Consider the following 70,035-nt stretch of genomic DNA (forward strand, 5'->3'; position numbering starts at 1 on the left):
GCACACCACCGTGCCTGGCTAATTTTTTGTATATATATTTTTTGAGACAGATTTTTCTACGTTGCCCAGGTATATCTCAATCTCCTGCTCTCTAGTAATCTGTTCTGCCTTGGCGTCTCAAAGTGCTGAAATTACAGATATGAGCCACCACACATGGCCTGAGTTTTCTTTGTATGCCTAATGGTGTCACTTTTATCAGAATCTCTCTGTTAAATATTAGGGACAAGAGAGGACTTTAAGGATAACAGAACATTAAGTATCAAAATACACTGGGGAAGGGGCTGATGGGATTGATGAGGATGAAGGGCCCTGGGAAATGCCTGGGGCTGAGGATTGCTGGAAATGTCCCACTGTGGGAAGATCCCTGAATCTAAAGGAAAGGTTTCCAGACCATAGCGCCATGACAGGGAGACATGGACCCTTGTTCACTTTTCTCCCACATCCTGCAGAGCCCACAGCTTCCACTGTCCAAGGCTTCCAGCTTGGGAAAGTCTCCCTTTCCAGGTCTGACCACACTGCTTCTGTCTGGCCTCTGCTCCAGCTCAGATTCTCAGATTCCATCTTCCCAGGCTGATTTTCTGAGACAAGCCCATCATTTTTGTGAGTAAACACGCTTTCCCTTCTAGTAGGGGCCGCGACTGTATCTGTCTCCTCTGCCCTCAAAGACAATGTTGTGTTTGAAGAGTCTGCACTGTCTCTTTTGTAATTATTCTCCTTTTAATTTTTAAACTCAATCTAGACAGTCTTTCAATCCTTCTGTCTAGACTCCCACAAAATACCCACCAGGTTTTCTGCGGTCTTGGTTCCTTTCCAGGGTTCTACTAGAATACCCAGTCCCATCCTGCCCAGCCTCCACCTCACTTTGTCATTCTGTCCTGATTTCCCTCAGTGAAGCCTTGACCGTAGTCTTGTGATCAATCACACCCTCAGTGGTTCCCCTCTTCAACCTGAACCCACATATGACCTGCCATGTTATAAAACATAAAACCCAGGTGACTGTTGGATAAAGGAGCTTTTTAATCCGTTTTCTTAGGGTTGACATCACCGTCTTTTTAAAGCTGTCTTAGCTCTGAAACGTTTTGATAATTTCAATGTGGCCAAATATTCTCCCATAAAGATATCATTAGGTTTTGTTTTTTCTTTCTAATGCCAGGAACAGATTAAATCTTCCATGTCACTGTGAAGGTCACATATTAGTCAAACTTCATCAGTGTTTGGGGAATAAATGAATTAATGAGTTTTGGACTTTCACCCTATCATTTATTCTTTCACTTTCATAAATGCACATCTAATTTAATCAGTGAATCAGAAGAAAGCGGGAAACTCAATCAGGATTAACTAGGAGGAACTTCGGAATCTAATCAGGTATCACTTTCTGATTGGAAGCTGGTGATTGAGAAGGGGAGGGTGTGGTTAGAAACATCAATAAAAGCTCCTGAGTTTGCCAAGGGGAGACCCAAAGCCTTGGTGCCTGGAGCTACTGCTTGGTTCTCTGAGACGTCCCAGCATCCTGCAAACGGAGTCCAGATCTGGTAAGTCACCACCTTCTTAGGAACATGCCCGTCTGATCTGCAGCCAGCCAGTCAGGGATGGTGACGCGCAGCCCAAAGTGGCACAGACAATTTCTTGTCTGTTTTTTCAATTAAACAGATGTAGGTTTTGATTTTTCCTCTGAATATACTTTTGACTTCATCCCTCAAATTTTGATTTGTGCTTCATTTTTCTCATTTCACAACTCTTATTGAAGCAGTTTTTTTAAAAAGATATTAAAAATTTATGATTGGATGGATTTTTATGTCTTGACATGTGAAATTATTAGTTTCTGTGCCCTTCAGCAATAGTTCACACACTTGGTGGTGGTGTGATTTTATTAGTCAGGCTTCCATTTTTACAGAAACCTTAGATCTCCCGTACACCATTCTCAGTAGTCTTGTTCTGAACATGGGATTTATCTCTTCCCTTAGACTCTGTCCCTAAGTGGGTGATTGTGAGTATGTGGAAGGGATGTGTATTGGATCCTTCACCTGAGACTTAGTGTTTCCATCCCTACCTTCCAAGTGCTCTAGAATACTGCCACAATGCTTTTATAATTTCTCTTATAATTTTTCAAAATAAAAACAAACGGCGTTGATTTTAGGGGGTCACTTTAGTCTTCCCCAAGCATGCTAATTGTGTAAACTGAGAATGCAGGCTGTGTGGGGCCACAGGACACTCTCATTCTCATTGTTTTAGGGTGGTAAGTAACAAAAAAATGTCCTTCAAAAAGGTGGAGCTTAGCTTTCAGGATCCTGAATGACAGATAGCGGTAATCCTGAGATTCAGTGGAGCAATGCATAGAAATTAATGGGCCACTGGTCACCTTTTCCCCTCCTCGGTGTTTGGAAGACATTCTTTCTGGCAGTCGCAGGGGCATACATACAGATTTGTGGCCACCAAGTGGAGAATGGAATCGGGGGGAATGGAGGGCTTTTCCACCTCCACCAGAGCAATGAGATTGGCAACAGGAGGAGACGAGGTGATCGTATTTGGCTGAGAGTGATGCCTTTTCTATGGATTTGTCCTCTAGGGTTTTCCCTTGCAGATTCATCAAGATGAGCATCAGCGCCCCACCCAGACTCCTGGAGCTGGCAAGGCAGAGCCTGCTGAGGGACCAGGCCTTGGCCATCTCTGCCATGGAGAGGCTGCCCAGGGAGCTCTTCCCCACACTGTTCGTGGAGGCCTTCAGCAGGAGATGCTGTGAAACCCTGAAAATGATGGTGCAGGCCTGGCCTTTCACCCGCCTCCCTCTCGGGTCCCTGATGAAGTCGCCTCATCTGGAGACCTTAAAAGCTGTGCTGGAGGGAGTTGATGTGCTGCTGGCCCAGGGGGTTCGCCCCAGGTGAGGTGACCCAGGTGGTCAGGTGGGGAGGGCCCTGTTGTCCAGGGTAGGGACAGCTGTTTCAGGAGGGGGAGGGGCACAGTGGAGGCCCAGAGGCTTCTGATGGTGCCAGTGAGGAAGCTCAGAGGGGCCTTGGCCATTCCCCAGCTCCTCTGGGAAAGGACTGCTCACCATGCAGGGTCCACTGAGGAAACAGGAACTACTCCTCTAGTGGCACTGAAAGCTACAGGCAATGGGGATGAGGCAAAATCCAGGGGGAAAAGGGGTTGGACAAAATCAGAGAGGGAAAAGTGGCAGGGAGGGGAACAGCTGATGTCTGGGATGTAAATAAAAGCTCAGGTCCTTGCCTTACTTTGGAGCCTCTCTTCTCCTTTACCCACAGGTGGTCAAAACTTCAAGTGCTGGACTTGAGGAATGTGGATGAGAACTTCTGCAGCATATTGTCTGGAGCCACTGCATCCTTCCCGGAGGCTCTGAGTCAGAAGCACACAGCAGAGAGCTGTCCAGGGACAGGCGGGCAGCAGCCCTTGATGGTGTTCGTAGACCTTTGCCTCAAGAACAGGACACCGGATGAATGCCTCACTCACCTGTTAGAGTGGGGCAAGCAGAGAAAAGGCTTGCTGCATGTGTGTTGCAAGGAGCTGCAGGTTTTTGGAATGCCCATCCACAGGATCATAGAGGTCCTGAACATGGTGGAGCTAGACTGTATCCAGGAGGTGGAAGTGTGCTGCCCCTGGGAGCTGTCCATTCTTGTGAAGTTTGCCCCTTACCTGGGCCAGATGAGGAATCTCCGCAAACTTGTTCTCTTCAACATCCGTGCATCTGCTTGCATCACCCCAGAAAACAAGGGGCAGTTCATTGCCCGATTCACCTCTCAGTTCCTCAAGCTGGACTATTTCCAGAATCTGTCTATGCACTCTGTCTCTTTCCTCGAAGGCCACCTGGACCAGCTGCTCAGGTGAGGAAGGATGGGGAGCTTTCTCTTCAGACCACAGCAGAGCCTTTCTTTGTTACAGTAAACACCAGTGGGTATGCACTGTGAGCCAGCCTGTGAGGAGGTAACAGTGAAGGGACACTAGAATGTCCACACATTGTCCTGTTAGTGGCTCTGTCCTGATATGGGTATCACACAACCATCCCAATAAAGTCAGAGGGATCTCCTGGGCTAGATGCTATAAAGAAGGTGCCAAGCTAGGAAGCTACTGCAGGGTTTAGATCTAGTGAGAGTGCATTTGTGAATTCCTTCTGAGGATGTGTGTCTAAGTTAAGATGATGGGAACTAGGGAGGCAAAGAGGGCACTAAAGAAGAGAATGCCCATCACACTCCTATATTTTAAAATATAAGATCTATCCTCACCTGCCTAGTGAACAGGCAAAATCCTGTGTCTCCCTGCCAGCTCCCTGTTTTGAGCTCCAGGTCAGGTAATTAATTTATGGGAAATACATGATGATAGAATAGAGGGTGAGGGAGCAGGAGTGAAGAATGGTGAAAGTGAAAGAGGTTTGTTGTGATACAGGCATGTCAGGGTTCCCTGTAGCCTGGCCACCCCAGCTGATGTTGCAGGATCCTGCCTGGGTTTGTCATTTATGCCTGTGGCTCCACTGGGCTCCTGTGGCCCAGAGATGTGGTTTCCTACCTGACACATGAGGAAAGGGAGGCTTAAAGTTCATGGACTTGATCCCGTCACCTCGGTGATGAAGGACTGAGCCTCGATTGGGACTGCACTGAAGGAGCAGAGTCTCCATTCCCACACCCCAGGTGCTGACTATCCTCGGATGAACAGAGCAGCCTTGGATTGTGAACAGTGTCATCTCTCACCTTGAGGTCTTCCCCACCACTCTCCTCTAACTCCTTTTTGTTCTCTCCCAGGTGTCTCCAGGCCCCCTTGGAGATGGTCGTAATGACCGACTGCCTGCTGTCAGAGTCAGACTTGAAGCATCTCTCTTGGTGTCCGAGCATCCGTCAGCTAAAAGAGCTGGACCTGAGGGGCATCACACTGACCCATTTCAGCCCTGAGCCCCTCGCAGTTCTGCTGGAGCAAGTTGAGGCCACCTGCAGACCCTGGACTTAGAGGATGTGGGATCGTGGATTCCCAACTCGGCGCCATCCTGCCTGCCCTGAGCCGCTGCTCCCAGCTCAGCACCTTCAGCTTCTGTGGGAACCTCATCTCCATGGCCACCCTGGAGAACCTGCTGCGCCACACCGTCGGGCTGAGCAAGCTAAGCCTGGAGCTGTATCCTGCCCCTCTGGAGAGTTATGACGCCCAGGGTGCTCTCCGCTGGGGCAGATTTGCTCAACTTGGGGCTGAGCTGATGAAGACACTGAGGGACTTAAGGCAGCCCAAGATCATTGTGTTCAGCACCGTCCCCTGCCCTCGCTGTGGCATCAGGGCCTCCTATGATGTGGAGCCCAGTCACTGCCTCTGTTGAATGCTGCCATCAGGGTGGATATATTTCAAGCTTTCTTCTGGTCATTTGGGAACCGAATCATAGGCCATGAGTGCATATTAAAGGGAGCACAGACCCATCATTTCAGATGCCTGTTCAGTGTGAACGGGAAAGGAACGGGGATGCAGGAGGGGCAGGACTTGGGGAAAAGTTGACTTGGAGTGGATGGGCTCTTTAGAGACCTGTGTCCCAGAGAACCAGAAATGGGAATCTGAATTGCTCGAGTGAGAATCAGGTAGGAGAGACACTTGAGAGGGTTACCCCCGCACAGATGGTTGTAATGGAACTGGAACGGTCACAAATAAAGGAAACGGAGTGGAAACTTTCTGGTGTCCTCCATAATTGCTTAATGTGGCTTAACAATTAAACAATTTAAACCTAAAAAAGTCCAGTTACTGATAGAGGAAATAACACACTGATTTGTCTGTGACTGATGAGGTTCAGCTCACAAAAATCAAGCCATCAAAATGAAATTTGATCATTTGGATCAATTCCCTCCTTTTCTTTACTTCTCTCTGGGCATCTGTTACCTTCCTGCTATTCTCTGTGCCTGTTTAGTGGGTTAATACACACGAGAGACACACACAGGGCCTGGAACATTCTAAGTGGAAAGTGAGTATCAGCCACTGAAGTTAAGCCCCTTCAGGTGCCCTCATTCTGCCACGATGCAGAGACCCTGTTCATTCTCAATGGCTGCATTCACATCCCTCAGTTCCTGACCATTACATGTGCTGAGAAACGACTTCACAGCCCAAGGCGTGGCCCCTGCCCTGGAAGGGGAGCTCCACACTGTATGAGCAGGAGCCTCATGGCATCACCAACCCATGCCTGTCCTCATGGTGGGTAGCAGCCTTTGCTGAATTAAAGTAGTTGTGGCCAATAAAGACATCCATATTCCCTTTTAGCAAAATGCTTGCATTATGTAGGCATATAATACCTATAACATCAATGACAGACCTTTGCTTAACTCCTCCTTTTTCTCCCTGTCAAGGAAGACTAGTGCACTGTGGTAGGAATCACACATCCTCAGACAGTGGATAACGATCAACTGCCTGTGGGTAGTTAATGATCACACCTGTGCTGAGGGACCCTCCAAAAAGGGCACCTAAGTGCAGAACCCCGCTGAGGACTCAGGGGCTGGTGTTTTTGGGCACGAAACAGCCAAGAGGCTCATTTTCTCTGTAAAATGAAGATGATGACGCCACCACCCTATGAGACCGTTGTAGGACCCAGTGAGATGGTGCATGGCTAGGACCTGGAATGGGGCCTGGCATACAGTAAGAGCTCAATACCTGCATCTTGTTCTTTTTGTTTCCTTCCTAATAGAAGTCCCAGCATTCTTCACCCTTCAATCTCACCTTCTATTCCTGACAACAGGGAGGCAGCAGGAACCCAGGGCAGGCAACGGGACTCAACTTCTACACACCACCACCACTTAATTGTGATTCCCCCAAACAGCAGAGCCTCAGCAGCCAGCAGAGGGTGGGGTGGGCGGGGCAGGACTGAGTTCATCTCTAGTGATCATGAGATAAAAATTTCCAACCCATGAGACTCATGTGCCCTCTGCTGGTTGGTCAGACCATCTGGTGTAATTTATTGATGCAAACAGGGTGATATTGAGTGGTGTCTCCAAAAATCTGCTGTTATGTAAATGTTTATAGAGAATAAATAATTGCGATTTATATATAACACATTTTATATATATTGAATATATGTATATTGAAATTTTAACTTATAATGGGAATTTAGTATTTTAAAGTATGTAGTGCAATATTTTAAAAAGGTTTGTGGCCTTTTTAAAAGGCCAGTGGCTTAACTTCACGCAGTGGCTCACGCCTGTAATCGCAGCACTTTGGGAGGCCGAGGTGGACTGATCACAAGGTTAGGAGATAGAGACCATTTTGGCTAACTCGATGAAACCCCATCTCTACTAAAAATACAATAAACTAGCCGGCATGGTGGTGGGCATCTGTAGTCCCAGCTACTCGGGAGGCTGCGGCAGGAGAATGGCGTGAACCCAGGATGCAGAGCTTGCAGTGAGCTGAGAGCGTGCCACAGCACCCCAGCCTAGAGGACAGAGTGAGACTCTGTCTCAAAAAAAAAAAAAAAAAAAAGAAAATGTTTGTGTTGGCCTGGGCAGCACATATACTAAAATTGGAATGATACAGAGAAGATTAGCAGGGCCCCTGCGCAAGGATGACATGCAAATTCGTGAGACGTTCCATATTTTTCAGGAAACAACAGATGCTGGAGAGAATGTGGAGAAATTAGGCACGCTTTGACACTGTTGGTGGGAGTGTAAATTAGTTCAACCATTGTGGAAGACAGTGTGGCGATTCCTCAAGGATCTAGAACTAGAAATATCATTTGACCCAGCAATCCCATTACTGGGTATATACTCAAAGGATTATAAATCATTCCACTATAAAGACGCATGCACACTATGTTTATTTTGGCACTGTTCATAATAGCAAAGACTTGGAACCAAACCAGAAGCTCTTCAGTGATAGACTAGATAAAGAAAACATGGCACATATTCATCATTCAATACTATGCAGCCATAAAAAACGATGAGTTCAGGTCCTTCTCAGGGACATGGATGAAGCTGGAAATCATCATTCTCAGCAAACTAACACAGGAACAGAAAACCAAACACCACATGTTTTCAGTCATAAATGGGAGTTGAACAGTGAGAACACATGGACACAGGGATGGGAATATCATACACCGGGGCCTGTCCGGGTGTGGGGGTGTTGGGGAGGGATAGCATTAGGATAAATACCTAGTGTAGATGACGGTTTGATAGGTGCAGCAAACCACCATGGCATATGCATCACTATGTAACAAACCTGCATGTTCCGTACATGTATCCCAGAACTTAAAGTATATTTAAAAAATGCTTAATGTGGTTTTGAGTCTCAAATAAAATGACACCTTCAAAACTGATTTTGAAGATCAATGAATAAGAAATGCTCTCTTTTAAAAGTATTTAAATTTATAGAATTTTGGAGCTGGCAGGAAGTGCAATATTTTTAGGGATACATGATTTATTTTCTCAGAGCAGTTATAAGGTTGCAGTGAAGTTGAGCAGAAAGTAGATCATTCCCACATACTTCATGACCCCACACTAGCGTGGACTCCTGAAGGATCAACATCCTGCCCCAGCAGGGTCCATTTGCTCCAATGTATGAACCACACGAACAATCCTTATCACCCAAAGTTCATAATTAACATTAAAGGTTCACAGTTGGTGCTGTGTATTCTATGAGCTCTCATGAGTTGATGGTGACATGTATTCACTCTTATAGCATCATGCAGAGTAGCTTCAGTGCCCTAAAAAATCATCTGTTCTCTTTCTATCCTTCCCAAGGTACCCCGACTCCTGGCAACCCCTGGGCTTTTTACTGTGTCCATAGATTTGCCTTTTCCAGAATGTCATGTGGCCTTTTCATGTTGGCTTCCTTCACTTGGTTATGGGCATTTAAGCTTTTTTATGTCTTTTAGGACTTAATAATTTGCACTGTCAGGATGCGCTACAGTAAACACATCCATTTATCTGCTGAAGAACATGTTGGTCCCTATTAAGTTTTGTCTATTGCGAATGTCTTGGTTAAAAACATCCAGGTTTTAGGTTTTCTCATTTGGGTAAATGCCAAGGAGCGTGGCTGCTGGACCACGTGCCTAGGTTGTGTCTGATAATGATTTTTTTCCTTGACAATCTCATGTGGTAGACAGAGATTGTTTCTTCAAGGGTAGGGACTGTGTCTCTGTCACCCTGTGGTCCCACAGCACAGCACGGAGCCTGGCAGGTGGCTGTAAATGCTTATTGATCACATAGTGCTTAGAAATCACTTTATAGCCACTACAATGCAAATGTCGGGCAGTCGACATGAGCTGCCACCAATAATACAAACACGTTGAATATGGATGAAGTCACCCTCCTGATGCCATGGTCACTACCTGTGTGTCACGGCAGTGCCGTCATCACATGGATGAGCTTCATCTGTTTTTTACAGATTTCCCCTCATGTAATACAGGACACAGTCTTTAAACAAGGAGTCACCAGGGTTCCTGATGGCCACTGGCCTGAGTCTGTCCCCTTGGAACTGAGGTCCCTCATAACTGCACTTACCTACCACAGGCGTACCTGTAAGCACCACTAGAGGGCGAGCATCTTCACCAAACCTGATGGACCCATGGAGTCTGATCTGAATGTCTCCCTGCTAGGCAGGGGTCCTCAGAGGAATCTTCTATCGAGTCCAGATGGAGGGAACTGGAAGAGTCTCCTCAAACCCAGGACCAACAAAGAGATTCCCTCCAAGATCCCAATTAGGGAGCCAGGACAGGGACTGAGAGGGAACTGGGAAGGGAAGGCACCGTAGGTCCCAAAACCTGGAACTGATGGAGAAGGTCCCCTCCAGAGACTGTTTGGAGAGAACCAGCTGGGAAGAATTAAAGTCTCTGAGATATTCCACCTAAGAGCTGGACATCTGAATTCAGGAAGACTTACCTGAGGCCTTCCCATGGTGCCACCGAGAAGAGCTCACGGGGCTCTTGCCAGTGCAGGATGCATTGGTTCTGGAGGCATCAGGAAGAGATCAGAGGTCCCCTTTAATCCCACTTCTAACACCAGTGACGTCCACTAAAAATCGTGGGGTCTACAGATTTAGAAAAAGGGAGCGTAATTTCTTCTAAAGGTTTCCAACCTACTCGCTGGGAAATGGGCCTCCAGGCAGGACCTGAGGCAAGCGCTTGGAGGGAGGGAAGGTGACCAGGAATCTACGCTGAAGCTGTTGGCAGCCAAGTGTGCATATTCAGCAGGTTATTGGAGCAGCTATGAAAATTCACAGGGTGGGGGATGCATGCATGTATGGTCAGCAAATATACATGTCACATACATCCCAGCTTCACCTGGTGGTTGAGGCTTTACATTTAAATGCATTATAATTAGGTTCTCTACATCCAAAGGTGAAGTTGGGACATGAAGGTCCCCAATTCCTGTCTAAAGGGCCTGGGGAGTCACCTCCTACAAATCACAAAGTCCCCTCAGAGGGGGTTTATTTAACTCTATGAAAAGTGGCTTGAGGCCGAGCGCAGTGGTTCACACCTGTAATCCCGGCCTTTTGGGAGGCCGAGGCGGGCAGATCACTTGAGATCAGGAGTTGGAGACCAGCCTGACCAACATGGAGAAACACCATCTCTACTAAAAATACAAAATTACCTGGGCATGGTGGTGCACGCCTGTAATCCCAGCTACTCGGGAGGCTGAAGCAGGAGAATCGCTTGAACGCAGGAGACGGAGGTTGTGGTGAGCTGAGATCACACCACTGCACTGCAACGGGGCAACAAGAGCAAAACTCGGTCTCAAAATACATAAATAAATAGATAAATAAATAAATAAATAAATAAAATAAAGCGGCTTGTTTTCCAGCCTGACTCAGGGTGGCCCAGAGTCTTCTGATGGTGCTGGTGAGGAAGCTCAGGGAGGCTTTGGCCATTGTCCAGATCCTCAGAGAAAGGACTGCTCACCGTACAGGTTCCACTGTGGGAACAGAAACCTGCTTTTTCCCAGTGGAAGGTAAAGGGACTAGAAGTGGGGAGCAGTCTGAATCAAAAGAGAAAAGGGACCGAGAAAAGTCAGAGAGAGAACAGGGAGCAATGAGAATGAAAGCAAAGGTCAGGGATGGGTCCTTCTAAATTCTGAGCCTCTCCCTTACTTTACCTACAGGAGGTGGAAACTTCAAGTGCTGGACTTGCAGGATGTTGATGAGAATTTCTGGGCCGGATGGCCTGGAGCCTGGGCCCTGCCCTCCTCCACAGAGGCCATGAGTAAGAGGCAGACAGCAGAGGACTATCCAAGGACCGGAGAGCACCATCCTTAAAGGTGTTCATAGATGTCTGCCTCAAGGAAATACCCCGGGATGAATGCCTGAGATACCTCTTTTGGTGGGTTTACCAAAGGAGAGGTTTAGTACACCTGTGCTGTAGTAAGTTGGTGAATTATCTAACACCCATTAAATATCTCAGAAAGTCATTGAAAATAATCCACCTGAATAGTATTCAGGAGCTGGAAATTCACAACATGTCCTGGCCGTGTCTGATAAGAAAGCTTCATTGTTACCTGAAGGAGATGAAGAATCTTCGCAAACTCGTTTTCTCCACGTGCCATCATTATATGTCGGACAATGACCTCAAGGAACGGTTAGTCGCCAAATTCAGCTCTGTGTTCCTCAGGCTGGAACACCTCCAATTGCCTAAAGTAAAATTGATCACCTTCTTCAGTGGCACCTGGAACAGCTGATCAGGTGAGAAAGGATCGTGCACTTTCTCTGCAGACCACAGCACAGCCTTTTTTTGTTACAGCAAATGCTAGAAGGCATAACTTTTGTGTCAGCCAGTGGCGACGTCACAGTGTAGGGGACACCAGAATGTCAACACATTGTCCCATTCAGTGCTCCATATCCTGGAGTGGCTATCACAGGATCTCTGCAATGAGGGCAGCGGGGTCACCTGAGGTAGAGGCCAGAGAGATACATCATGTACAAGCTAGTTAGTGGGGGTTTCAGCTCTACTGGGGGTGCACGTGTGAATTTCTTGTTACAAAGTGTGTTTCAAGTTGATATGATAAAAAAGAGGTAATAGAGGAGGGTATGAAAGGAGGGACAGTTCATCAAACCTGTGCATTTCACAGTAGAAACTCTGTCCTCACCAGCTTAGTGATCACAAATGATCCTGTCTCTAATTCCCTGTCTGTGAAACATTGTTTGGAACCCCAGGAAAGGAAACTGACGTGGGAAATGTGTGCTTCTTGAATGGAGGGTGAGGGAGTAGGTGTGAGAGTAGTAAAAAGTGATAGGTGGTTTGCAGACGCAGGCATGTCAGGGAGCCCCTGCCGGCAGGTAGCCCTAGCTGATGACCCTAGACCTTGTTCAGTTGAGTTCTTTGTGCACGTCTCCCACTGGGTACCTGTGGCCCAGAGATGAACTTTTCTGCTAAAAGAAGAAGAAAAGAGGCTTTAGTGATTTTGTGGCCTTGGTGAAAGGGCCACAATGGTGGCAATGGTGAAAGGGTTGAGGCTAAACTGGGACAGCCCCTGAATGATCAGAGTCCTCATCATGCAGCAACTTGCATGTGGACCATCATCACATGATGGGAATAAACTTGTGTTTGGGTGAAGCAGACATTTCCCTTTAAGTTATTCCCCACTACCTTCATCTAACTAGTATCACTGTCCAGAACTAACTTCTTGATCTCCACAGGTGCCTCCAGAACCCCTTGGAGAACTTGGAATTAACTTGTGGCTACCTATTGGAAGAGGACGTGAAGTGTCTCTCTCAGTACCCAACCCTCGGCTACCTAAATCATCTGAATCTCAGCTATGTGCTGCTGCTCCGCATCAGTCTTGAACCCCTCGGAGCTCTGCTGGAGAAAGTTTCTGCCACTCTCGAGACCCTCGTGTTGGAGGGCTGTCAGATCCACTACTCCCAACTCCGTGCCATCCTGCCTGGCCTGAGCCGCTGCTCCCAGCTCACCACCTTCTACTTTGGCAGAAATTGCATGTCTATGGACCCCCTGAAGGACCTGCTGCGCCACACCAGTGCGCTGAGCAAGTTAAGCCTGGAGACATATCCTGCCCCTGAGGAGAGTTTGAATTCCTTGGTTCATGTCGATAGGGAGATCTTCACCCCACTTCGGGCTGAGCTGATGTGTACACTGAGGGAAGTCAGGCAGCCCAAGAGGATCTTCATTGGCCCCGCCCCCTGCCCTTCCTGTGACTCATCACCACCTGAGGAACTGGAGCTCCATCTTTGCTGCTAGGGAAGGCGTGTCCAGCAGGGTAGATACATCGAAAGTTCTCTTCCAGGCACTTGGACACTAAAATCTAGTATGTAGGTGCAAGTTATTTTTGTTTTTTCTTATTTCCTTTTTTAATAATTCTAAAATTGTATTAACATTTGAAACAGGGTTTCACTGTGCTGCCCCAGCTGGTCTGAAACCGCTGGGCACATGGGATTCTCCCGCCTTGGCCTCCTAAAGTTGTAGGATTACTGGTATGAGTGATTGTGACCAGGCCACATGCAACTTAAAGGAAGCACAGAACTCTGCTTCAGGCAGGTGTTCAGTACCAGGGAAAAAAACATAACAGCAGGGGGCAAGACTGGAGGAAAATATTGAGGTGGAGTCAATGAGACCTTACAGGACCCATGTCCTACAGAGTCAGAAAGAGAAGCTAATGTTCTACAGTGATGACAACGTTATCCCTGCAGGGATGGTCACCAAGAAATATCAGAAATGAAGAACCTCAGTGAAAACTTTCTGGTGTCCTCTGTATTTGATTGACTTGTTTTCGCGATTATACATCAGAAATCTCTAGTTATTGAGTTACTGATGGAAAACTATCGACGTACTCTGTTGTCTGTGATTGAGGTTCAGCTGTAAAACATCTAATTCCCACCCATTCTTGATCTTTGCTTTTTTTTTTTTTTTTTTAAAAACAACATCTTGCTTTGTCACCCAGGCTGCAGTGCAGTGGTCCCATCTGGGCTCACTGCAATCCTGTCCTTCAGGGCTCAAGTGATTCTCATGCCTCAGCCACTCTAGTAGCTGTGATTGCATGCAAGTGCCACCAAGCCTGCTACTTTTTGTATTTTTAGTAGAGATGGGGTTTTTCCATGTTGACCAGGCTGGTCTTTTTTTTTTTGCACACAAAACAATAAACATTTTCTAAAAGTACATACAAGCAAAAAGATGCATATCAAACATATTAGGAAGGTTGCACATGGGAAGATGGGGAATAGAAATGGGGGGTGGGAATTAAAGAAAATAAATGAGAGAGGGACTTTGTATGGAACCATGATAATAACTCAATCCTCTATTTGACAAAGAAGAAGGAGAAGGAAGAGGAAGAAAAAGAAAGTGGGATAAAGGATCAGAAAGAGAGGAAAATAGAAAAAATTAGAGTATGACTCCAGGGTAGACCTGTTTTGTTGTTGCTTGGTTGGTTGGTTGGTTTGTCAGTTGTATTTTTCATATGTTTCGCCATGTTGGCCAGGCTGGTCTCGAACTCCTAGCCTCAAGTGATCAACCCGCCTCGGCCTCCCAGAGTACTGGTACTACAGGTGTGAGCCACCACGTCCAGCCCCCACATTGCTTCTGGCCTCTGTGGTAGACCTCCCAGAAGGGGTGGCCGGGCAGAGGCGCTCCCCACATCCCAGACGGGGCGGCCAGGCAGAGGCGCTCCTCACTTCCCAGATGGGGCGGCTGGGCAGAGGCCCTCCTCACTTCCCAGACGGGGTGCCCGCCGGGCAGAGGCCTCCTCACTTCCCAGAAGGGGCGGCCGGGCAGAGGCGCTCCCACTCCCAGAAGGGGCGGCCGGCAGAGGCGCTCCTCACTTCCCAGAAGGGGCGGCCGGGCAGAGGTGCTCCTCACATCCCAGACGATGGGCGGCCATGCAGAGACGCTCCCCACCTCCCAGACGGGGCGGCCGGGCAGAGGCGCTCCTCACTTCTTCCCAGACGGGGCGGCTGGGCAGAGACGCTCCCCACCTCCCAGACGGGGCGGCGGCCAGGCAGAGGCTGCAATCCCAGCACCCTGGGAGGCCAAGGCAGGCGGCTGGGAGGCGGAGGCTGCAGCGAGCCAAGACCACGCCACCGCACTCCAGCTCGGGCGACACCGAGCACCGAGTGAGCGAGCCTCCGTCTGCAGTCCCAGCACCTCGGGAGGCCGAGGCGGGCAGACCACTCGAGGTCAGGAGCTGGAGAACGGCCTGGCCGACATGGCGAAACCGCGGCTCCAGCCAAAGGAGAAAAACCAGGGAGGGGTGGTGGCGCGCGCCGGCAATCCCAGGCAGCCCGCAGGGCAGGGCGGGAGAATCACGGGAGCTGGACGCAGGGAGTCTGCAGCGAGCCGAGTGTACTCCAGCCTGGGCCACAGAGGGAAGAAAAGAAAGAGAAAAAGAAAGAGAGAAAGAAAGAGAGGGAGAGAGAAAGAAAGAGAGGGAGAGAGAAAGAAAGAGAGGGAGAGAGGGAGGGAGGGAGGGAAGAAAGGAAGGCAGGCAGGCAGGCGGGCAGGCGGGCGGGCGGGCGGACGGGCGGGCAGGCCCGACCAGGCTGGTCTTGAGCTCCTGGCTTCCAGTGATCTGCTGACCTTGGCCTCCCAATGTGCTGGGATTACGGGTGTGCCAATGATCTCCACCCATTCTTTACTTCTCTTCAGTCATCTGTTTTTTCCTTATATTTTCGCCTGCAAGGAGCAGCTCAGTCGGGCACAAAGGGATGGGCAGAGAGGGTCCCCGAGGAGAAGATGGGCTTGAGGTGGTAGGCGGAGCTGGGGTCAAGCTACAGGGGCCTTTGCTGGGAAGCAGAAATGGCACCTAGTTCAATGACCTGGCCAGCTATGGGGCCACTGTGCCCACCCTGCTAACAGTGCCAAGTTCCTGGGTCTCGAAGGGAGATTCTGTGCTAATCCTCCTGAGGCTGCATTTCCAAGATCTGCTCCCCACAGGGGTGACCACAGAGCCTGATGTTATTAATTGCTGGGTCTGGGGGCCACGATCCACTCCTGGAGGTACCCCACCTTGGCAGGGTTGTGAGCCAGGCCTGTGCCCCATGTTCCTGAGGCAGCCAGCTGTGCCACCCATACCCTCTCATGGCTAAATGGGACCCGCTGCCAGGTCTGGAGCCTCTACAAAGCCTCAACCAAACTCCTCACTGCCTGCTGTTAGCCTGCAATATTCTTAACTAGAGTGCAGTTGGGGCTCATTAAACCAGACCCAGAAGCATTGGGTGTGTTTTTGCAGGGTTGGCCAGAGCTGCTGTGAACTTGCATCTCACCTGTCACCTCTGTGGGGAAACACAGAGAGAGGGCATAGCTGAGGCTACATACACTTTGGAGCTGATGGGAGCCTGGGACAAGAGGGGGTCCTGGCCTCCCAAGTTGGCAGGAGAGGAGCTCCAAAGGCGCAACTGAAGCTGCCCATGTCGCAGTTCCAACGAAGGTCCCCCAGTGCTCTCAAGGGCCCAGGAGGCCTCCCCTTCCCCTGCAGCATGAGGGTGTCTGCTCCCACTGTGTGGTCCCTCCTGGCACCTGCTCTAATTTTGTAGCAGGGTTGGGGTCAATCTTGTATGCTGTCACAGCCCAGGTGACTGTGTGCATGCTAGCGTTAGTGCTGATGCACCGTCCCCCTGCTGTCCTGAACACTCTGGGCTTTGGGCCCTGATGAGCATGAGAGGGAGGCTGAGAGGGGGCTGAGGACAGATCAGTGCTGGCCTTTGCATGCTCCTTGGTGCAAGTGACCTGGGCACCATGGGTGGTGGTTGAAGGCAGACAGACTCCTGGATGGGAGGACGAGGGTACCTGGTGAGGCTCTACCTTGTGACCAAGGAGGGCTGAAGCCTGTTGGCTGGACCACCAGTGCTATGGACCAGAATGTGAACATGTGGTGCCTTTTCTGTGCCTGCCAATGGCTACCTATGACCCAAGCAGCACATACTTCCTTTCCCATGATGCCCTAAAAGCCCCAGGCTAATTTTTTGTATTTTTAGTAGAGATGAGGTTTCATCATGTTGGCCAGGCTGGTCTCGACCTCCTGACCTCATGGTCGGCATGCCTTGGCCTCCCAAATTGCTGGGATTACAGGCATGAGCCACCACGCCTGGCCATTAATCATTCTTAAAATATCACATTGCATTCTTTAAAAGTTTTATATCTTTCATATACATAAATTACAACACAAACATTTATACTCAACTAGTATTTACATTATAGTAAATTGTCTTTTCTTGCTCTGTTGCCCAGGCTGGAGTGCAGTGGCACGATCTCGGCTCACTGCAACCTTCGCCTCCCAGGTTCAAGCGATTGTCCTGCCTCAGCCTCTTGAATACCTGGGATTACAGGCAAATGCCACCATGCCCAGCTAATTTTTTGTATTTTTAATAGAGACGGGATCTCACCATGTTGGCGAGGCTGGTCTCAAAATCCTGACCTGAAGTGATCTGCCTGCCTCAGCCTCCCAAAGTGCTGGGATTACAGGAGTGAGACACCATGCCTGGCCATGATAATAAATTTCATTTTATTTTATTATTATTATTTTTTTCAGACAGAGTTTCACTACTGTTGCCCAGGCTGGAGTGTAATGGCTCAATCTGAGCTCACCACAACCTCTACCTCCCACGTTCAAGCGATTCTCCTGCCTCAGCCTCCGGAGTAGCTGCAATTACAGACATGCGCCACCACGCCTGGCTCATTTTTTGTATTATAAGTAGAGAAGGGGTTTCTTCACGTTGGTCAGGCTGGTCTCAAACTCCCGACCTCAGGTGATCCGCCTGCCTCAGCCTCCCAAAGTGCTGGGATTACAGGCATGAGCCACCGTGCCTGGCTCATAATAGTAAAATTTTAAAAATACCATAAAATATAATCCTTGCAACACGAAATTACACCATCTGGTCCGATCTACCAGCAGATGGCACCCGAGATGTATGGATTGGAAATTTTGATCTTCTTAGGAATGAATCCAGTCCAGAAATGCCCACCCCGCCCCCTGCTGGCTCCTGGGGCTCTGCTGTTTGGGGGAATCGTGATGAAGTTGTGGCAGAGAGTAGAAGATGAGCCCCATTGCATGCCCTGGGTTCTTGTTGCCTCCCTGTTATCAGGAATAGGAGGTGAGATTGAAAGATGAAAAATGCTGGTCCGTCCGTCCGTCCTTCCTTCCTTCCTTCCTTCCTTCCTCTTTCTTCTTTCTTTTTCTTTTCTTCCCTCTGTGGCCCAGGCTGGAGTACACTCGGCTCACTGCAGACTCCCTGCGTCCGGCTCCCGTGATTCTCCTGCCCTGCCCTGCGGGCTGCCTGGGATTGCCGGCCCGCGCCACCACCCCTCCCTGGTTTTTCTCCTTTGGCTGGAGCCGCGGTTTCGCCATATCGGCCAGGCTGGTCTCCAGCTCCTGACCTCGAGTGGTCTGCCCGCCTCGGCCTCCCGAGGTACTGGGACTGCAGACGGAGGCTCGCTCACTCGGTGCTCGGTGTTGCCCGGGCTGGAGTGCGGTGGCGTGGTCTTGGCTCGCTGCAGCCTCCGCCTCCCAGCTGCCTGCCTTGGCCTCCCAGGGTGCTGGGATTGCAGCGTCTGCCTGGCCGCCCATCGTCTGGGTTATGAGGAGCTCCTCTGCCTGGCCGCCCCGTCTGAGAGGTGAGGAGCGCCTCTGCCCTGCCCCCACCCCGTGTAGGAAGTGAGGAACGTCTCTGCCTGGCCGCCCATCGTCTGGGATGTGAGGTCTGCCCGGCCGCCACCCCGTCTGGGAAGTGAGGAGCGCCTCTGCCCGGCCGCCCCGTCTGGGAAATGAGGAGCGCCTCTGCCCGGCCGCCCCGTCTGGGAAATGAGGAGCGCCTCTGCCCGGCCACCCCATCTGGGAAGTGAGGAGCGCCTCTGCCCGGCCGCCCGGTCTGGGAAGTGAGGAGCGCCTGTGCCCGGCCACCCCGTCTGGGAAGTGAGGAGCGCCTCTGCCCGGCCGCCCCGTCTGGGAAGAAGTGAGGAACGTCCTGCGCGGCCGCCCTTCTGGGATGTAAGGAGCGCCTCTGCCCGGCCGCCCCGTCCGGGAAGTGAGGAGGCCCTCTGCCCGACCGCCACCCCGTCTAGGAAGTGAGGAGTGCCTCTGCCTGGCCGCCCCGTCTGGGAAGAAGTGAGGAGCGCCTCTGCCTGGGCGCCCCGTCTGGGAAGAAGTGAGGAGCGCCTCTGCCCAGCCACCCATCGTCTGGGAAGTGAGGAGCGCCTCTGCCCGACCGCCCCGTCTGGGAGGTCTACCACGGAGGCCAGAAGCAATGTGGGGGCTGGACGTGGTGGCTCACGCCTGTAGTCCCAGCACTCTGGGAGGCCGAGGCGGGTTGATCACTTCAGGCTAGGAGTTCGAGACCAGTCTGGCCAACATGGCGAATCATATGAAAAATACGACCAACCAACCAACCCAGTGACAACAAAACAGGTCTACCCTGGAGTCATACTCTAATTTTTTCTATTTTCCTCCCTTTCTGATCCTTTATCCCACTTTCTTTTTTCTTCCTCTTCCTTCTTCTTCTTTGTCAAATAGAGGATTGAGTTATTATCGTTGATCCATATAAAGTGCCTCTCTCATTTATTTTCTTTAATTCCCACCCCCCATTTCTATTTCCCGTCTTCCCATGTGCAACCTTCCTAATATGTTTGATATGCATCTTTTTGTTTGTATGTGCTTTTGGAAAATGTTTTGTGTGCAAAAAAAAAAAAAAATTAAAAAAAAAAAGAAAAATGCTGGGACGTCTGCTGACAAGAGAAAAAAGAACAAGATGTATTGATCTTACTGTATGCCAGGCCCCATGCCAAGCCCTAAACATGAACCATCTTATTGGATCCTACCAGGGTTCTATAAGCTGTTGGACATCATCATCTTCATTTTACAGGAACCTGAGGCTAAGATCCCTGGCTAAGATCCCTAAGATCTTGGCTAAGATCCCTGACAGCAACACCAGCCCCTGAATCCTCAGCAGGATCCTTCACTTGGGTGCCCGTTATGCAGGCTTCCTCAGCACAGGGAAGGTCAGTTGATCGTTATCCACCCTTTGATGATGTGAGATTCCAGAACTCGCTGCACTAGTCTCTTCCTTGATAGGGGAAGAGGGGAGGTGTTATGAGAAAATCTCTCATTGATCTGACCTAGCTCCCCAAAAAGATGTAACTTTTTAAATGTCAGATGGAAATATTTAAAAAGTGTTACATGCCTGTATAGTTTTAGTATTTTAGTTAAAGGGAAAGTGTCTGTCTTTACTGGCTACAACCAGTTTAATTCAAGAAGGGCTGCTAGTCATCAGGGGAACAAGCAAGTGTTGGTGCTGCCCAGAGCCTCCAGCTAATACACAATACGGACATCCCCTTCCAGGGCAATGGGAAGAGAGTGGCTCCTTGTGCAGTGAAGATGACGTCCACCAACTAAGGCTTCTGGAACCATGTGGAGACTCACAAGGAGTGGCCGGCTCTCAGCATCTGGCTAGAAGTGAAAGACCCTGAGAAGAAGGTGCTTTCCGTGTGGATTGGCTCACTGTTCCTGCCCACTAATGTTCCAGGCCCTTGGTGTCCACCTAGTGTGTATTAACCCACTGAACGGCCACAGAAACTAACAAGGAATTAACAGACATCTAAAGAAGTGAAGAACTGGAGGCCAAGCATGGTGGCCCACGCCTATACTCCCTGCATTTTGGGAGGCCAAGGCAGGAGAATCACAAGCTCAGGAGTTCCAGATCAGGCTGGGCAAGACAGTGAGGCCTTGTCTCTACTAAAAAAAAGTATCCAGGTGTGGTGGCTCACACACCTGTAGTCCTAGCTACTCAAGAGGGCTGAGGTGGGAGGATCGCTTGAACCCAGGAAATTGAGGCTGCGGTGACCTATGATTGTACCACTGCACTCTAGCCTGGGTGACAGAATGAGACCTTTAAAAAAAACAACAACAAAAAAAGCCTGACACAGTGGCTCACACCTGTAATCCCAGCACTTTGGTAGGCCTACTTGCCTAGATCACCCAAAGTCAGGAGTTTGAGACTAGCCTGACCAACATAGTGAGGAAACCCTGTCTGTACTGAACACACAAAAATTAGCTGGGCATGGTGGTGCGTGCCTGTAATCCCAGCTACTTGGGAGGCTGAGGCAGGAGAATCATTTAAACCCCAGGTGGTGGTTGCAGTCAGCCGAGATGGCACCATTGCACTCCAAACTCCAGCCTGGGCAACAAGAGTGAAACTCTGTCTCAAATAAAAGAATGGGAGGAAACTGATTAAAATAACCAAATTTCATTTAAATGCCTTGATTTTCTTGGGCTGCATCTTAGTGATTGGACAACTCAGTGCCTTTTGTTTTTTCCATCAATAACTGAAGATTCCTGAGGCTTAAACTGGAAAACAGGTTATTTGATAATAGAGGACACCAGACAGTTTCCACTCAGTTTCCCTTTATTTCTGTTTCTTTACAACCATCTATGCGAGAGTAACTCCCTCATGCATTCTCAAGTCTGAATTCCACCCTAGACATTCCCATTCCCATTTTCGACTGTATAGGACACAGGTCCCCAAAGTCCCTTTGAATCCAGATCAACATTTCCCCCAAGTCCGGCCCCTGCTTGATCACCTTTCCTTTCCCACTTTCAGAGCCCATGTCTGAAACGATGGGTTCTGTGCTCCTTTTTTAGGATGTACCTAAGACGTAGGCTTTAGTTTCCAAGTGTCCAGAAGAAAGCGTTTGACATATCCATCCAAATAGGCAGGTATTCGACAGTAGCATTGATCTGCCTCCAGGTCATAAAATGACCTGTTGCCGCATCGAGGGCAGTAGTTAGTGCGGAACAAGATCCTCTTGGGGTGCCTTAAGTCCCTCACTCTCTTCACCAGCTCAGCCCTAAGTTGGGCAAATCTGCTCCAGCAGAGAGTACCACCAGCGTCATAACTCTCCCGCGGGGCAGGATACAGCTGCAGGCGTAAGTTGTTGAGTCTGATTGTGTGGCACAGCAGGTTGTCCAGGGTGGCCATGGAGATGGGATTTCCACAGAAGCTGAAGGTGGTGAGCTCACAGCAGCGGCTCAGGGCAGGCAGGATGGCGTTGACTTGGGAGTCTACGATGCCACAGTCATCTAAATCCAGGTATTCAAGGGTGGCTGCAACTTTTTCTAGGAGAACTTGGAGAGGCACAAGACTGAAATTGGCCAGTCGGATGCCCCTCAGATCCAGGGTCTTTAGTTGACTGACGCTCGGGCACTGGGATAGATGCCTCAAGTCTGATTCCAAAAGCACACAGTTAGTTATTGCGAGGATCTTTAAAGAGGTCTTCAGACAGCTGGGGAGAGAGAATAAGAAGTGAATTCTGGGGAATCATAAGGGTGAGTGGAGGGTGGTGGGGAATGGCTTCAAGGTGATGGACGGAGACCATTTTTGCCCAAGCCCAGGGTCATTCCGATGGCCTGATGGTCAACACTTAGGATGATGCATGAAGAAGAGCTTTGCCACTAAGGTCAATTCCACTTTAGGCCCCGTGCAGTAACTCACATCTGTAATCCCAGAAGTTTGGGAGGCTGAGACTGGTGGATTACTTGAGATCAGGAGTTTGAGACCAGCCTGGCAATCCTGACAAAACCTCCTCTCTACTAAAAATGCAAAAATTAGTCAGGTGTGGTGGTGGGCACCTGCAATTCCAGCTACTTGTGAGGCTGAAGCAGGAGAATTGCTTGAACCCAGGAGGTGTAGGTTGCAGTGAGCAGAGATCATGCCACTACACTCCAGCCTGGGTGACAGAGTGAGACTCTGTATTAACAAAAAAAAAAGAGAAAAAATTACTCCATTTGAGGCTGAGTCATTTCACCATCATCTATAGGAATGGATCAAGTTCACAGAATCCCTACAGCTCCCTTTCCTCATCTGTCAGGCAGAAAACCACATCTCTGGGCCACAGGAGCCCAGTGGAGATGCAGGCACAAGGGACAAATCCAAGCAGGATCCTGCAACATCAGCTGGGGTGGGCAGACTGCAGGCGTCCCTGACAAGCCTGTATCATCAGCAAACTTTCTATCACTTTCACCATTCTTTGTGCCTGCTCCCTGACCCTGTTTCAGAATCATGCATTACCTAGGTATTTAATTTACCTGGAGCTCAAAACAACGTTTTACAACAGGGAATTAGAGATGGGATCATTCATGATCACCAAACTGTGGGGCACAAAGCTGATTTTCTGAAATGTGCAGGTTTGCTGAGCATTCCCTTCTTCAGTGCCCACTTCACTTTCCTACTTCCCATCATCTTGTTAAAAATTATCTTGTTGGCTGGGCGCAGTGGCTCACGCCTATAATCCCAGCACTTTGGGAGTCCTAGGTGGGTGGAAAACCTGAAGTCAGGAGTTCAAGAATAACCTGGCCAACATGGTGAAACCCTGTCTCTACTTAAAATATAAAAATTAGCCAGGTGTGGTGGCCCACGCTTGTAATCCCAGGTACGCGGGAGACTGCGCAGCAGAATCGCTTGAACCTGGGAGGCAGAAGTTGCAGCGAGCTGAGATGTCACAACTGCACTCTAGCCTGGACGATCAAAGTGAAAATCCATCTTGGAAAAAAAAATTATCTTGTTTGTTTTTACTTTTATTTATTCATTTCTGACAGGGGTCTTGGTATGTTACCCAGACTGGTGTTAAACTCCTAGGCTCAAACTATCCTCTTGCCTCAGACTCCCGGTGCTAGGATTACAGGCATGAGCCACCATCCCTGGCCTAGTTTTCATCATCTTAACTTAGACATACATCCTCAGGAAGAATTCACAAAGGCACCCTCACTAGATCTGAATCTCCCAGTAGCTAGCTTCCTAGCATGGCAGCCTCTTTATAGCATCTCCCCTAGCTGATCCCTCTGCCTCTATTGAGATGGTTGCATGATACATATTTTAGGACAGGGCTGCCAACAGGACAATGCATGGACATGCTAGTATCCCCTTCACTGTTACATCCTCATAGGCTGGCTCGCAGTAGATGCCCACTAGCATTTACTGTAACAGGCTCTGCTGTGGTTTGCGGAGAAAGCTCACCACCCCCCCCTCACCTCAGCAGCTGGTCCAGGTGGCCTTCGAGGAAAGAAACAGAGTTCATAGAAAGCTTTTGGAGGTAGCGCAGCTTGAGGAACTGAGTGGTGAATTGGGTAACAATCTGCTTCTTCTGCTCTGGGGAAGTGTAGCGAGAGACATCCATGTGGGAGAGAACGAGCTCCTGAAGATTCTTCATCTGGCCCAGGTATGGGGTAAACTGTGTCAGGATGGGCAGTGCCCACTTGCAATTCACTTCCGCCTCCTGGATACAGTCTAGGTTCACCATTTTCAGGATGCTTCTGACATTGTGGAAGGGCGTTCCCAACATTCTCAGCTTCTTACAGCACAGGTGTAGTAAATCTTTCCTCTGCTTGACCCACAGAAGGAGGTAGGTGAGGTATTCATCCAGAGTCCTGTTCTTGAGCCAAAGGTCTATGATCACAGTCAAGGGCTGCTGTCCTCTCATCCTTGGACAGTCCTGCACTGGTTTTCTGTTCCTCATGGCAATGGGGAAGCACCCATGGGCCATGGCTTCAGACCAAACCATCCAGAAGTTGTCAGAGACATCCTGTAAATCCAGCACTTGAAGTTTCCACCTCCTGTGGGAAAATAGAGGTGAGACTGAGAAATTAAGGACTCATTTCTGAACTTAAACTCCACATCCTGGATAGCAGCTCCTCCCCTCCCTGCTTCCTGTCCCTCTCTCTGACTTTTCTCCACCCTGTTTTCCCCTTGCATCCTGCCCACTTCCACAGTTTTTTTTTTTTTTTGAGACCAAGTCTCCCTCTGTCGCCCAGGCTGGAGTGCAGTGGTGTGATGTCAGCTCACTGCAACCTCCACTTCCCGGGTTCAAACGATTCTCCTGCCTCTACCTCGCAAGCAGCTGGGATTACAGGAGCCCACCACCATGCCCAGCTCATTTTTGTATTTTTAGTAGAGTTGGGGTTTACCATGTTGGACGGACTGGTCTCAAACTCTTGACCTCAGCCTCCCAATGTGCTGGGATTACATTGTGAGCCACTGTGCCCGGCCCAGTTCTCACTTTTCATGGTGTCTTTCAGTGCCATTAGAGGAGAATTCCTGTTACCTTGCGTGGTGAGCAGTGCTTTCCCTGAGGAGCTGGGGAATGGCCAAGGCCTCTCAGCTTCCTCACCACCACCATCCTCCCTTGCGCCTCCTCACTTCTCATGAGCCAGCTGTTCCTTCTGTTGGACACTTGGGCCCTCCCCACCAGCCCACCTGGGCCACCTCACCTGGGACGAACCCCGTGGGTAAGCAGTGCATCAAGCCCATCGAGCACAGCGTGGAAGGTGTCCAGGCAAGGCATCTTCATCAGAGGCCTCAGAGGGAGGCGGCAGAAAGGCCAGGCCTGCACCATCAGCCTCAGGGACTCATAGCGTCTCCTGTTGAAGGCCTCCAGGAACAGTGGGGGGAAAAGTTCCGTGGGCAGCTCCTCCAGGGTGGAGATGGCCAAGGCCTGGTCCCTCAGCAGGCTCCGCCCTGCCAGCTCCAGGAGTCTGGGTGGAGTACGGATGCTCATCTTCATGAATCTGCAAGGAAAACTTCCAGAGGACAAACCCAGAGAAAAGGCATCACTCTCAGGCCAAGCCCATCAATCTCATCTTCACTCAGGGCCAAAGTCACGGCTCTGGCAATGGTGAAAGAGTCCTCAGTTTACTCCAATTCTACACTGTACTCAGTGGCCATTAAGCCAGCATTCTGCCTCTGCTGCATCAGCATGAGGGTCTCCCAAGCAGTGAGGAGGCAGGGCCACCACTAGCGCTTCCTTTCTATCCAGTGCTCATCCAGTGACTAGTGAGTATGGAGGAACCTGAAAGCTAATCCTTCCCACCGTTGGGGGAAATTACTAATTACTCAAGGTTCTAAAACAATGGGGATGGGAATGTCACACGCCTACATGCCTACATTCTCAGTTCCTACAAATAAGCTGGTTGGGAACATTCATGGGGCATCCCTAGAATAGGTTCTATTTGTTTTATTTTCATTATTTAAGCTTTCTTTCCCTTTCTATCTCTTTCTTCTTTCCTTCTTTCCCTCTCTCCCTCCCTTGTTTCCCTCTCTCCCTCCCTTGTTTCTTTCTTTCCCCCTCTTTCTCCCTTCTTTCTTTCTTGTCTTCTTTCCCTCCCTCCCTTCTCTCATTCTCTCTCTCTCTTTCTCTCTGTCTCTCTCTCTCTTTCTGACAGGATCTTGCTCTGTCACCCAGCCTGGAGTGCAGTGGTGGGATCTCAGCTCAGTGCAGCCTTGACCTCCCAGGCTCAAAGGATTCTTCCTCCTCAGCCTCCCAAGTAGCTGGGACCACAGTTATGCATCACCACACCCAACTAATCTTTTATTTTTTGACTTTTCGTAAAGACAGTGTATTTTGCTATGTTGTCCAAGCTGATCTTGAATTCCCAGTCTCAAGCAATCCACCCACCTCGGCCTCCCAAAGTACTGGGATTATAGGTGTGAGCCTCTGCCCCAGCCTCATTATTGAAAATTTCAGTGAGAAGCTTTGAAACCTATGTGACACTGTTACCCATCATTTGCAAGATAGATGCTTCCAATGCACACCTCTTACACATATTAAAAATGAACCACTTTGGCTGGTTGCAGTGACTCACACCTGTAATCCCAGCATTTAGGGAGGCTGAGGCTGGTGGATCATCTGAGATCAGGAGTTCAAGACAAGCCTGGCCAACATGGTAAAACCCGACATCTACTAAGACAGGAAAAATTAGCCAGATGCAGTGGTCTGTGCCTGTAGTCCAAGCTACTAGGGAGGCTGAGGCAGGAGGATCACTTGAACCCAGGAGGCAGAAGTTGCAGTGAGCTGAGATTATAGCACCGCACTCCAGCCTGGGAAATAGGCTAGATTCAAAAGACAGACAGAGAGAGAACTACATTTCCTTAGACTTCTTAATCTACCCAGTTAAACCTGATTGGATTTTTGGCTTTCTTCCAGATTAACTAATCGAATTAGATATTCATCCATCAAAATGAAAGATTTAGGGATAGGGTGAAAGTCCGGGACTCAATCACTGATTCCCTCCACAAACATGGAGTTTGACTAATATGTGCCCTTCATAGTCCTGAGTGTGAGATAGGGAAGGGTTGAATCTCTTCCTGATATTAGACAGAAAGGAAAAAAACTTGCAAGTATCTTTGCTGAGGGATCCTTGGCCACCTCAAATTTATCCAAATATTTCAGAGTTAAAAGAGTTTTACAAAGACAGAGATGACAGTCCCTAAGAAAACACAATAGAAATCTTCATGTATCCAATGATCACCTGGGTGGCATAATTTGTTTTGGTGTTGAGGGAGCTGAGTCTCACTTCGTCGCCCAGGCTGGAGTGCAGTGGCGCCATCTTGGCTCACTGTTACCTCTGCCTCCGAGATTCAAGCAATTCTCATGCTTCAGCCCTCCATGTAGCTGGGATTACAGGCATGCACCTCCACACCCATGTCTCCATTTGGGTGGAAGAGGATGGGATTGGTGTAAAATTAAGGTTAAAGATCCTTTTTGGTTAAGATTTTGTTTTTGGCCGCGCGCAGTGGCTCACGCTTGTAATCCCAGCACTTTGGGAGGCCGAGGCGAGTGGATCACGAGGTCAGGAGATCGAGACCACGATGAAACCCCGTCTCTACTAAAAATATAAAAAATTAGCCGGGCGTGGTGGCGGGCGCGGTGGCGGGCGCCTGTAGTCTCGGCTACTCGGAGAGGCTGAGGCAGGAGAATGGCGTGAACGCGGGAGGCGGAGCTTGCAGTGAGCCGAGATTGCGCCACTGAACTCCAGCCTGGGCGACAGAGCGAGACTCTGTCTCAAAAAAAAAAAAGATTTTGTTTTTGTTTTTTGGACAGGGTCTCTCTCTTTTGCCCAGGCTGGAGTACAGCAGTGGTGTGAGCATGGCTCACTGCAGCCTCAATCTTCTGGGCTCAAGTCATTCTCCCACACCAGCCAACCAAATAGCTGGGACTACAGATCCATGCCACCATGCTCGGCTAATTAAAAAAAAAAAAAAATGTAGAGGCCGAGCACCAGTGGCTCACGGCTGTAATCCCAGCACTTTGGGCGGCCAAGGCAGGTGGATCGCTTGAGGTCAGGTGTTCGAGACCAACCTGGACAGCATGGTGAAACCCCCCCTCTACTAAAAATACAAAAATTAGCCAGACATTGTTTCAGATGGCTGTGATACCAGCTTCTGAGGATGGAGACTGAGGCATGAGAATTGCTTGAACCCGGGAGGTAAAGGTTGCAGTGAGTTGAGATCGTGCCAACGCACTCCAGTCTGGGAAACACAGCGAGACTCCATCCCTGTCCTCAAAAAAAAAAAAAAAAAGTTGTGTAGAGGAGGGTTTTTGTCATGTCGCCCAGGTTGGTCTCAAACTCCTGGGCTGAAATGATCCTCCCACTTTGTCCTCCCAAAGTGTTGGGGTTAAAGGCATGACTCACTGCTCCCTTCAAGAATTTTGAAATGACATCAACCAAAGCACAATCAACTTTTTTTGAAATAAAGACAGAACTGCATTTAAAGGAAAAAATTCAAAGCTTCAAATTGTTCATATGAAAAAAGAAAAAGGACAGGATATAGCTCTGTGCCATGGTAGGCTGCACGGTCAACATCCCAGACCGGCTGTCTGTAGTCAGATGGGAGTGTCCTTCCAGAAATTAGTGACTTACCAGATCTGGATGTAGTTTAGAAGGTGCTCAGACCTCAGGAAGAAACAAGCAGGAACTCCAGGCTTGAAGACGTTGGGTCTCTCCTGTGGGTCTTTAGAAGCTTTTATTGACCTTCTAATCACAACTCCCACCCACACCCCTCCACATATCCGCTGCTAGCTTCCAATCAAAGAGCGATATCTGATTGCATTTCTGAAGCTCCACCCAGTTAATCCTGATTAGGTTTTTGGCTCTCTGCAGACTAATGGATTGAACCAAATGAATTTCATTTCATCTTTTTTTTTTTTTTTCACACGGTCTCCTTCTCTGTTAAGTTTACCATATATTTTGTTGCCACAGAAGATGAGTAACTTGGTTTTATGGACAGGAAGGGTGAAAAGGATCCCATTCCTCAACAGCTGGGGGTAGTATGAAGGTCATTGTTATTCTTTGTCATATCTGCACCTGCATATTGCCTGTGAAAACCTGAAGGTCTCATTGGGCAGGCTGAAAAATTAGCCACCAGTGGAAGGTCTTAGCATTGGCTTACATCCTGTCCCTGAGTAAAGAATCTGGTAGTGAGTTCATGAGTGCTTCAAACTCTACAAGTACTGATGAAGGCTTCACCCGCTGACAGTGAGAAGGACACTGATTTGATTCTGATCATGAAGTCTTGCTGGTCGTCTTGCAAGAAAAATGTTTCAGCCTGTTATGTTGTCATCTAAAGCCAATGATTGTAACCCCTGTCTTGCACCTTCCAATGGGAAAAACAAAAACAAAATCTCAACTCTATTTGAGCCTTGCCAGGTCAATAAAACAAAAGAAAATTAAAAAAAAAAATTGATAGAAGGAGTCCCATTCCCTTCTTTCAACCTCTCTTACAAAAGCATTACAACTTGTAACAGACTTTGGAAAACACTCACTTTGTCAGTGTGTGTCTTCCAGGTTGATCTTCACATTTAGCTTCCAATAAAGCTTTATTTAATTATTTCTACCTCAGTGGCCTTAACTTCTATTGATACCAGGTTGCATGGTAATGGATTGCATTGGGGAGGGAACAAAAAATATTTCTATGAGTTTTATAAAGTAATCTTTGCATGCACTCTGCGTTGAAGAATAATAGGTTCCTCTCCAAATATGTCCTGAGTATTGATGCATCCAATAAATAAAACCATTATGTATTTCATATAGTAGAGCTATAGATGCATTCTATTTGCCTCTAGAGTTTCCAATGAACCAATGTCTAGTTTCAGTAAATTCTCTGATTATATGGCAGAGGGTAACATGGTCATGTTCTGATTCTATGTCTATGTCGATACCTATAGCATTCCAGTCTTCATAAGGTGTGTCAAACCAAAGAGTTTGATTCTAGTGGGAATCTGGGACACTACCTAGATTAGACCCAGTTTCACTAATGTTTTTTATGCATAGAATAAAATACCAGTAATGAAATCAATAGTAGTCATAGGCCACCCATTTGCACCTATAGCTTCTTCTCAGTGCCAAGTCATTTAATTAGAAATGTTAACCAACCTTCCAAAGGAAGAATAACAAATCTTATCGTGAAGTTAGCATCCTCAATTTCTACCCAACTGTTTATGAGAGCATGTTCTACTATTTAGCTGTGCTCCTTCCCTTTCATGTAAATGACTCCATAGCCAGCAATTGCTTTGGTTAGTGAGAGTGGCTGCATTTTGAACAGGAGACCTTAGAAAGTGTTTGGTTTGAGTGGAGAAAGTACCTAACAACATAAAATATAGGTCTGAGCATTTTGTTTTAATACAAAACAAAAGCAAGTCTCAGTCAATGGAAGAAGATCAAATGGAGTCTTGTTCCATTGTCTTGGAAAACTGTCTACCATGTGATGATGTCTGCTTCTTTTCAAGGCTTTTCCTTGGTTATCCTTAATTTTAAGTCACCTGGTACGGTCCCATCCAATGCCAGTCATGGGCAGATTCCCCTTGGTATCATTTCTAAAGGACGCAATCTCAAAATGCTAGGGCATGAAGGTCTAAGCATCACTGAAAGCCTCCTTCACCTACTGGAAAGTCTTTGAAATACTGCATCAAGGTCTTGCAGTATTGAGTCATGTTGTTACTGAACGATGGGCTTACTGTCCTAAGTGCATAGAAGTCCTTTGAGAAAAGAAAAAAAGATTAGGCTGGGCAAGGTGGCTCAAGCCTATAATTCCAGCACTTCAGGAGGCTGAGGCGGGGAGATCACGAGGTCAGGGGTTCGAGATCAACCTGGTCAACATGATGAAACCCCGTTTCTGCTAAAAATACAAAAATTAGCTGGGTGTGGTGGTGTGTGCCTGTAATCCCAGCTACTCAGGAGTCTGAGTCAGGAAAATCTCTTGAATCTGGGACGCAGATGCTGCAGTGAGCTGACATAGCACCACTGTACTGCAGCCTGAGCGATACAGACTGTGTCTCAAAAAAAATTATTAATAATAATTCAGTTTTCTTTGTTAGTTTAGCTAATTTTAGCTTCAAGATACCATTTGTTCACTCAACCTTTGTAGAATACCAAGGATAATGAAGTTAATGGTAGTGCCATTGGATCTGTAAAATCTTATCTGTGTGATCACCTGTCTAGTGAAGTGCGTTCTCCTACCATGGGAGATTTCTCCAGAGATGCCCCAGAAAGGAAACGCATTTTATAATCATTTATGTACCATGACCGTGACATCAGCCTTTGTAAAAATGGAAGCTACAACCCATCCTGGAAACAGACACGCAATCACAAGAATTGTAGCCTTTTTACATGGCTCACTGTCATCACTGGTCCATGACATTCCCTTTTCTTGCAGCTATATGTGTGTATGTCTACCTACTCATATCTATATCTACACCTATTTTTTATTACCGTGATTCACTTCCACTCCCCTTTCCATAGATAGCCACTCTACTCTTTGACCAAGCCTTGAATTTGCATGTGACCTCTTAGAATATAAGTATATAGAAAGTATATAGAATATATACTTGAATTTTGTATGTGTATTTATATTAATCCACATATATGCTATAGTGTATGGTGCTACAGAAAAGGGCCTGACAATTAATTGTCCAGTCCTAGACACTTTGGAGAGTGAATGGACATGTTGTTATAATTAATTTTTTTTTTGGAGATGGAGTCTCACTGTCGCCAGGCTGGAGAGCCATAGTTTGATCTTGGCTGACTGCAAACTCTGCCTCCTGGATTCAAGTGCTTCTCCTGCCTCAGCCTCCTGAGTACCTGGGATTACAGGTGCCCACCACCATGCCCAGCTATTTTTTGTATTTTTAGTAGAGAGTTTTGCCATGTTGGTGAGGCTGGTCTCGAACTCCTGACCTCAGGTGATCCGCCCACCTCAGCCTCCCAAAGTGCTGGGATTACACATGTGAGCCACCCCAGCTGGCCTTGTTATAATTAAGATTTTCAGAACAATAGGGGTGTATGAAGTCTTATAATCACCTTTACCATAGACCTTGGTCTCTTACCTAAGTTTGTAACTAATATACTTTTCAAATATAATAACAATAAAAATATCCTTGCTTGCCCTATGTCAAATCCAGCTGGAAGTATTTAAATAGATTAACTTACAGCACTCTGTGAAGTCAATATTGCTATTATCCAATTTTATAGGTGAATGAGCGAAGGCACAGAGAGGTTAAGTAAGTTGGGTAAGATCCATTGGCCACTGAGCCAGTGTTTTTTTTTTTTTTTTTGAGACAGAGTCTCGTGCTGTCGCCCAGGCTGGACTGCAGTGGCGCTATCTCCGCTCACTGCAAGCTTCGCCTCCCGGGTGTCACGCCATTCTCCTGCCTCAGCCTCCTGAGTAGCTGGGACTGCAGGCGCCTGCCACCATGCCGGGCTAATTTTTGTATTTTTAGTAGAGACAGGGATTCACCGTGTTAGCCAGGATGGTGCTGAGCCAGTTTTGAACCTAAATTAAACAGTCTGGATCTGCTGGAACTGGAGTCTTTACTACTAACCAAAATACCTACGTGCCTCTAAATCCTAAGTTGCTGAGGGTCTTCCCTTGTTTCATATCTCAGTAGGAAGGGAGCTAATGTTTATCCATTACATCTGATGTTTAATGCAAGTTTTCAACATACCACATTTCAGTTTCCAAAATATGTTACGATAAATTTAATTTGAGTTTTCTGCAATTCTTTTCTGCATTTTGTAGGAACCTTGCTTTCCCCCCTTAGTTTGTCAGTGTGCTGAATTACACTTAGATTTTTCTGTGATTGTCTGGCATTCCTGGAATGGCCATTGTATATTACTATACTGCTTTCTTTCTCTTTTTTTTTTTGAGGTGGAGTTTCACTCTTGTTGCCCAAGCTGAAGTGCAATGGCACGATCTCGACTCGCTGCAACCTCCACCTTCTTGGTTCAAGCGAATCTCCCGCCTCAGCCTCCTGAGTTACTGGGATTACAGGCATGCGCCACCACAGCTGGCTAATTTTGTATTTTTAGTAGGGATGGGGTTTCTCCATGTTGGTCAGGCTGGTCTCGAACTCCAGACCTGAGGTGATCCACCTGCCTCAGCCTCTCAAAGTGCTGGGATTGCAGGCATGAGCCACGGCACCTGGCCTATCTATTACTTTCTAATGCAGTGTTGCATTTCGTTAGCTGATAATTTATCAAGCACTTTTTCTGGCTGACCACGGTGACTCATGCCTGTAATCCCAGCACTTTGGGAGGCCGAGGCAAGTGGATCACCTGAGGTCAGGAGTTCGAGCCAACACAGAGAAATTCCGCCTCTACTAAAACTACATAAATTAGCTGGATGTGGTGGCGTGTGGCTGTAATCCCAGCTACTAGAGAGGCTGAGGCAGGAGAATTGCTTGAATCTGGGAGTCAGAGGTTGCAGTGAGGTGAGACTGTGCCACTGCACTCCAGCCTGCATGACAGAGTGAGTCTCTGTCTCAAAAAAAAAAAAAAAAACAGAAGAAAAACTTTTGCCAAATAAGTTTAAATTTACTTTGCTTCTAATATCCTTAGCCATTTTTAAAATATGGGTTACTGCTCTCTTATGAAATGAATTAGACAGCTTTCCATATGTGCCTTTCTTTCTGGAACATCTTGTACAAAACAGAAAATACCGGCCAGGCGCAGTGGCTCATGCCTGTAATCCTAGCACTTTGGGAGACCAAGGCAGGTGGATCACTAGCTTCCAGTCAAAAAGTGGTATCTGATTGCATTTCTGAAGCTCCACCCAGTTAATCCTGATTGGGTTTGTGGCTCTCCCCAGATTAATGGATTGAATCAGATATCCATTCATATCAGATATCCATATTAATTGCATGAATCAGGAAATTGACAGTGTTAGGGATAGGGTGGAAGTCAAGAATTCATTCATTCAAGGCTGGGTGAGGCAGCTCACACCTGTAATCCTTCCAGAAGGACTTCCCTGTACCGGTTTAGCCTTTGCATACCCTGTCTTTCATTTGGGTCCCACTGGGGGTCTGTTCCTGGTAGTTGGATCCTCACATACCCTTGGGGATTTTGTAATCAGCTGGAACGTGTTCTTCCAGCCACTTAGTTGCTACTTGGAGCACTCTCCTCCTTTCATCTGTATTAAGGAGCTACATGAGCACCTGGTGGCAATCAGCCCAGGTGGGGTTGTGGGTCTGGATAACAGTTTGGAGCAAATCAATTATAGCTTGAGGCTTTTCGATATAGGATGGGGTATTGTTTTCCAATGGAGGAGATCGGCAGAGGTGAAGGGTTGGTACACAAAGGCACCCCTTTCCACCAAATGCCCATCCTCGTCTACTCCAGTATACCGTTGCTCTCTCAGGGACATTTGTATCCCAGTTCTAGGCTGCAAGCGGGCAGCCAAGGGAGGGTCTTGCGTCCTGAGGTCTTGCATCTTTTCTTCTCTACTCTGGGTAGCCTAGGGGTATGCAGGCCTCGTGGAAACTCGGGCGCAGTGGGCCCAGGAGTGGGAGGCCTTCCTTCTTGGTGAAAGGCGGGGGGGCACTGGCACAGTTTCTTGCCAGTGTTCCTTTGCTTAGTTTCTTTTTTTAAATGTTGTTTGCGATTTTCTGTCTTCCTGAGACCAACCACTACTTGCTGGACCTTCTGAATTGGGCAAGAAGGGAAAGTCTGTCAGTCAGTTTTTTCCAACATTTAGGTTGTTGAACAACTTAGGGGATCCTCTGAGCCTCTCACCTGAGGGGGCTGCCAATCTTGTGTTGCCTGAACATGGGCAGATTCCTCTTCCTAGCCAAGTCTTGGGGCCACCAACATGCTTTAGATTATTTGTGAGGGAGAGCTGAGATCTTGGATGAATGATACCAGCCCCTGCTGTGCCTTGTGGATGCTCAGTCACCAGAAACACTCACGACCACCCTTGGTGCTGAGCTCAACCTCAGCCTCAGGCTCACAAAGTGAGGGTCGCCGAAGCAGAAGCCCCACTGAACACATTTCAGTTTAAGTTGATTGCACACAAAGCAGGGCATTGACAGTGAGGTCAGAAATGTGGAGAAAGAACATTTACAGAAACATTTCAAGATAGAGAACATCCTTCAAAGTACTCCAGTTTTGGAGGCCAGTGGCATCCCTGAGCTGTTTGGTTTTCATATGGAATGGGAGAGAAAGGCCTGCAGGACTGTCTGGAGGTGGGGGATGTTCTTGCTACTTTGTGCCCTAAAATATCAGAAGAATCACTGTGTGATCCTGCTTAAGATCAGAGCCATCCCTGAACTTAGCAGATCTTTCAACGTGAAATAGAGCTTCCAGGTTTTGTGGGGGAAATGTATTGTAGGTGTGCACCCAATATAACAGTATATATGCACCGTTCTTAAAGACAAGAAGTCTGAGTTTTTCTTTTTTCTTTCTTTCTTTCTTTCTTTCTTTCTTTCTTTCTTTCTTTCTTTCTTTCTTCTTCCTTTCTTCCTTCTTTCTTTCTTTCTTTCTTTCTTTCTTTCCTTCCTTCCTTCCTTCCTTCTCTTCCTTCTTTCTTTCTTTCTTTTCTTTCCTTCCTTCCTTCTTTTTCTTTCTTCTTTCTTTCTTTGCACCTTTCTTTCTGTTTCCTTGTTTCTTTCTCTCTCCCCTTCCTCCCTCCCTTCCTCCCTCCCTCCCTTCCTCCCTTCCTTCCTTCCTTCCTTTTTTTTGAGGCAAGGTTTCATTCTGTTGACCAGGCTGGAGTGCAGTGGCACAATGGTGGCTCACTGGAGTCTCACCCTCCTGGGCTCAGGTGATCCTCGCATCTAAACTTCTTGGGCAGCTGGGACTACAGGTGCGCACCACCGTGCCTGGCTAATTTTTTGTATATATTTTTTATAGACAGAATTGTCCATGTTGCCCAGGCAGGTCTCAGACTCCTGCACTCTAGTAATCTATCTGCCTTGGCCTCCCAAAGTGCTGAAATTACAGATATGAGCCACCACACATGGCCTGAGTTTTCTTTGTATGCCTAATGGTATTGCTTTAATCAGAATCTCTCTGTGCAATATTAGGGACAAGGGAGGACTTTAAGGATGACAGAACATTAATTATCAAAATATACTGTGGAATGGGACGATGGGATTGATGAGGATGAAGGGCGCTGGGAAACGCCTGTGGGTGAGGGTTGCTGGGAAATGTCCCACTGTGGGAAGATCCCTGAGCCTAAAAGAAAGGTTTCCAGACCATAGCACCATGACAGAGAGACGTGGACCCTTGTTCACTTTCTCACACGTCCTACAAAACCCCACAGCTTCCACCCTTGATGGCTTCCAGGTTGGGAAAGTCTCCCTTCCCAGGTCTGGCCACACTGTTTCCCTCTGGCCTCTGCCCCAGCTCAGATTCTCAGATTCCATCTTCCCAGGCTGATTTTCTGAGACAAGCCCATCATTTTGGGGAGTAAACACGCTTTCCCTTCTAGTAGGGGCCGAGACTGTATCTGCCTTCTCTGCCCTCAAAGACAATGTTGTGTTTGAAGAGTCTGCACTGTCTCTTTCCCTTTTTAATTTTTAAACTCAATCCAGACAGAGTCTTTCAATCCTTCTGTGGAGACACCCACAAAATGTCCACCATGTTTTATGCTGTCTTGGTTCCTTCCCAGGGTTCTACTAGAACACCCGGTCCCATCCTGCCCAGCCTCCACCTCACTTTGTCATTCTGTCCTGATTTCCCTCAATGAAGCCTTGACCGTAGTCTTGTGATCAGTCACACCCTCAGTGGTTGCCCTCTTCAACCTGAACCCACATATGACCTCCCCTGTTAGGAAGCATAAAACCCAGGTGACCGTTGGATAACAGAGCTTTTTATTCTGTTTTCTTAGGGTTGACATCACCATCTTTTTAAAGCTGTCTTAGCTCTGAAACGTTTTGATAATTTCGATGTGGCCAAATATTCTCCCATAAAGATATCATTAGGTTTTGTTTTTTCTTTCTAATGCCAGGAACAGATTAAACCTTCCATGTCACTATGAAGGTCACATATTAGTCAAACTTCATCAGTGTTTGGGGAATAAATGAATTAATGAGTTTTGGACTTTCACCCTATCATTTACTCTTTCACTTTCATAAATGCACATCTAATTTAATCAATGAATCAGAAGAAAGCGGGAAACTCAATCAGGACTAACTAGGAGGAACTTCAGGATCTAATCAGGTATCACTTTCTGATGGGAAGCTGGTGATTGAGAAGGGGAGGGTGTGGTTAGAAACATCAATAAAAGCTCCTGAGTTTGCACAGGAGAGACCCAAAGCCTTGGCGCCTGGAGCTACTGCTTGGTTCTCTGAGAGGTCCCAGCACCCTGCAAACGGAGTCCAGATCTGGTAAGTCACTACCTTCTTAGGAACATGCCCGTCTGATCTGCAGCCAGCCAGTCAGGGATGGTGACGTGCAGCCCAAAGTGGCACAGAGAATTTCCTGTCTGGTTTTGTTTTTTTTTTTTTTTTTTTTTTTTGAGACGGAGTGTCGCTCTGTCGCCCAGGCTGGAGTGCAGTGGCGCAATCTGGGCTCACTGCAAGCTCCGCCTCCCGGGTTCACGCCATTCTCCTGCCTCAGCCTCTCCGAGTAGCTGGGACTACAGGCGCCCGCCACCACGCCCGGCTAATTTTTTTTGTATTTTTAGTAGAGACGGGGTTTCACTGGAGTGCAGGGCGTTGAGTTCGGCTCACTGAAAACTCTGCCTCCGGGATTCAAGTGATTCTTCTTCCACTGCCTCCAGAGTAGCTAGGATTATAGGACTGCACCACCACACCTGGCTAACATTTTAATTAATTAATTGTTATTATTATTATTATTATTTGAGACAGAGTCTAACTCTTTTGTCCAGACTGGAGTGGAGTGGTGCGATCTCCACTCACTGCAACCTCTGCCTTTTGGAGTCAAATGATTCTTAATCTTTTCATATTTAGTAGAGACAGGGTTTCATTATGTAGGCCAGGCTGTTTTCGAACTCCTAACCCCAAGTGATCTGCCTGCTTTGGCCTCCCACAGTGCCGGGATTACAGACATGAGACACAGCACCCAGTCAGTTTCTGGTTGAAATTTTTCAAAATAAAAAATAATGGCATCGATTTTAGGGAGTCCCTTTAGTGTTGTCCCAGCATGTTCATGATGTGAACTGAGAATGTAGGCTGTCTGGGGCCACAGGACACTCTCATTTTCATTGCTTTAGGGTGGTAAGTGACAAGAAAATTTTCCTCAAAGAGGTAGAGCTTGGCTTTCAGGATCCTCAGTGACACTTTGCAGTGGTACTGGGATTCAGTGGACCAATGGATGAAAATTAATGGGCCAGTGGTGTCTTCGACCCCTCCCTCCTTGGTGTTTGGAAGACATTCTTCCTGGTACCAGTGGAAGCAGAAATATAGATTTGTGGCCACCAAGTGCAGAGTGGAATTGGGGTAAAGTGGTAATTTTTCTACCTCTACCAGAGCAATGCTATTGGCCCTAGGAGAAGATGAGGTGATTGTGTTTGGCCTGAAAGTGATGCCTTTTCTCTGGATTTGTCCTCTAGAGATTTTCCTTACAGATTCATCAGGATGAGCATCCAGGCCCCACCCAGACTCCTGGAGCTGGTGGGGCAGAGTCTGCTGAGAGACCAGGCCTTGGGCATCTCTGCCGTGGAGGAGCTGCCCAGGGTGCTCTATCTCCCACTCTTCCTGGAGGCCTTCAGCAGGAGACACTTCCAGACTCTGACGGTGATGGTGCAGGCCTGGCCCTTCACCCGCCTCCCTCTGGGATCGCTGATGAAGACGCTTCATCTGGAGACCTTAAAAGCATTGCTGGAAGGGCTTCATACGCTGCTTGCACAGAAGATTCACCCCAGGTGAGGTGACCCAGGAGGGCTGGTAGATGGGGCTGAGGTGTCCAGGGAAAGAACAGCAGGGTCAGGCAGAGAAGTAGCCCAAGGATGATGGCCCAGTGTCTTCTGGTGGTGCTGGTGAGGAAGCTCAGAGAGGCCTTGGCCATTGCCCAGATCCTCAGGGAAAGGACTGCTCACCATATAGGGTCCGCTGTGGGAACAGAAACTTGCCTAGTCCCAGTGGAAGGTAAAGGAAATAGAAGTTGGGACCAGTCAGAATTGAAAGAGAAAAGGGACCGAGAAAACTCAGAGAGAACAGGGAACACCGAGGACAGGAGCGGCTGATTTATTGGATAAGAATGAAAGCAAAGGTCAGGGATTTGTCCTTCTAAATTCTGAGCCTCTGCCTTACTTTACCCACAGGAGGTGGAAACTTCCAGTGCTGGATTTGCGGGATGTTGATGAGAATTTCTGGGCCATATGGTCTGAATCCAGGGCCCTGTCCTACTCCCCAGAGGCCATGAGTAAGAGGCAGACAGCAGAGGACTGTCCAAGGACGGGAGAGCACCAGCCCTTGAAGGTGTTCATAGACGTCTGCTTCAAGGAAATACCCCGGGATGAATGCCTGAGATCCCTCTTTCGGTGGGTTTACCAAAGGAGAGGTTGAGTACACCTGTGCTGTAGTAAGTTGGTGAATTATCTAACATCGATTGAATATCTCAGAAGATCATTGAAAATAATCCACCTGAATAGTATTCAGGAGCTGGAAATTTGCCACATGTCCTGGCCACATCTGATAAGAAAGCTTTTTTGTTACCTGAAGGAGATGAAGAATCTTCGCAAACTCATTTTTCTGCAGGTGCCATCCTTACATGTCAATTACCAGGAGGAATCCTCAGTTGCCAAAATCAGCTCTCTGTTCCTCAGGCTGAAACACCTCCGGTTGCTTAAAATGAATATGGTCACCTTCCATAGAGGGCAACTAGGACAGCTGATCAGGTGAGAAAGGATCGTGCACTTTCTCTGCAGACCACAGCACAGCCTTTTTTTTGTTACAGCAAACACTAGAAGACATGTACTGTGTGCCAGCCAGTGGCGATGGCACAGTGCCGGGGACACCAGAATGTCAACACATTGTCCCATTCAGTGTTATGTGTCCTGGAGTGGCTATCACAGGATCACTTCAATAAAGGCAGAGGGGTCACCTAGGGTAGAGGCTAGAGAGGGACATCATGTACAAGGTACTTAGTGGGTGTTACAGCTCTGCTGGGGGTGCACATGTGAATTTCTTGCTACAAAGCATGTTTCAAGTTGATATGATGTAAACGAGGTAACAGAGGAGGGTATGAAAGGAGGGACAGCGCATCAAACTTGTGCATTTCACAGTAGAAGCTCTGTCCTCACCAACTTAGTGATCACGAATGATCCTGTCTCTGATTCCCTGTCTGTAGAAGGTTGTTTTGAACTCCAGGAAATTCAATTGACATGGAACTTGCGTGCTTCTGGGATGGAGGGTGAAGGAGTAGGAGTGAGAGTGGTAAAAGGTGATAGGTGGTTTGCAGATACAGGTATGCCAGGGAGCCCCTGCCGGCAGGTAGCCCTAGCTGATGTCCCTAGACCTTGCTGAGTTGAGTTCTTTGTGCACATCTCCCACTGGGTACCTGTGGCCCAGAGATGAAGTTTTCTGCTAAAAGATGAAGATAAAAGGCTTTAGAGATTTTGTGGACTTGACCCAATCACACAAGCAATGGTGAAAGGGCTGAGCTGTAATGTTTACTTTCAAAGCTAAGATTGTATTATTCTAAATATATTTTAAATTAGAAACGATTATTGTTGTGTCTTTAAAGTTAGTTTTTAAATCTCAACATTTGTTTTGAGATTCCAAACCAAGTTAAGTATTCTTTTCCCCACCACCTTGAGACGGAGTCTTGCTCTTTCACCCAGGCTGGAGTGCAGTGGCACAATCTCGGCTCAGTGCAACCTTCGCCTCCTGGGTTCAAGCGATTGTCCTGCCTCAGCCTCCTGAATAGCTGGGATTACAGGTGAACGCCACCTTGCCCAGCTAAATTTTTGTATTTTAAGTAGGGACAGGGTTTCACCATGTTGGCCAGGCTAGTCTCAAACTCCTGACCTGAAGCGATCTGCCCGCCTTGGCCTCCCAAAGTGCTGTGACCATAGTCGTGAGACACCACACCTGGCCATAATAAATTTTATTTTTATTTCTTTTTATTTTATTATCATTTTTTGAGATGGAGTTTTGCTACCATTGCCCAGGCTGGAGTGCAATGGCGCAATCTGAGCTCATCGCAACCTCCACCCCCCAGGTTCAAGCAGGTCTCTGGCCTCAGCCTCCTGAGTAGCTGGAATTACAGACATGCGCCACCACACCTGGCTAATTTTTTGTATTTTAAGTAGAGAAGGAATTTCTCCATGTTGGTCAGGCTGGTCTCAAACTCTCAACCTCAGGTGATCCACCTGCCTCGGCCTCCCAAAGTTCTGGGATTACAGGCATGAGCCACCGCGCCTGGCTCATAATAGTAAATTTCTAAAAATACAATAAAATATAATCCTTGCAACACTAAATTACACCATCTGATCTGATCTACCAGCAGATGGCACCCGATACCTATGGATTGGAGATTTTGATCTTAAAATCATTAAGTATCAATCCAGCCCTGAACTGCCCACCCTGCCCCCTGCTGGCTCCTGGGGCTCTGCTGTTTGGGGGAATCACGATGAAATCTGTGGCGACTTGAAGAACCTGAGCCCCGTTGCCTGCCCTGGGTTCTTGTTGCCTCCCTGTTATCGGGAATAAGAGGTGAGATTGAAAGACGAAAAATGCTGGGACTTCTGCTGAGAAGAGAAAAAAGAACGAGATGTATTGATCTTACTCTACGCCAGGTCCCATGCCAAGCCCAAAACATGAACCATCTTATTGGATTCTACCAGAGTCCATAAGCTGGTGGACATCATCATCCTCATTTTACAGGGAACCTGAGACTCTTGGCTGAGATCCCTGACAGCAGCACCAGCCCCTGAATCCTCAGCAGGATCCTTCACTTGGGTGCTGGTTATGCAGGCTTCCTCAGCACAGGGAAGGTCACTCATCACCCACAGGAACTTGATCGTTCTTCACCCTTTGATGATGTGAGATTCCAGAACATGCTGCACTAGTCTCTTCTTGATGGGGAGGGGGCATTATGAGAAAATCTCTCATCATCTTACAGCTCCCCAAAAAGATGTAATGTTTTATATGTGAGATTGAAATATTTACACGGTGTTACATGCCGGTATAGTTTTAGTATTTTACTTAAAGGGAATGTGGCTGTCTTTACTGGGTGCAATCAGTTTAATTCAAGAAGGGCTGCTGGTCATCAGTGGAACACAGAAGGGTTGATGCCACCCAGAGGCTCCAGTTAATGCACAATACGGACATCCCCTTCCAGGGCAGTGGGAATAGAGTGGCTCCTTGTGGAGCGAAGCTGACCTCCACCAACTAAGGTTTCCGGAACCATGTGGAGACTCACAAGGAGTGGCCGGGTCTCAGCTTCTGGCTAGCAGTGAAAGACCCTGAGAAGAAGGTGCTTTCCATGTGGATTGGCTCACTGGTCTTGCCCACTAATGTTCCATGCCCTGGGTGTCCACCTAGTGTGTATTAACCCACTGAACAGCCACAGAAACTAACAAGGAGGCAACAGATGTCTAAAGAGAAGTGAAGAACTGGAGGAGGCCGAGCGTGGTGGCTCAAAGCTATACTCCCTGCACTTTGGGAGGCCCAGCCAGGAGAATCACTTGGGCTCAGGAGTTCCAGATCATCCTGGGCAGCAAAGCGAGACCTTGTGTGTACTAAAAACTGTACCCAGGCCTGGTGATTCACAGGCCTGTAGTCCTAGCTACTCAGGAGGCTGAGGTGGGATGATCCCTTGAACCCAGGAAATTGAGGCTGCTGTGAGCCATGATTGCGCCACTGCACTCTAGCCTGGGTGACAGAGTGAGAACTTTAAAAAAAAAAAAAAAAAAAAGAGCAACACCTTTAAAAAACAAACAAACAAAGAGCCAGACCCAGTGGCTCACAGCTTTAATCGCAGCACTTTGGGAAGATGAGTTGGGTGGATTACCTGAGGTCAGGAGTTTCAGACCAGCCTGACCAACATAGTGATGAAACCCTGTCTGAACTAAAAATACTAAAATCAGCTGGGCATGGTGGCACATGCCTGTAATCCCAGCTACTTGGGAGGCTGAGGCAGGAGAATCTCTTAAACCTTGGAGATGGAGGTTGCAGTGAGCAGAGATGTCACCAATGCACTCCACATTACAGCCTGGGCAACAAGAGTGAAACTCTGTCTCAAAAAAAAGAATGGGAGGAAATTGATTAAAATAACCAAATTTCATTTAAATGCCTTATTTTTCTGGGGCTGCATCTTACTGATTGGACAACTCCGTGCCTTTTTTTTATTCAATAACTGAAGATTCCTGAGGCTTAAACTGGAAAACAGGTTACTTGACAATAGAGGACACCAGACAGTTTCCACTCAGTTTCCCTTTATTTCTTACTGCTTCTTTACAGCCATCCATGCAAGGGGAACTCCCTCATGTATTCTCAAGCCTGAATTCCACTCTAGACATTCACATTCCCATGTTCCACTCTACAGGACACAGGTCCCCAAAGTCCTATTGAATCCGTGTAATCTTTTCCCCCAAGTACCATCAGCGTCGTAACTCTCCCGCGGGGCAGGATACAGCTCCAGGTGTAAGTTGTTGAGTCTGATTGTGTGGCACAGCAGGTTGTCCAGGGTGGCCATGGAGATGGGATTTCTTTTTTTTTTTTTTTTTTTTTTTTTTTTTTTTTTTGAGACGGAGTCTCGCTCTGTCGCCCAGGCTGGAGTGCAGTGGCGCAATCTCGGCTCACTGCAAGCTCCGCCTCCCGGGTTCACGCCATTCTCCTGCCTCAGCCTCTCCGAGTAGCTGGGACTACAGGCGCCCGCCACCACGCCCGGCTAATTTTTGTTTTGTATTTTTAGTAGAGACGGGGTTTCACCGTGGTCTCGATCTCCTGACCTCGTGATCCGCCCGCCTCGGCCTCCCAAAGTGCTGGGATTACAAGCGTGAGCCACCGCGCCCGGCGAGAGATGGGATTTCCACAGAAGCTGAAGGTGGTGAGCTCTTTTTCCCCCCTACTTGGTTACGTTTCCTTTCCCACTTTCAGAGATGGTGTCTGAAACAGTGGTTTCTGTGCTCTCTTTAGGATATACCTAAGACCTAGGTTTTAGTTTCCATGTGTCCAGAAGGAAGCATTTGATATATCCGCCTAAATAGGCAGGTATTCAACAGCAGCACTGATCTACCTCCAGGCCATAAAATGACTTGCTGCCACATTCAGGGCAGTAGTCAGTACAGAACAAGACCCTCCTGGGGTGCCTTAAGTCCCTCACTCTCCCCATCAGGTCCGCCCTAAGTTGGGCAAATCTGCTCCAGCAGAGAGTACCATCAGCATCATAACTCTCCCGCGGGGCAGGATACAGCTGCAGGCGTAAGTTGTTGAGTCTGATTGTGTGGCACAGCAGGTTGTCCAGGGTGGCCATGGAGATGGGATTTCCACAGAAGCTGAAGGTGGTGAGCTCATAGCAGCGGCTCAGGGCAGGCAGGATGGCGTTGACTTGGGAGTCTGCGATGCCACAGTCATCTAAGTCCAGGTCCTCAAGGGTGGCTGCAACTCTTTCTAGGAGAACTTGGAGAGGCACAAGACTGAAATTGGCCAGTCTGATGCCACTCAGTTCCAGGGTCTTTAGTTGACTGACGCTCGGGCACTGGGATAGATGCCTCAAGTCTGATTCCAAAAGCACACAGTTAGTAATTGTGAGGATCTTTAACGAGGTCTTCAGACAGCTGGGGAGAGAGAGCAAGAAGTTAGTTGTGGGGAATTGTAGGGGTCAGTTGAGGGGGTGGGGGATGTCAAGGTGAAGGACGAAGACTATTTTGCCCAAGCCCAGGGTCATTCTGATTGTCTGATGTCAACACTTAAGATGCTGTGTGATGAAGAGCTTTGCCACTGAGGTCAATTCCATTTTAGGCCTGGTGCAGTAGCTCACACCTGCAATCCCAGAACTTTGGGAGGCTTAGACTGGCAGATTACTTGAAGTCAGGAGTTTGAGACCAGCCTGGCAATCATGCCAAAACCCCGTCTCTACTAAAAATGCAAAGATTAGCCAGGTGTGGGGGCACGTACCTGCAATTCCAGCTACTTCGGAGGCTGAGGCAGGAGAATCGCTTGAACCCAGGAGGTAGAGGTTGCAGTGAGCAGAGATCATGCCACTGCACTCCAGCCTGGGTCACAGAGCGAGACTCTGTATCAAAAAAATATATATATATCCATTTGAGCCTGTCTTTTCACCATCATCTATAGGAATGGATCTAGTTCACAGAGTCCCTAAAGCTCCCTTTCCTCATCTGTCAGGCAGAAAACCACATCTCTGGGCCACAGAAGCCCAGTGGAGATGCAGGCACAAGGGACAAATCCAAGCAGGATCCTGCAACATCAGCTGGGGTGGGCGAGCTGCAGGAGTCTCTGACACGCCTGTATCATCAGCAAAGCATCTGTCACTTTCACCATTCTTTGTGCCTGCTCCCCGACCCTCTGCTTCAGAATCACGCATTTCCTATGTAATTAATTTTCCTGGAGCCCAAAACAACCTATTACGACAGGGAATTAGAGATGGGATCATTTGTGTTCACCAAGCTGTGGGGCACAAAGCTTGTATTCTGAAATGTGCAGGTTTGCTGAGCAATCTGCTATTCAGTGCCCACTTAACTTCCCTACTTCCTATCATCTTCTGAAAAGTTAGCTTGTTGGCTGGGCACGGTGGCTCATGCCTATAATCCCAGCACTTTGGGAGGCCAAGGCAGGTGGATCACCTGAGATCAGGAGTTGGAGAATAGCCTGGCCGACATGGTGAAACCCTGTCTCTACTTAAAACATAAAAATTGACGGGGCGCGGCGGCTCACGCCTGTAATCCCAGCACTTTGGGAGACCGAGGCGGGGGGATCACGAGGTCAGGCGATCGAGACCATCCTGGCTAACACGGTGAAACCCCGTCTCTACTAAAAACACCAAAAAAATTAGCCGGGCTTGGTGGCGGGCGCCTGTAGTCCCAGCTACTAGGGAGGCTGAGGCAGGAGAATGGCGTGAACCCGGGAGGCAGAGCTTGAAGTGAGCCGAGATCGTGCCACTGCACTCCAGCCTGGGAGACAGAGCGAGACTCCGTCTCAAATAAATAAATAAATAAACAATACAATACAATACAATACAATACAATACAATACAATACAATACAATAAAAGTTAGCCAGGTGTGGTGGCCCACGCTTGTAATCCCAGGTACTCGGGAGGCTGATGCAGGAGAATCACTTGAACCCGGGAGGCGGAGGTTGCAGTGAGCTGAGATGGTGCAACTGCACTCTAGCCTGGACAATAAAAGTGAAACTCCTTACCCCCCCCCAAAATTATCTTGTTTCTTTTAATTATGTATTCATTTCCAAAAGGGGTCTTGCTATGTTACCCAGACTGGTCTTAAACTCCTAGGCTCAAGTTATCCTCTTGCCTCAGACTCCCAAAGGGCTAGGATTACAGGCATGAGCCACCATCCCTGGCCTAGTTTTCATCATCTTAACTTAGACATACATCCTCAGGAAGAATTCACAAAGGCACCCTCACTAGATCTGAACCCCCCAGTAGCTAGCTTCCTAGCATGGCAGCCTCTTTATAGCATCTACCCCAGCTGATCCATCTGCCTCTATTGGGATAATTGCGTGATACCCATTTCAGGACAGGGCTGCCAAAAGGACAATGTGTGGACATTCTAGTGTTCTCTTCACTGTTACATCCTCGTAGGCTGGCTCACAGTAGATGCCCACTAGCGTTTACTGTAACAGGCTCTGCTGTGGTCTGCAGAGAAAGCTCACCACCCTCCCTCACCTCAGCAGCTGGTCCAGGTGGCCTTCGAGGAAAGAAACAGAGTTCATATAAAGGTTTCGTAGGTAGTGCAGCTTGAGGAACTCAGTGGTGAACTGGGTAACAAACTCCTTCTGTTTTGAGGAAGTGTAGCGAGAGACATCCATGTGGGAGAGATGGAGCTTCTGAAGATTCTTCATCTCGCCCAAGTATGGGATAAACTGTGTCAGGATGGGCAGTATCCAATTGCAATTCACTTCCACCTCCTGGATACAGTCTAGGTTCACCATTTTCAGGATGTTTCTGACATTGTGGAAGGGCGTTCCCAAAATTCTCAGCTTCTTACAGCACAGGTGTAGTAAATGTTTCCTCTGCTTGACCCACAGAAGGAGGCAGGTGAGGTATGCATCCAGAGTCCTGTTTTTGAGCCAAAGGTCTATGAACACAGTCAAGGGCTGCTCTCCTATCATCCTTGGACAGTCCGGCACTGGTTTTCTGTTCCTCATGGCAACTGGGAAGCACCCATGGGCCATGGCTTCAGACCAAACCATCCAGAAGTTGTCAGAGACATCCTGTAAATCCAGCACTTGAAGTTTCCACCTCCTGTGGGAAAATAGAGGTGAGACTGAGAATTTAAGGACTCATTTCTGAACTTAAACTCCACATCCTGGATAGCAGCTCCTCCCCTCCCTGCTTCTTGTCCCTCTCTCTGACTTTTCTCCACCCTATTTTCCCCTTGCATCCTGCCCACTTCCACTTTTTTTTTTTTTTTTTTTGAGATCAAGTCTCCCTCTGTCGCCCAGGCTGGAGTGCAGTGGTGTGATCTTGGCTCACTGCAACCTCCACTTCCCGGGTTCAAACGATTCTCCTGCCTCAACCTCGCAAGCAGCTGGGATTACAGGAGCCCACCACCATGCCCAGCTCATTTTTGTATTTTTAGTAGAGTTGGAGTTTACCAAGTGGACAGGCTGGTCTCAATCTCTTGACCTCAGCCTCCCAATGTGCTGGGATTACATTGTGAGCCACTGTGCCCGGCCCAGTTCTCACTTTTCATGGTGGCTTTCAGTGCCATTAGAGGAGAGCTTCCTGTTACCTCCATGGACCTTGCGTGGTGAGCAGTGCTTTCCCTGAGGAGCTGGGGAATGGCCAAGGCCTCTCAGCTTCCTCACCACCACCATCCCCCCTTGGGCCTCCTCACTTCTCATGAGCCAGCTGTTCCTTCTGTTGGACACCTGGGCCCTCCCCACCAGCCCACCTGGGCCACCTCACCTGGGACGAACCCCGTGGGTAAGCAGTGCATCAAGCCCATCGAGCACAGCGTGGAAGGTGTCCAGACAAGGCATCTTCATCAGAGGCCTCAGAGGGAGGCGGCGGAAAGGCCAGGCCTGCACCATCAGCTTCAGGGCCTCATAGTGTCTCCTGTTGAAGGCCTCCAGGAAAAGTGGGGGGAAAAGTTCCGTGGGCAGCTCCTCCAGGGTGGAGATGGCCAAGGCCTGGTCCCTCAGCAGGCTCTGCCCCGCCAGCTCCAGGAGTCTGGGTGGAGTCCGGATGCTCATCTTCATGAATCTGCAAGGAAAACATCCAGAGGACAAACCCAGAGAAAAGGCATCACTCTCAGGCCAAGCCCATCAATCTCATCTTCACCCAGGGCCAGTCACGGCTCTGGCAATGGTGAAACAGTCCTCAGTTTACTCCAATTCTACGCTGTACTCAGTGGCCATTAAGCCAGCATTCTGCCTCTGTTGCATCAGTATGAGCATCTTCCAAGCAGTGAGGAGGCAGGGCCACCACTAGCCCTTCCTTTCTATCCAGTGCTCATCCAGTGACTAGTGAGTATGGAGGAACCTGAAAGCTAACCCCTCCCACCGTTGGGGGAAATTACTAATTACTCAAGGTTCTAAAACAATGGGGATGGGAATGTCACACGCCTACATGCCTACATTCTCAGTTCCTACAAATAAGCTGGTTGGGAACATTCATGGGGCATCCCTAGAATAGGTTCTATGTGTTTTCTTTTCATTATTTAAGCTTTCTTTATCCTTCTTCTTTCCTTCTTTCCCTTCCTCCCTCCCTTGTTTCTTTCTTTCTCCCTCTCTCTCCCTTCTTTCTTTCTTGTCTTCTTTCCCTCCCTCCCTTATTCTCTCTCTCTCTCTCTCTTTCTGACAGGGTCTTGCTCTGTCACCCAGCCTGGAGTGCAGTGGTGGGATCTCGGCTCAGTGCAGCCTTGCCCTCCCAGGCTCAAAGGATTCTTCCTCCTCAGCCTCCCAAGTAGCTGGGACCACAGTTATGCATCACCACACCCAACTAATCTTTTATTTTTGGACTTTTCGTAAAGACAGTGTATTTCGCTATGTTGTCCAAGCTGGTCTTGAATGCCCAGTCTCAAGCAATCCACCCACCTTGGCCTCCCAAAGTACTGGGATTACAGGTGTGAGCCTCTGCCCTAGCTTCATTATTGAAAATTTCAGTGAGAAGCTTTGAAACCTATGTGACACTGTTACGCATCATTTGCAAGATAGATGCTTCCAATGCACACCTCTTACACATATTAAAAATGAACCACTTTGGCTGGGTGCAGTGACTCACACCTGTAATCCCAGCATTTAGGGAGGCTGAAGCAGGTGGATCATCTGAGATCAGGAGTTCAAGACAAGCCTGACCAACATGGTAAAACCCGACATCTACTAAGACAGCAAAAATTAGCCAGGTGCAGTGGTCTGTGCCTGTAGTCCAAGCTACTAGGGAGGCTGAGGCAGGAGGATCACTTGAACCCAGGAGGTAGAAGTTGCAGTGAGCTGAGATTATACCACCGCACTCCAGCCTGGGAAATAGGCTAGATTGAAAAGAGAGACAGAGAGAGAACTACATTTCCTTAGACTTCTTAATCTCTACCCATTTAAACCTGATTGGATTTTTGGCTTTCTTCCAGATTAACTAATCGAATTAGATATTCACCCATCAAAATGAAAGATTTAGGGAAAGGGTGAAAGTCCGGGACTCATTCACTGATTCCCTCCACAAACATGGAGTTTGACTAATACGTGTCCTTCATAGTCCTGAGTGAGATAGGGAAGGGCTGAATATCTTCCTGATATTAGACAGAAAGGAAAAAAACATGCAAGTATCTTTGTTGAGGGATCCTTTGCCACATCAAATTTATCCAAATATTTCAGAGTTAAAAGAGTTTTACAAAGACAGAGATGACAGTCCCTAAGAAAACACAATAGAAATCTTCATGTATCCAATGATCACCTGGGTGGCATAATTTGTTTTGGTGTTGAGGGAGCTGAGTCTCACTTCGTCGCCCAGGCTGGAGTGCAGTGGCGCCATCTTGGCTCACTGTTACCTCTGCCTCGGAGATTCAAGCAATTCTCATGCTTCAGCCTTCCATGTAGCTGGGATTACAGGCATGCACCCCCACACCCATGTCTCCATTTGGGTGGAAGAGGATGTGATTGGTTTAAAATTAAGGTCAAAGATCCTTTTTGGTTAAGATTTTGTTTTTGTTTTTTGGACAGGGTCTCTCTCTTTTGCCCAGGCTGGAGTACAGCAGTGGTGCGAGCATGGCTCACTGCAGCCTCAATCTTCTGGGCTCCAGTGATTCTCCCACACCAGCCACCCAAATAGCTGGGTCTACAGATCTATGCCACCATGCTCGGCTAATTAAAAAAAAAAAAAAGTGTAGAGGCGGAGTACCAGTGGCTCATGGCTGTAATCCCAGCACTTTGGGGGCCAAGGCAGGTGGATCGCTTGAGGTCAGGTGTTCGAGACCAATCTGGACAGCATGGTGAAACTCCCCCTCTACTAAAAATACAAAAATTAGCCAGGCATGGTTTCAGATGGCTGTGATACCATCTTCTCAGGACGGAGACTGAGGCATGAGAATTGCTTGAACCCGGGAGGTAAAGGTTGCAGTGAGTTGAGATCGTGCCACTGCACTCCAGTCTGGGCAACACAGCGAGACTCCATCCCTGCCCTCAAAAAAAAAAAACGAAAACGTTGTGTAGAGGAGGGTTTTTGTCATGTCGCCCAGGTTGGTCTCAAACCCCTGGGCTGAAATGATCCTCCCACTTTGTCCTCCCAAAGTGTTGGGGTTAAAGGCATGACTCACTGCTCCCTTCAAGAATTTTGAAATGACATCAACCAAAGCACAATCAACTTTTTTGAAATACAGACAGAACTGCATTTAAAGGAAAAAATTCAAAGCTTCAAATTGTTCATATGAAAAAAGAAAAAGGACAGGATATAGCTCTGTGCCATCGTAGGCTGCACTGTCAACATCCCAGACCAGCTGACTATAGGTCAGATGGGAATGTTTTTCCAGAAATTAGTGACTTACCAGATCTGGATGTAGTTTAGAAGGTGCTCAGACCTCAGGAAGAAACAAGCAGGAACTCCAGGCTTGAAGACTTTGGGTCTCTCCTGTGGGTCTTTAGAAGCTTTTATTGACCTTTCTAATCACAACTCCCACCCACGCCCCTCCACGTATCCGCTGCTAGCTTCCAATCAAAAAGTGATATCTGGTTGCATTTCTGAAGCTCCACCCAGTTAATCCTGATTGGGTTTTTGGCTCTTCCCAGATTAATGGATTGACTCAGATATCCATTCATATCACGTATCTCTATTCAGTTCATGAAGCAAAAAACTCGACAATGTTAGGCATAGGGTAGAAGTCAAGAATACGTTCATTCAAGGCCGGGTGAGGTGGCTCACATCTGTAATCCCAGCACTTTGGAAGGACAAGGTGGGTAGATCACCTGATGTCAGGAGTTCAAGACCAGCCAGGTCCAAAAGGTGAAACCCCATCTCTACAAAAATACAAAAAATAGCCGGGCATGATGGCAGGTGCCTGAAACCCAGCTACTCAGGAGGTGGCTGAGGCAGGAGAATTGCTTGAACCCAGGAGGCAATGGTTGCAGTGAGCCAAAATTGTGCCACTGCATTCCAGTCTGGGTGACAGAGGGAGATTCTGTTAAAAAATAAAAAAATTCATTCATTCATGAACTCCACAGACACTGATGGAATTTTACTAATATGTGAACTTCATAGTCTTGAGTGTGAGGCAGGGAAGGATTTGATCTGTTCCCAACATTAGACAGAAAAATAAAATCTGAAAGTATCGTTGTTAGGAGATCTTCGGCCACATCAAAAGATAAAAATGCTTTATACTTAAAAAAGCTTTATGAAAACAGAGGAGTCGTCCCTACAAAATCAGAATAAAATCTCAATGTATCGAATGGTCTTGGGGATTTTATATAACCTAAGGAAGCAGATTATATGCTCGTTCTGGTGGAGGAGAGGTGCCACCGAGGGCGTGAGTGGTCTCAGGGCTTAGGTTAAGGTTTCTCTGGAAGAAATTGAAACCACATCTATAAACTTTATAAATTTAATCAGTGAAGAAGGGAGGGGGAGAAACAAAAATAAACCAAGCTTGCAATGCATTCAGCATTCATCATGGGTCAGCTAACTAATTTACCTGGAGCTCAAACAACGTTTTACAACAGGGAATTAGAGATGGGATCATTCACGTTCACCAAACTGTGGGGCACAGAGCTGATTTTCTGAAATGTGCAGGTTTGCTGAGCATTCCCCTCTTCAGTGCCCACTTCACTTCCCTACTTCCCATCATCTTCTTAAAAATTATCTTGTTGGCTGGGCGCGGTGGCTCATGCCTGTGATCCCAGCACTTTGGGAGGCCGAGATGGGTGGATCACGAGGTCAGAAGTTCTAGACCAAACTGACCAACATAGTGAAACCCTGTTTCTACTAAAAATACAAACACTAGCTGGGTGTGGTGGTGGGTGCCTGTATTCCCAGCTACTTGGGAGCCTGAGGCAGAAGAATCACTTGAACCTAGGGAGCAGAGGTTGTGGTGAGCCAAGATCATGCCACTGCACTCCGGCCTGGGCAACAGAGGGAGACTTCATCTCAAAAACAAGACAAACAAACAAACAAACAAAAAAAGACCGGGTTTCGCCATATTGGCCAGGCTGGTCTCCAACTCCTGACCTCAGGTGATGTGCCTGCCTCTGCTTCCAAATTGCTGAGATTATAGGCATGAGCCACCACGCCCTGCCCGTTTGATGAGTTTTAACACGTTTTCACTCATGAGAGACACAACACATTTTCATGACTCCTAGATGGTTTCCTGTGTCCTTTGTGGTTTATCACCCTATCTCTAGTTTGTGGAAACAACTGGTCTTTTTTTTTCTTTTTTGAGACGGAGTGTTGCTCTGCCACCCAAGCTTGAGTGCAGTGGCGTGATCTTGGCTCACAGCAACCTCTAGCTCCCAGGATCAAGCGATTCTCCTGCCTTAGCCTCCCGGGTAGCTGGGACTACAAGCGCCCCCCACCATGCCAGTCTAGTTTTGTATTTTTAGTAGAGACGAGGTTTCACCATGTTGGCCAGGCTGGTCTCAAACTGCTGACCTTGTGATCCACCCACTTTGGCCTTCCAAAGTGCTGGGACTACAGGTGTGAGTCACTGCGTGCGGCCTTTATTTTATTTATTTATTTATTTATTTATTTTTTATTTATGAGATGTAGTCTAGCTCTGTCTCTTCGGCTGGAGTGCATGATCTCAGCTCACTGTAAACTCTGCTTCCTGAGTTCAAGTGATTATCTTGTGTTCAGATGATTCTCCTGCCTCAGCCTCCCAAGTAGCTGCGGTTACAGGGGTGTAACACCACACCCGGCTAATTTTGTATTTTTGGTAGAGATGGGGTTTTACTGTCTTGTCCCGCTGGTCTCGAACTCCTGACCTCAAGTCATCTTCCTGCCTTGGCCTCCAAAAGTGCTGGGATTATAGGCATGAGCCACCGTGCCCAGCCCACTTGGTCTTTTTAGACTATTTTCTGGAATGGCATATAAATGGAAGCATACAGGATGCTGTCTTTGTGTCTGGTTTCTTTTGTTCTGATCGGTAATTTTGAGAATTATCTACATTGTTGTGTGCATAGGTAGTTTCTTCCTTTTTGTTACTGTGCAGCGTTCTACTGTATGGACAGACCACACTCTAGTCCATCCACAATCATTGTCCTGTACATGAGCAATTTGTCCGGATTAAACCTTCCTCTTTTTGGTCATTACAAACTTCAATTATCTCTGGTACTGTCCAACCATTTTGGTAGAAAGGCAAAGGTCAGACATATAAAGCTTTTGTTTCTGTAACAGCCACAAACTACAAAAGAAAAAACTGTCCACCAAGAGACATTCCAACAGGACTCATTGGAAAAGGAGAAATCCTGGACACCTCAGAAACACACAAACGCATTTTTAAGAATTGACTTTTGGAGGATTCTAAAAGACTGACTGATTCCAAAAGAGCTCCTGGAAAATACCAAGTACTAAAGACGAAGAAGAAAAATAAAATACTGAAGAAATAATGAGGGAGGAAAGTAAAAAGAATTGTGTGGTGACTGAGTTGACATCAACCATTTTCTCCTATTATCCTCATCACCTAATTAATCTGAATCTATTAACCGATGTGGTTAACCGTCCTCTTACCCTGAGATTGCCACTCCCTTTGCTAAACTACCTTTCCGTGGGGCAGTTAGACTAGTGCCTTACAAATGTAGCCACTGGATCAGGTAGGACTCTGCCCTGGAACTATTTACACACTCAAAGAGCTCCTGGGCTGCATGTGGCCCAAGGGCTGCAGGTAGAAGAAGCTTGTGATAAAGCTTAGGATGAACAAGCTTGTGGTAAAGGATAGGATGTTGAACATACCAGCAATGGTATTTTATATCCTTTGTAGCTATTGAAAATGGGAATAATTTCTTCATTTCTTTAACAGCCTTTAAGATTGTTTGCTTTTGGCATACACAAATGCCACTCATTTTGTATGTTGTCTTTGTATCCTAAATTTTTAGTTAAAGATCTTTTGTTAAAGATCCCCCTGCCTTGGCCTCTCAAAGTGCTGAGATTACAGGCATGAGCCAACTCACCTGGCCTTAAATGAACGAATTTTTGACTTCCACTCTATCCCTAATGCTGTGAATTTCTTGATTCATGAAAGGAATATGGATATGTGACATGAATGGATATCTGGTTCAATCCATTAATCTGCGGAAAGCCAAAAACCCAATCGGGATTAACTGGGCAGAGCTTCAGAAATGCAATCAGATATCGCTCTTTGATTGGAAGCCAGCAGTGGATACGTGGAAGGCGTGGGTGGGAGTTGTGATTAGAAAGGTCAAGAAAAGCTTCTAAAGACCCACAGGAGAGACCCGAAGTCTTCAAGCCTGGAGTTCCTACTTGGTTCTTCCTGAGGTCTGAGCACCCTGCAAACTGAGTCCAGATCTGGTAAGTCACTAATTTCTGGAAGGACACTCCCATCTGATCTACAGTCAGCCGGTCTGGGATGGTGACAGTGCAGCCTACGACGGCACAGAGCTGTATCCTGTCTTTTTGTCTTTTTTTCATAAGAACAGTTTCAAGCTTTGATCTTTTTTTTCTAAATGCAGTCTTGTCTTTTCAAAAATGTTGATTGTGCTTTTCTTTACGTCTTTTCAGAATTCTCGTTGGGGGCCATTCTGTGGAGAGACAAACACTTTGCTGTTGTGGCCGCATTTCTGACCTCGAGCCGCAGTCGGCTTCTCCACGTAGAACTCGGCAGCAGGAGACTTAGAATCGAATCTGTTCTTCCCTCCCACCTCCTGTTTTTGGCTTTTTGAGAAATCTTAGCAACCGACACGATGGCCAGCAACGTTACCAACAAGATGGATCCTCACTCCATGAACTCCCGTGTGTTCATTGGGAATCTCAACACTCCTGTTGTCAAGAAATCTGATGTGGAGGCAATCTTTTCCAAGTATGGCAAAATTGCAGGCTGCTCTGTTCATAAGGGCTTTGCCTTCGTTCAATATGGTAAGGAGAAAAATGCCCGGGCTGCTGTAGCAGGAGAGGATGGCAGAATGATTGCTGGCCAGGTTGTAGATATTAACCTGGCTGCAGAGCCAAAAGTGAATCGAGGAAACGCAGGTGTGAAACGATCAGCAGCGGAGATGTACGGCTCCTCTTTTGACTTGGACTATAACTTTCAACGGGCTTATTATGATGGGATGTACAGTTTCCCAGCACGTGTACCTCCTCCTCCTCCTATTGCTCTGGCTGTAGTGCCCTCGAAATGCCAGCGTGTATCAGGAAACACCTCACGAAGGGGCAAAAGTGGCTCCAATTCTAAGAGCGGAAAGTGGGGATCTTCCAAGTCTGGAAAGCTGAATGGAGATGACCTTCAGGCCATTAAGCAGGAGTTGACCCAGATAAAACACAAAGTGGATTCTCTCCTGGAAAACCTGGAAAAAACTGAAAGGGAACAGAGCAAACAAGGAGTAGAGGTGAAGAATGCTAAGTCTGAAGAGGAGCAGAGCAGCAGCTCCGTGAAGACAGATGCGACTCAGGTGAAGATGGAGTGTGAGGGGGGTGCAGATGACTCTGCTGAGGAGGGGCACCCACTGGATGATGATGATAATGAAGATCAGGGGGATGACCAGCTGGAGTTGATCGAGGATGATCAAAAAGGGGCTGAGGAAGGAGAGGATGACAGAGACAGCGCCAATGGCCAGGATGACTCCTAAGCACATAGTGGGGTTTAGAAATCTTATCGCATTATTTCCTTACCTAGGCGCTTGTCTAACAACAAATTTTTCACCAGATCCTCTCCCTTAGTATCTTCAGCACATGCTTACTGTTCTCCCCATCCTTGTCCTTCCCATATTCATTAATTCATATTGCCCTGCGCCTAGTCCCATTTTCACTTCCCTTGACGCTCCTAGTAGGTTTCCTAAGTCTTACCCTGTAATGTTTGCTTTTAATTTTGATACCTCTTTATGACTTAACAGTAAAAAGGATGTATGGTTTTTATCAACTGTCTCCAAAATAATCTCTCGTTATGCAGGGAATACAGTTCTTTTCTTTCATACATAAGTTCAGTAGTTGCTTCCCTAACTGCAAAGGCCATCTCACTGAGTTGAGCAGCTCCTGAAAGCAGCTTGGAGTTAGAAGTATGTGTGTTACACCCCATATTAGTGTGCTGTGTGGGGCAGTTCAACAAAAATGTAACAATGTATTTTTGTGAATGACAGTTGGCATGTCAAATGCATCCTCAGAAAAATAATTAGTGTTATAGTCTTAAAATTCGTTTTCTAAAGTTGATACTGTGGGTTATTTTTGTGAACAGCTTGATGTTTGGGACCTTTTTCCTCAAAATAAACAAGTCATTATTAAACCAGGAATTTAAAGAAAAAAATTTCTTGGTGGGAGCAGTGACTCATGCCTGTAATTCCAACAGTTTGGGAGTCCAAGGCGGGAGGATCATTTCAGCACAGGGGTTCGAGAACAACCTGGACAACATGGCACAACCCTATCTCTACAAAACATTTGTTTTGAGGGTTGGGGATGGTATCTGGCTCTGTAACCCAGGCTGGAGTGCAGTGGCACGATCTCAACTCACTCCAACATCCGCCTCCCAGGTCAGGTGATTCTCATGCCTCAGCCTCCTGAGTAGCTGGGATTATAGCCACCCACCACCATGCCCAGCTAATTTTTGTATTTTTGGTAGAAACAGGGTTTCACCATGTTGGCCAGGCTGGTCTCGAACTCCTAACCTCAAGTGATCCACCTGCCTTGGCCTCCCAAAGTGCTGGGATTACACCAGTGAGCCACCAATGCCCTCCCTCTTTTTTAAAAATTAGCCGGGCATGGTGGCATGCATCTGTAGTTCCAGCTACTTTGGTGGCTGAGGTGGGAGAATCCCTTGAGCTTAGAAGATTGAGGCTGCAGTGACCCATGCTCACACCACTGCTGTACTCCAGCCTGGGCAACAGAGTGAGACCATGTCAAAAAATAAAAACTTAACCAAACAGTTTTTTTAAAAAATCCAATTAATTCCCACCTATGAGTGAGAACATGTGGTGTTTGGTTTTTTGTCCTTGCGATAGTTTAGTGAGAATGATGATTTCCAGTTTCATCCATGTCCCTACAAAGGACATGAACTGATCATTTTTTATAGCTGCATAGTATTCCATGGTGTATATGTGCCACATTTTCTTAATCCTGTCTATCATTGTTGGACATTTGGGTTGGTTCCAAGTCTTTGCTATTGTGAATAGTTCCGCAATAAACATATGCGTGTATGTGTCTTTATAGCAGCATGATTTATAGTCCTTTGGGTATATACCCAGTAATGGGATGGCTGGGTCAAATTTTATTTCTAGTTCTAGATCCCTGAGGAATCGCCACACTGACTTCCACAATGTTTGAACTAGTTTACATTTCCACCAGTGTTCCTATTTCTCCACATCCTCTCCAGCACCTGTTGTTTCTGACTTTTTAATGAGAACACATGGACACAGGAAGGGGAACATCACACTCCGGGGACTGTTGTGGGGTGGGGAGAGGCGGGAGGGATAGCATCAGGAGATATACCTAATGCTAAATGACGAGTTAATGGGTGCAGCACACCAACATGGAACATGGATACCAGGATTCCAGGTTGATCCTCACATTTAGCTTCCAATAAAGCTTTATTTAATTATTTCTACCTCAATGGCCTTAACTTCTGTTGATACCAGCTTGCATGGTAATGGTTTGAATTGGGGCAGGAACAAAAAATATTTCTATGAGTTTTATAAAGTAATCTTTGCATGCCATCTGCATTGAAGAATGAATAGGTTCCTCTCCAAATATGTCCTGAGTATTGATGCATCCAATAAATAAAACCATTATGTATTCATATAGTAGATCTATAGATGCATTCTATTTGCCTCTAGAGTTTCCAATGAACCAATGTCTAGTTTCAGCAAGTTCTCTGATTATATGGCAGAGGGAGAGTTTTATCAAGAGATGTTGGCCGGGCACGGTGGCTCACCAGTGAAACAGTGAAACACCATCTCTAATAAAAATACAAAAAAATTAGCTAGGCATGGTGATGTGCACCTGTAACTCCAGCTATTCAGGAGGCTGAGTCAGGAGAATTGCTTGAACCTGGGAGGTGGAAGTAGCAGTGAGCTGACATTGCACCACTGCACTCCTGCCTAGGTGACAGAGTGAGACTTTCTCTCAAAAAAAAAAAAAAAAACCTTTGAGGACAAAACGTTGTTCACTCATGATTTGTATTTAATGTACTTCCACTAGAAGTGAGAAATTCTCATAGTTTACATAATATTTTAATATTATCAATCACTCCAAAGGCATATCTACTATTTGTAAAAGTACTAACTACTTTGACTATATGACAAGCTCCAGTAGGGGTGTATATTACTGTCAATTGTCTGATATAAACTCTAAAATAAACACAAAAGAATTAACCAACTTTTAAAACAGGAAAAACAGGCTGGGTGTTGTGGCTCATGTCTGTAATCCAGCACTCTGGGAGGCCAAATCCAGCAGATCATGAAGTCAGAAGATGGAGACCATCTTGGCCAACATAGAGAAACCCCATCTCTACTAAAAATACAAAAGTTAGACAGGCATGGTGGTGCAGGCCTGTAACCCAAGCTACTCAGGAGGCTGAGAAAGGAGAATCGCTTGAACTAGGGAGTAGGAGGTTGCAGGGAGCTGAGATCTCGCCACTGCATTCCAGCTGGGGCAGCAGACTGAGACTCCATCTCAAAAAAAAAAAAAAAAAAAAAGCCAGTGCGGTGGTGGCTGATGCTTGTAATCCCAGCAGTTTGGGAGGCCAAGACAGGCAGATCACGACATCAAATGATCGAGACCATCCTAGCCAACATGCTGAAACCCCGCCTCTACTAAAAATACAAAAATTAGCTGGGCATGGTGGTACCCGCCCATAGTCCTAGCTACTTGAGAGGCTGAGGCAGGAGAATCCCTTGAACCCAGGAGGAGGAGGTTGCAGTGAGCCAAGATCATGCCACTGCACTCCAACCTGGTGACAGAGACTCCATCTCAAAACAAACAAACAAACAAACAAAAAACAACAACAAAAAACAAAAAAAAGCTGGAAAAGTAAATTCTGAAAGAATTTCCATCTCTATGAGTTCATCTTCAGAAGTGATAGCATTTCCTGCTTGGCATTTTTCTCCTACATTTTTGGCGTAAGATCTATCAACAAAAAGTATGAACCTAGGTTTGTGTAATGGAATATCTTAAACATCAATAGGAGGAGTCAATAGTTCTGATGTCACACACACATGTATGGTCTTCTCCATCATCAGAAAATGGCAACAAAGTGGTAGAGTTATGCAGAGTGTAGCATTTGGAATGGAGATTTGAAGGTGACAAGGAAAGGATTTTGTAAGACATTAGTCTACAAGTTGAAAAATGTTGGTTCATGTCACAATATCTTTGTTTATTTATTGATTGATTGATGTAATTTATTTATTTTTTGAGACCGAGTCTTGCCCTCTCACCAGGTTGGAGTGCAGTGGCACGATCTCGGCTCACTGCAACCTCTGCCTCCCCAGTTCAAGCAATTCTCCTGCCTTAGCCTCCTGAGTAGCTGGGACTACAGGCGCCTGCCACTATGCCTGGCTAATTTTTTGTATTTTTAGTAAAGACAGAGTTTCACCGTGTTAGCTAGGATGATCTCGATCTCCTGACCTCGTGATCTGCCCGCCTCAGCCTCCGAAAGTTCTGGGATCACAGGCGTGAGCCACTATGCCTGGCCGGTTCGCATCAAAATTTAAGAGGTATTCAATTGCATATGAAACTTGTAGGTAAAGTTAATTTCTTTTTTCTTTAAAGCATGCATTTATTTATATATTGATTTATAATGTATTTATTAATTTTTTTTTGAGGTGGAGTTTCACTCTTGTTTTCCAGGCTGGAGTGCAGTGGCACGATCTTGGTTCACTGCAATCTCCACCTGCCAGTTCAAGTGATTCTCCTGCCTCAGTCTCCCAGTTAGCTGGAAATACAGGTGCAGGCCTCCACACACAGCTAATTTTTGTATTTTTAGTAGAGAGAGAGTTTCACCATGTTGGCCAGGCTGGTCTGGAACTCCTGACCACTGGTGATCCACGCACCTCGGCCTCTGAAAGTGCTGAGATTACAGGCCTGAACCACCCTGTCCGGCCTACACTCATCACTTTTAATACCTTCTACATCACATGAGGAAGAAGAGCAGAAACACTTGAGTACTTCACGAAGGTCAAGGTTGGTATAAGTTTGGATTCCAATATGATCAATTTCTGCTTCTAGGGAACCAACCAGTTCAGGTTAAGGAAGGTCAGGAAACTCTAGGGTTTTCTCTCCCTCCAAAGAAAGCTTTACCTATCACCTTAACTTAGAAAGCAAATCTCATCCCCGTGTTGGCACTTAGTAAAAAGTCATTCTTTTCTAAAAATGGTCCAAATGTCATTTGGACTGCTTCAAACACAGGAATTTTCTGAACTTCATGTGAAACCTCTCCTCACAAATATTTTCCTTACTCCAAGGGATCTGCTGATACATCAGGTTGGGGTGTAAACTGGATATGGCAGCCCTGGTATCCACCAACTCTGTACCAAAGTCTGCATTGATCTGCATCTCAGCTTCTCCACTTTTTAATTTGAGGGTACTATGGGAAATGATTTACCAGAGAGTTATTTGAAGTTCTATCAATACGGAGCCATCAGAAATGTCCTCGGTGGCTCATGCCTGCAATCCCATCACTTCAGGAGGCTGAGGCTGGGGGATAACCTGAGGTTGGGCATTGGAGACCAGCCTGACCAACAAGGAGAAACACTGTCTCTACCAAAAATACAAAATTAGCTGGCTGTAGTGGCACATGACTGTAATCCTAGCTACCTGGGAGGCTGAGAGAGTAGAATCACTTGAACCGGGAGGTGGAGGTTGCAGTAGGCTGAGATTGTGCCATTGCACTCCAGCCTGGGCAACAAGAGTCTGGGAACTACCGAGATTAGACCCAGTTACACTAATGTGTCCTATGCATAGAGATAAGTTACCAGTAATGAAATCAATAATCGTCATACGCCACCCATTTGCATCTATAGCTTCTTCTCAGTGCTGAGTCGTTTAATTTTAAATATTAACCAACCGTGTGTGAGAGCAGGTTCTACTATTAGTTGTGATCCTTCCCATTCATCTAAATGACTCCATAGCCAGCAATTGCTATGGTTAGTGATAGTGGCTAAATTTTGAATAGGAGACCTTAGAAAGTGTTTGCTTTGAGTGGTGAAAGTACGTAACAAAATAAAATGTAGGCTTGATCATTTTGTGTTAATACAAAACAAAACCAAGTCTCAGTCAATGGAAAGAGATCAAATGGAGTTTTGTTCCATTTTCTTAAAAAAGCTGTCTACCATGTGATGATGTCTGCTTCTAAGAAAGGCTTTTTTCCTTGGTTATCTTTAATTTAAACCACCTGGTATTCATGGACTACTATGCAGCCATAAAAAATGATGAGTTCATGTCCTTTGTAGGGACATGGATGAAACTGGAAAACATCATTCTCAGTAAACTATCGCAAGGACAAAAAACCAAACACTGCATGTTCTCACTCATAGGTGGGAATTGAACAATGAGAACTCATGGACACAGGAAGGGGAACATCACACTCCGGGGACTGTTGTAGGGTGGGGGGAGGGGGGAGGGACAGCATTAGGAGATATACCTAATGCTAAATGACGAGTTAATGGGTGCAGCAAAACAACATGGCACATGGATACATATGTAACAAACCTGCACATTGTGCACATGTACCCTAAAACCTAAAATATAATAATAATAATAAAAAAAGTTAAATCACCTGGTATAGTCCCAGCCAATGCTGCTCATGGGCAGATTTCCCTTGGGGCCATTTTAAAAGATGCAATCTCCAAATGCTAGGGCATGAAGGTCCAAACATCATCGAAAGCCTCCTTTACCAACTGGAAATAGGCTTTGAAAGGTCTTGCGGTACTGAGTCATATTGTTACTGAATGATGGGCTCACTCTCCTAAGTGCATAGAACCCGATACTACACCACCATAGTTTGAGAAAAGCAAAAAAGGCTGGGCACGGTGGCTCATGCCTATAATCCCAGCACTTTAGGAGGCCGAGGCAGTCAGATCACAAGGTCAGGGGTTTGAGACCAGCCTGGTCAACATGGTGTAACCTTGTCTCTACTAAAAATACACAAATTAGCTGAGTGTGGTGACCCATGCCTCTAATCCCAGCTACTAGGGAGGCTGAGTCAGAAGAATTGCTTGATCCTGGGAGGCAGAGGTTGCAGTGAACTGAGATTGCACCTCTGCAGTCCAGCCTGGGTGACAGGGCAAGACTCCAGTTTGGGAAAGAATAATAAATTATTAAGAGTTAACTGGGCTGGGCACAGTGGCTCATGCCTGCAATCCAGCACCTTAGGAGGCTGAGGCAGGCAGATCACAAGGTCAGGAGTTCCAGACCAGGCTGACCAATATGGTGAGACTCCCTCTCTACTAAAAATACAAAAATTAGTCAGGCATGGTGGTGCATGCCTGTAATCCCATCTACTGGGGAGGCTGATGCAGGAATCACTTGAACCCAGAAGGCCAAGGTTGCAGTGAGCTGAGATCACACCACTGCGCTCCAGCCTGGGCAACAGAGCCAAATTCTGTCTCAAAGAAAAAAATAAAAATAAAAATAAAAAAGAGTTAACTGACAAGGAGATAGGAGACAAGTCCCAAACCTGTCTCCCCAATCTGGGGATGGTGGAGCAAGCTCGCATGGCCTTTCCAACTGGTTTCAGGTGATGCCAATTCAAACAGTCAGCCAGGCTGTGTTAACGGTTAAGAGGTTAAACCTTTTTCCCATCGGACATGCCTGAGCAATTTGGGGTTTTCAATTTAAGCAATGGTTAATCTGTTGGAGTTGAACCCCTGGTTACACGATCAGAGCTAAAAGGTGCAGGGGATACATGAGGTTCTATTATCAAAGGCATAGGTTATCCAGCAAATACTTTATGATCAGTGCTTCTGATTGTAGTTGGTGAAAAAAAATACCTTATGAGGGATCTGGCTGTGTTTTCCCACAGGGGTGGTAAAATTGCATTAAAGTAATCCAGTCTTGCTGGGTGTGGTGGCTCACGCCTGTAATCTCAGCACTTTGGGAGCCTGAGGCTGGCGGAACACTTGAAGCCAGGAGTTGACCAGCCTGGGCAACATGGTGAAACCCCGTTATCTACTAGAAATACAAAAATTAGCTGGGTGTGGTGGCATGCCTGTAATCCCAGCTATTTGGGAGGCTGAGGCATGAGAATTACTTGAACCCAGGAGGCAGAGGTTGCAGTGAGCTGAGATAGCACCACTGTACTCCAGCTTGGGCATCAGAGACTCTGTGTCAAAAAAAAAAAAAAGTAATCCAATCTTTTTTGTTAATTTAACTAATTTTAGTTTTAAGATACCATTTGTTCACTCGACCTTTGTAGAATACCAAGGATAATGAAGTTAATGGTAGTGCCATTAGATCTGTAAAATCTTGTCTGTGTGATAACCTGCCCAGTAAACTGAGATCTCCTACCACTGGAAATTTCTCCAGAGGTGGACCAGAAAGGAAACACATTTTATAATCATTTATTCACTATGACTATGGCATCAGCCTTTCTAAAAAGGTAAGCTGCAACCCATCCTGAAAACAGACACACAATCACAAAAATTGTAGCCTTTTTACATGGCTCACTGTCATCATTGGTCCATGACAACCCCCTTTCTTGCAGCTATATATGTGTATGTCTACCTATTCATATCTATATCTGTTTCCTTTTATTACCATTACTCACTTCCACTCCCCTTTCCAGATATAGCTGCTCTACTCTTTGACCTAGCCTTGAATTTGCACGTGACCTTATATAAGTATATGGAAAGTACATAGAATATATACTTGCATTTTTATGTGTATTTATTTTAATCGACATATATGCTATAGTGTATGGTGATACAGAAGAGGGCCTCACAATTAATTATCCAGCCCCGGACACTTTGGAGAGTGAATGGACATGCTGTTATAATTATTATTAGTAGTATTTTTTGGAGATGGAGTCTTGCTCTGTGGCCAGGCTGGAGTGCAAAGGTGCTATCTTGGCTCAATGCAACCTCCACCTCTTGGGTTCAACTGCTTCTCCTGCCTCAGCCTCCCGAGTACCTGGGATTACAGGTGCCTACCACCATGCCCGGCTATTTTTTGTATTTTTAGTAGAAATGGAGTTTCTCCATGTTGGCCAGGCTGGTCTCGAACTCCTGACCTCAGGTGATCCACCTGCCTCGGCTTCCCAAAGTGCTGGGATTACAGGTGTGAGCCACCGGGCATGGCCTCTCACGTGCCTTTTTTAAATTGATGGGAAAATGACACCCAGGATAATTTATGGCCATTGTGGGAATTATTGGAAATCTTTAAGACTGTTTTTCTTACAAAACCACAATGGTAGGATTAAACAGTCTGAATGGAATGCTAGCATGTAGAGCCTTCTAAATGCTCCTTCTCTCCTTTTTTGGGGAATTTGGGATCTGCCTACTGATTACAATTGGATTTTTTTTAAACTGCTTGGTTAAGATTTTTTTTTTTTTTTTCGACAGAGTGTGACTCTGCTGCCCAGGCTGGATTACAGCACTGGTGTGAGCATGGCCACTGCAGCATCAATCTGCTGGGCTCAAGGAATTCTTCCACCTCAGCCACCCAAGTAGCTGGGACTACAGATGCATGCCACCATGTGTGGGGAAAAGAGAGATCAGACTGTTACTGTGTCTATGTAGAAAAGGAAGACATAAGAAACTCCATTTTGACCTGTACCCTGAAGAATTGCTTTGCCCTGAGATGCTGCTGCTCTGTAACTTTGCCCCAACCTTGAGCTCACAAAAACATGCGTTGTATGGAATCAAGGTTTAAGGGATCTAGGGCAGTGCAGGATGTGCCTTGTTAACAGTATATTTACAGGCAATATGCTTGGTAAAATCATCACCATTCTCCATTCTCGATAAACCAGGGGCACAATGCACTGTGGAAAGCCACAGGGACCTCTGCCATGGAAAGCCGGGTATTGTCCAAGGTTTCTCCCCGTGTGATAGCCTGAGATATGGCCTTGTGGGATGGGAAAGACCTGACCATCCCCCAGCCCAACACCCGTGAAAGGTCTATGCTGAGGAGGATTAGTAAAAGAGGAAGGCCTCTTGCAGTTGAGATAAGAGGAAGGCCGCTGTCTCCTGCCTGCCCCTGGGAACGAAATGTCTCGGTATAAAACCCGATTGTAGATTTGTTCTATTCTGAGTTAGGAGAAAAACCGCCCTGTGGTGGGAGGCGAGACATGATGGCAGCAATGCTGCTCTGTTACTCTTTACTCCGCTGAGATGTTCGGGTGGAGAGGAGCATACATCTGGCCTACATGCACATCCAGGCAGAGTACCTTCCCTTGAACTTATTTGTGACACAGATTCCTTTGCTCACATGTTTTATGCTGAGCGCCGGTCCCCTGGGCCCACTGTTCTTTCTCCATACTTTGTCTCTGAGTCTTATTTCTTTTCTCAGTCTCTCGTCCCACCTGATGCGATACGCCCACAGGTGTGGAGGGGCTGCTCCCCTTCAACCATGCCCATCTAATTTTTAAAAAAGAAGCAGGACATTGGTGGCTCACTGGTGTAATCCCAGCCCTTTGGGAGGCCAAGGCAGGTGGACCACTTGAGGTTAGGAGTTCGAGACCAGTCTGGCCAACATGGTGAACTGCCGTCTCTACCAAAATTATAAAAATTAGCTGTGCATGGTAGTGGGTGGCTATAATCCCAGCTACTCAGGAGGCTGAGGTATGAGAATCGCTTGAGCCTGGGAGGCGGATTTTGGAGTGAGCTGAGATTGTGCCACTGCATTCCAGCCTGGGTAACAGAGTGAAACTCCATCCTGCCCCTCAAACAAATGTTTTGTAGAGATGGGGTTTTGCAATGTTGCTCAGGTTGGTCTCCAACCCCTGGGCTCAAATGATCCTCCCGCCTTGGCCTCTCAAAGTGTTGTAATTACAGGCATGAGTCACTGCTCCCACCAAGAAATTTTTTTCATTAAATTCCTGGTTTAATAAGAACTTGTTTATTTTGAGGAAAAAAGGTCCCAAACACCAAGCTGTTCACAAGAATAACCCACAGTATCAACTTTAGAAAACGAATTTTAAGACTATAACACTAATTATTTTTCAGAGGATGCATTTGACATGCCAACTGTCATTCACAAAAATACATTGTTACATTTTTGTTGAACTGCCCCACACAGCACACTAATATGGGGTGTAACACACATACTTCTAACTCCAAGCTGCTTTCAGGAGCTGCTCAACTCAGTGAGATGGCCTTTGCAGTTAGGGAAGCAACTACTGAACTTATGTATGAAAGAAAAGAACTGTATTCCCTGCATAACGAGAGATTATTTTGGAGACAGTTGATAAAAACCATACATCCTTTTTACTGTTAAGTCATAAAGAGGTATCAAAATTAAAAGCAAACATTACAGGGTAAGACTTAGGAAACCTACTAGGAGCGTCAAGGGAAGTGAAAATGGGACTAGGCGCAGGGCAATATGAATTAATGAATATGGGAAGGACAAGGATGGGGAGAACAGTAAGCATGTGCTGAAGATACTAAGGGAGAGGATCTGGTGAAAAATTTGTTGTTAGACAAGCGCCTAGGTAAGGAAATAATGCGATAAGATTTCTAAACCCCACTATGTGCTTAGGAGTCATCCTGGCCATTGGCGCTGTCTCTGTCATCCTCTCCTTCCTCAGCCCCTTTTTGATCATCCTCGATCAACTCCAGCTGGTCATCCCCCTGATCTTCATTATCATCATCATCCAGTGGGTGCCCCTCCTCAGCAGAGTCATCTGCACCCCCTCACACTCCATCTTCACCTGAGTCGCATCTGTCTTCACGGAGCTGCTGCTCTGCTCCTCTTCAGACTTAGCATTCTTCACCTCTACTCCTTGTTTGCTCTGTTCCCTTTCAGTTTTTTCCAGGTTTTCCAGGAGAGAATCCACTTTGTGTTTTATCTGGGTCAACTCCTGCTTAATGGCCTGAAGGTCATCTCCATTCAGCTTTCCAGACTTGGAAGATCCCCACTTTCCGCTCTTAGAATTGGAGCCACTTTTGCCCCTTCGTGAGGTGTTTCCTGATACACGCTGGCGTTTCGAGGGCACTACAGCCAGAGCAATAGGAGGAGGAGGAGGTACACGTGCTGGGAAACTGTACATCCCATCATAATAAGCCCGTTGAAAGTTATAGTCCAAGTCAAAAGAGGAGCCGTACATCTCCGCTGCTGATCGTTTCACACCTGCGTTTCCTCGATTCACTTTTGGCTCTGCAGCCAGGTTAATATCTACAACCTGGCCAGCAATCATTCTGCCATCCTCTCCTGCTACAGCAGCCCGGGCATTTTTCTCCTTACCATATTGAACGAAGGCAAAGCCCTTATGAACAGAGCAGCCTGCAATTTTGCCATACTTGGAAAAGATTGCCTCCACATCAGATTTCTTGACAACAGGAGTGTTGAGATTCCCAATGAACACACGGGAGTTCATGGAGTGAGGATCCATCTTGTTGGTAACGTTGCTGGTCATCGTGTCGGTTGCTAAGATTTCTCAAAAAGCCAAAAACAGGAGGTGGGAGGGAAGAACAGATTCGATTCTAAGTCTCCTGCTGCCGAGTTCTACGTGGAGAAGCCGACTGCGGCTCGAGGTCAGAAATGCGGCCACAACAGCAAAGTGTTTGTCTCTCCACAGAATGGCCCCCAACGAGAATTCTGAAAAGACGTAAAGAAAAGCACAATCAACATTTTTGAAAAGACAAGACTGCATTTAGAAAAAAAAGATCAAAGCTTGAAACTGTTCTTATGAAAAAAAGACAAAAAGACAGGATACAGCTCTGTGCCGTCGTAGGCTGCACTGTCACCATCCCAGACCGGCTGACTGTAGATCAGATGGGAGTGTCCTTCCAGAAATTAGTGACTTACCAGATCTGGACTCAGTTTGCAGGGTGCTCAGACCTCAGGAAGAACCAAGTAGGAACTCCAGGCTTGAAGACTTCGGGTCTCTCCTGTGGGTCTTTAGAAGCTTTTCTTGACCTTTCTAATCACAACTCCCACCCACGCCCTTCCACGTATCCACTGCTGGCTTCCAATCAAAGAGCGATATCTGATTGCATTTCTGAAGCTCTGCCCAGTTAATCCCGATTGGGTTTTTGGCTTTCCGCAGATTAATGGATTGAACCAGATATCCATTCATGTCACATATCCATATTCCTTTCATGAATCAAGAAATTCACAGCATTAGGGATAGAGTGGAAGTCAAAAATTCATTCATTTAAGGCCAGGTGAGTTGGCTCATGCCTGTAATCTCAGCACTTTGAGAGGCCAAGGCAGGGGGATCTTTAACAAAAAGATCTTTAACTAAAAATTTAGGATACAAAGACAACATACAAAATGAGTGGCATTTGTGTATGCCAAAAGCAAACAATCTTAAAGGCTGTTAAAGAAATGAAGAAATTATTCCCATTTTCAATAGCTACAAAGGATATAAAATACCATTGCTGGTATGTTCAACATCCTATCCTTTACCACAAGCTTGTTCATCCTAAGCTTTATCACAAGCTTCTTCTACCTGCAGCCCTTGGGCCACATGCAGCCCAGGAGCTCTTTGAGTGTGTAAATAGTTCCAGGGCAGAGTCCTACCTGATCCAGTGGCTACATTTGTAAGGCACTAGTCTAACTGCCCCACGGAAAGGTAGTTTAGCAAAGGGGGTGGCAATCTCAGGGTAAGAGGACGGCTAACCACATCGGTTAATAGATTCAGATTAATTAGGTGATGAGGATAATAGGAGCAAATGGTTGATGTCAACTCAGTCACCACACAATTCTTTTTACTTTCCTCCCTCATTATTTCTTCAGTATTTTATTTTTCTTCTTCGTCTTTAGTACTTGGTATTTTCCAGGAGCTCTTTTGGAATCAGTCAGTCTTTTAGAATCCTCCAAAAGTCAATTCTTAAAAATGCGTTTGTGTGTTTCTGAGGTGTCCAGGATTTCTCCTTTTCCAATGAGTCCTGTTGGAATGTCTCTTGGTGGACATTTTTTTTCTTTTGTAGTTTGTGGCTGTTACAGAAACAAAAGCTTTATATGTCTGACCTTTGCCTTTCTACCAAAATGGTTGGACAGTACCAGAGATAATTGAAGTTTGTAATGACCAAAAAGAGGAAGGTTTAATCCGGACAAATTGCTCATGTACAGGACAATGATTGTGGATGGACTAGAGTGTGGTCTGTCCATACAGTAGAACGCTGCACAGTAACAAAAAGGAAGAAACTACCTATGCACACAACAATGTAGATAATTCTCAAAATTACTGATCAGAACAAAAGAAACCA

The 70,035-nt window shown here is 46.9% G+C and overlaps 5 protein-coding genes, 1 non-coding gene and 2 pseudogenes across 6 annotated transcripts; 5 read left to right on the forward strand and 3 right to left on the reverse strand.

Moving 5' to 3' along the window:
• Nucleotides 1-2,591: 2,591 nt before the first annotated feature.
• LOC115833026 (PRAME family member 8-like) lies at nt 2,592-5,308 on the forward strand. The gene is given in 4 exon segments (XM_030805642.1): nt 2,592-2,878; nt 3,261-3,836; nt 4,749-4,940; nt 4,942-5,308. Coding segments are annotated over 4 exon segments (1,422 nt in total).
• A 2,142-nt stretch (nt 5,309-7,450) lies between these two features.
• Nucleotides 7,451-7,557, forward strand: LOC115833079. The gene has a single exon (XR_004028530.1). It is a non-coding gene; the product is annotated as a U6 spliceosomal RNA (small nuclear RNA).
• Nucleotides 7,558-11,976: 4,419 nt separating this feature from the next.
• Nucleotides 11,977-13,144, forward strand: LOC115833027 (PRAME family member 1-like). The gene is made up of 2 exons (XM_030805643.1): nt 11,977-12,116; nt 12,586-13,144. Exons 1-2 carry the CDS (start codon nt 11,977-11,979, stop codon nt 13,142-13,144), a joined length of 699 nt encoding a protein of 232 aa, XP_030661503.1.
• Nucleotides 13,145-21,271: 8,127 nt separating this feature from the next.
• Nucleotides 21,272-28,646, reverse strand: LOC115833010 (PRAME family member 9/15-like). The gene is made up of 4 exons (XM_030805481.1): nt 28,575-28,646; nt 25,146-25,454; nt 23,910-24,491; nt 21,272-22,165 (listed from the first exon to the last, which is right to left on the reverse strand). The coding sequence occupies exons 2-4, from the start codon at nt 25,436-25,438 to the stop codon at nt 21,532-21,534; spliced, it is 1,509 nt and encodes a 502-aa protein (XP_030661341.1). The 5' UTR covers nt 25,439-25,454; nt 28,575-28,646; the 3' UTR covers nt 21,272-21,531.
• A 9,878-nt stretch (nt 28,647-38,524) lies between these two features.
• On the forward strand, nt 38,525-39,790 carry LOC100581092 (annotated as a pseudogene).
• Nucleotides 39,791-44,111: 4,321 nt separating this feature from the next.
• LOC115833020 (PRAME family member 25-like) lies at nt 44,112-51,121 on the reverse strand. The gene is made up of 4 exons (XM_030805579.1): nt 51,078-51,121; nt 48,005-48,316; nt 46,760-47,338; nt 44,112-44,673 (listed from the first exon to the last, which is right to left on the reverse strand). Exons 2-4 carry the CDS (start codon nt 48,295-48,297, stop codon nt 44,112-44,114), a joined length of 1,434 nt encoding a protein of 477 aa, XP_030661439.1. The 5' UTR covers nt 48,298-48,316; nt 51,078-51,121.
• A 4,295-nt stretch (nt 51,122-55,416) lies between these two features.
• On the forward strand, nt 55,417-56,313 carry LOC115833011 (heterogeneous nuclear ribonucleoprotein C-like 1). The gene has a single exon (XM_030805495.1). It carries the CDS (start codon nt 55,432-55,434, stop codon nt 56,311-56,313), a length of 882 nt encoding a protein of 293 aa, XP_030661355.1. The 5' UTR covers nt 55,417-55,431.
• Nucleotides 56,314-67,356: 11,043 nt separating this feature from the next.
• LOC115833021 lies at nt 67,357-68,252 on the reverse strand (annotated as a pseudogene).
• Nucleotides 68,253-70,035: the final 1,783 nt, after the last annotated feature.

Source organism: Nomascus leucogenys, chromosome 24, assembly GCF_006542625.1.
Source record: "Nomascus leucogenys isolate Asia chromosome 24, Asia_NLE_v1, whole genome shotgun sequence".
Lineage (NCBI taxonomy): Eukaryota > Metazoa > Chordata > Mammalia > Primates > Hylobatidae > Nomascus > Nomascus leucogenys.

Bases quoted from the DNA above. Each gene is read 5' to 3' on its own strand.
- LOC115833020 (XM_030805579.1), bottom strand. From the start codon at position 48,297: ATGAAGATGAGCATCCGGACTCCACCCAGACTCCTGGAGCTGGCGGGG. The intron at 47,339-48,004 runs GTGAGGTGGCCC...ATTTTCCCACAG, and splicing joins ACCCACGGGGTTCGTCCCAG to GAGGTGGAAACTTCAAGTGC. The intron at 44,674-46,759 runs GTGAGGGAGGGT...CTCTCTCCCCAG, and splicing joins CACCTGGACCAGCTGCTGAG to CTGTCTGAAGACCTCGTTAA.
- LOC115833011 (XM_030805495.1), top strand. From the start codon at position 55,432: ATGGCCAGCAACGTTACCAACAAGATGGATCCTCACTCCATGAACTCC.
- LOC115833027 (XM_030805643.1), top strand. From the start codon at position 11,977: ATGAAAGGAGGGACAGTTCATCAAACCTGTGCATTTCACAGTAGAAAC. The intron at 12,117-12,585 runs GTGGGAAATGTG...TGATCTCCACAG, and splicing joins CCCCAGGAAAGGAAACTGAC to GTGCCTCCAGAACCCCTTGG.
- LOC115833010 (XM_030805481.1), bottom strand. From the start codon at position 25,438: ATGAAGATGAGCATCCGTACTCCACCCAGACTCCTGGAGCTGGCAGGG. The intron at 24,492-25,145 runs GTGAGGTGGCCC...ATTTTCCCACAG, and splicing joins ACCCACGGGGTTCGTCCCAG to GAGGTGGAAACTTCAAGTGC. The intron at 22,166-23,909 runs GTGAGGGGGGGG...CTCTCTCCCCAG, and splicing joins CACCTGGACCAGCTGCTGAG to CTGTCTGAAGACCTCTTTAA.